At 42.7% G+C, this 56,001-nt stretch overlaps 1 protein-coding gene across 2 annotated transcripts; it reads left to right on the top strand.

Annotated features, from left to right (window-relative positions):
• Nucleotides 1–6,712: 6,712 nt before the first annotated feature.
• sar1b (secretion associated, Ras related GTPase 1B) lies at nucleotides 6,713–37,485 on the top strand. 2 transcript variants are annotated; one of them, XM_078230864.1, is made up of 7 exons: nucleotides 6,713–6,964; nucleotides 21,247–21,334; nucleotides 24,965–25,084; nucleotides 29,610–29,675; nucleotides 29,762–29,865; nucleotides 33,931–34,062; nucleotides 36,183–37,485. In XM_078230864.1, exons 2-7 carry the CDS (start codon nucleotides 21,265–21,267, stop codon nucleotides 36,297–36,299), a joined length of 609 nt encoding a protein of 202 aa, XP_078086990.1. In that variant the 5' UTR covers nucleotides 6,713–6,964; nucleotides 21,247–21,264; the 3' UTR covers nucleotides 36,300–37,485. The 2 variants fall into 2 exon arrangements, with proteins under 2 accessions (XP_078086990.1, XP_078086991.1); XM_078230865.1 differs by lacking the exon at nucleotides 6,713–6,964 and adding an exon at nucleotides 20,322–20,473.
• The last annotated feature ends 18,516 nt before the right edge of the window (nucleotides 37,486–56,001 follow it).

Genomic DNA, 56,001 nt, shown 5'->3' with positions numbered 1-56,001 from the left:
AAGCGGACTTGTGACACTAATAAATTTAAACTTAAAACATTGCTCACAAATAATTACCACGCTCCGGTGCCATCTTGAAACATGGATATCACTTAGGGTTCTTGCTCTCTGTCCCATGGTTCTTAACTGGAGAATATATAAATTGTTCTTGTTAATGTTATGATCAGATAGCCTTGATGGCTCCTGTTGTTAATGCCAGAGTTACACATTAGGATCACATATGAGAACTGCAGCTATCTGTCAGCCTATAACCCTACAAGTGAGCACATTCAAATCTATAGATTTGACAATTGGTGTTTTATATTTCAGTTATCTGCTTATCAGTTGATTTGATAAGGGTTGTTTAAAATGTTGAAGGGATGGGGCAAAGTATATGGAACTTGGCTGGTTCCTGTGATTGATAGGATGTCAGAGAGTAGGAGAAACATTTATCCCCAAGGATGTGTGGGATATGCACATTGGAGTAAATAATTGAAACATAGACCATGTCCACATGGAATAGGGCAGGTTTATGGATTTGGGACTCAGCCTGTTTGGAGAATGACTCATTAGACTCATTGGATTCAATAGACTATTTCCATTTTGTCAATTGTATGTAATTCCTTCCAAGCAGTATGGAGAAAATTGAATCTATTTTCATTTATTGCACTGAAAAATAAACAAGCACAATGATTTATATTTATATAGCACCTTTAATATAGTAAAACACCCAAAGCCACTCCAAAACAAAATATGACACTGAGCTATATAAGGAGATGTTCGGTCAGATAACCAAAAACTTGGTCAAAGAAACAGAATTACAGGAGGAAAGCAAGGTAGAGAGGGGTAAGGAAGGAATTCCAGAAGTGGGCCTAGGCAACTGAAGGCATGACCACAAATAGTGGAGCAATTAAAATCAGGGATGCACAAGAGACCTGAATTAGAAGAGTGCAGATATCTGGGAGGGTTGTGAGGGTTGGAGGATCTTGCAGAGATAGGGAGGAGTGAAGTCCTCTCCTCCTGAGGAGAGAGTTGAAAACAAGGGGAGAGTTACAGAACAAAGATCTAGGGGTACATGTTCATAGCTCCTTGAAAGTAGAGTCACAGGTGGACAGAGTGGTGAAGAAGGCATTTGGCATGCTTGGTTTCATCGGTCAGAACATTGAATACAGGAGTTGGAATGTCTTTTTGAAGTTGTACAAGACATTGGTAAGGCCACATTTGGAAGACTGTGTGCAATTCTGGTCACCCTATTATAGAAAGGATATTATTAAACTAGAAAGAGTGCAAAAAAGATTTACTAGGATGCTACCGGGTCTTGATGGATTGAGTTATAAGGAGAGGCTGGATAGACTGGGATTTTTTTCTCTGGAGCGTAGGAGGCTGAGGGGTGATCTTATAGAGGTCTATAAAATGAGTGGCACAGATCAGCTAGATAGTCAATATCTTTTCCGAAAGGTAGGGGAGTCTAAAACTAGAGGGCATATGTTTAAGGTGAGAGGGAAGAGATACAAAAGTGTCCAGAGGGGCAATTTTTTCACACAGATGGTGGTGAGTGTCGAAACAAGCTGCCAGAGGCAGTAGTAGAGGGGGGTACAATTTTGTATTTTAAAAAGCATCGAGATAGTTACATGGGTACGATGGGTGTAGAGGGATATGGGCCAAATGCGGGCAATTGGGATTAGTTTAGGGGTTTTTAAAAAAAGGGCGGCATGGAGAAGTTGGGCCAAAGGGCCTGTTTCCATGCTGTAAACCTCTGTGACTCTAAGGACAAGTGTTTTAAAATCAAGATGTTGCTTGGAGAGGAGTGAATGTAGTCAATGAGCACAGTGCTAAGAGGCGAATGGGACTTGGTACCAGTTAAGAAATGGGTTGCAGAACTTTGGAAGGTAGAATGTGGGAGCCTAGCCAGGAGTGCATTGTAATAGTTGCATCTAGAAGTAATAAAGGCGTGAATGAAAGTTTCAGCAATCAGTGAGCTGAGACCAGGCAGAGTTGGGAAATGTTATGGAGGTGAAAATAGAAGGTTTTAAGGATGAACAAATATATGGTCGGAAGCTCATCAGGAGGAATAGAGTCGGTAACTAGTGAATGGAGTTGGAGCAGGGATCAAAACCAATGGCTTCAGTCTTCCCAATATTTAAATGTGGGAACATTCTGCTCATCCACTACTGAATGTAGTTTGATAATTTAGCAACAATGGAGGAGTCAAGAGAGGTGATGAGGTAGAGCTGGGTGCCAACTTTGCATATGTAAATGTAAAAACGAACATTGTGCCTTCAAATGATATCACCAAGGGACAGCATGTAGTTGAGAAATGGGGCGCGGGGGGGCGGGAGGCAAAGATAGATCATTGGGGGACACCAGAGCAAATGGTGTGAGAACAGAAAAATAAACAATTGCAAGCGATTTTTTGGCCACAGTTAGATAGAAGACTGAACGGAACCAGGAGAGAACAGTCCCACCCTGCTGAATGACTGGAGATTTATGGAGGAGAATGGTGTGGTTAACTGTGTCAAAGGCTACCGACAGGTCAAGAAACAAAAGGAGGGAACCTTTACCTTTGCCACAATCACAAAGGATGTCATTTGTGAATTTGTTAGAGCCATTTCGGTACTGTGGAGGGCGGAAACGTAAAATCTTTTTAGGCGGGTTTGCAATCTGTCAGTTTTGCTAATGGTAAATCTCATTCTAATATCCTATAACTCCACGCTGTTCTTTCCTTTTTAGTGCTGTCAGAATTTTTGTTTTGGTTAGCCAAATGTCTGTTCGAGAAAACTACAAACATGAGTTTCTAATTCAAGATACCTGTTGAGCTTCTGTCTGATCAATATATAAATTTATCTAATTTTCAAGAGCTTAAGTATTGGCAGCGCACATTTTTGGGTCTCCCGAGCGTTGGCTTGGATACTATTTTGGCCAGCTAAACCATGTAGTTTACCAAAGCAGGCACGGCTATTGGATCACCAGAGAAGATTGACTTGTTCCTGTATTTCCACTATTAAACATGCCATCATGGAGCCCCCACAAAATTAAAAGTTCACATCTAGGATAGTCTTAAATTGTTCCTTAGACAACTGACCGTACAAGAATTTCAAAAGTGGCACAGGAGAAGTGAGGAGCATATTTCACAGAAAATCTCTTTGCAGGGGATATTCAGGGAAGGCAGGGGCAATTGGGAATTGAAAAATCATGTTAACAGCAAAAGTTCATTTTGAGATCTTGAAGTTTGTGTATCTAAAGTTAAAGTTTATTTATTAGTCACAAGTAAGGCTTACATTAACACTACAATGAAGTTACTGTGAAATTCCTCTAGTCACCACACTACAGCACCCTGTTTGGGTCAATGCACCTAACCAGCACATCTTTCAGACCGTGGGAGGAAACTGGAGCACCCGGAGGAAACCCACGCAGACACAGGGAGAATGTACAAACTCCGCACAGACAGTGACCCAAGCCAGGAACTGAACCCGGCTCCCTGGCGCTGTGAGGCAGCAGTGCTAACCACTATGCCGCCCCACATCTGAGTAGAGAGAGTCTTCACCGACTGAATCCATTGCTTGCTCCAAACTCTGATCCCGAGTTACCTTCCTCCATTGTGGCAGGCTCCAAAGCATTTTGAGGAGAGGTTTAGGGCAGAGTGCTACTTGTGTTCTCACTTACGCAAAGATTCTAAAATAAAAGGGAAAGATAGGAGACAACTAATCACATCACACCATTTAGGTACATGCCTAGGACTTTCCCATTATATTTTAAATTCCTTGACTCAGCACCATACATGTAACCCTCTCCTCCACGCTAACACAAGATTCTGTCTGTTTTTGAAAGTTCACCCACGACACATGGTGGCAAATAATAATTGATGCTATTCTTTTTAAATTTGTTCATTTGTTTTTGATGCTGTTGATCAAAGGATGAATGTTGACCAAGGGAACTCCTCTGTTCTTCAAATAGTGGGGCGGCACAGTGATTAGTACTGCTGCCTCAAAGCACCAGGGATCCGAGTTTGATTCCGGCCTTGGGTGACTGTGTGGAGTTTGCATGTTCTCCCCATGTCTGCATGGATTTCCTCCAGGTGTTCCGGTTTCCTCCCAGAGTCCAAAGATGTGCAGTTTAGGTGGATTGGCCATGCTAAATTGCCCATGTGTGTCCAAAAATGTGTAGATTGGGTGGATTACCCATGATAAATGCATGGGGTTACGGAGCTAGGGGAAGGGGAGGACCCAGGTGGAATACTCTTTCGGAGAGTCTGTACTGACTCGATGGGCTGGATGGCCTTTTTCAGTGCTATAGGGATTCTGTGGTTCTATGGATCTTATACATTCTTATATATTCACCTGTGATGATAAACAGCAGATGGTATGTCAGACTCCAGCAGCACTCCTGCAGCATTTAAGTACCAGCCTAGATTACATGCTCAAATCTCTGGAGGGGAGCTTGAACCTAAAACTGTGACTCAGAGGCAAGAGTTCTATCACTGCCAAGCTTGACAGCTTTTGATGACATTTTATGTGTCAGTCGAAACAAGTGACGTTAACATTCAGAATTCGAATATTATCCCCTTCAGGCACTTAAATTCAAAATAAAGTATTTCCACATCAACTACAGCACAACTTCCTTCAAAATAAAAATTCCCTTCATTTAGCCTGAACAATGTCTTTGTTCATAAGGTGGCACAGTGGTTAGCACTGCTGCTTCACAGCACCAGGGACCCGGGTTCAATTCCCGGCTTTGGGTCACTGTCTGTGCAGAGTCTGCACATTCCCCCTCTGTTTGCGTGGGTTTCCTCAGGGTGCTCCGGTTTCCTCCCACAGTCCAAAGATGTGCAAGTTAGGTGAATTGGCTATGCTAAATTGTCTCTCAGTGTACCCGAACAGGCGCCGGGGTTTGGCGACTAGGGGATTTTCATAGTAATTTCATTGCAGTGTTAATGTAAGCCTACTTGTGACTAATAAATAAACTTTACTTTAACTCCTGAACAGTGCCCTGTCATAGAATCCCTAGAGTGCATCGGGCCTGCACCGACTATCCAATCCCACCCAAGCCCTATCCCTGTAACACCATGTATTTACCTCACTAATTCTCCCTAACCTACACATCTAGGGACAATTTAGCATGGCCAATCAACCCAACCAGCACATATTTGGACTGTGGGAGGAAACCGTTTTATCTGAAAGAAACTCTCGGAGACATGGGGAGAACGTACAAACTCCACACAGTTACCCAAGGCAAGAGTTGAATCCAGGTCCCTGGTGCTGCAATGCAGCAGTGCTAACCACTGTGCCACCCCTACTGTAATGCACCAGTGTGGCAGTTTTGTTTCCCAATACAACTGTCCTTATAACATAAGAAAGGGGAGACCATATAACCCCTCGAGCCTACTCTGCCATTTAATTTAATTAAAGCTGACCTTCTGCCTCAACCGACCTATAAAAGCTGAACAATTCTGTGTTAAATTCAAGGGCTGTTTGTGCTGTGGGCTAATGACTACCAAGAGGAAGGTGAAAACGGTGTGTCTGTGCGTGTGTCAGCCATGGCTCACTTGGTAGCACATTCACATCTGAATCACAAATTTCTGGATTCAAGTCCCTCTCCAGGGCTTGAATAGTGAGAACAAAAATCAAGGCTGGCAGGACTGAGGGAGCATAGCATTGTCAAAGGTGCTGCCATTCAGATGATATATAACAGATCCCATTTATCAGGTGTATGTAAAAGATCCCAAGGCACTTTTTAAAAAAAGAGTAGGGGAGTTACCACATGCCCGTGCCAATAATAATCCCTCAATCAATGTGGTAAAACACAGACTATCTGGCCATTATCATACTGCTGTTTGTGGGAGTTTGCTGAGTGCTGTGCCTCTAACATTGCAACAGTGGCTACACTTCAAAAAGTGATTCCCTAGCTGTTACACGCTTTATGATCTCTGGTGGTCGTGAAAGGATCTATTTTGAATATAATTTTTTTAACTAAATGATGTCACCAAACAAGTAATTTCTGCAGCACATTATCACTTCATGCTTTTCAATCATTTTCAACCATGATTTCTACCATTAGATGCACAACTGGTGCAATAAAACATTAATGCCAGACAAACATTAATGCCAATAAAGCATTAATGCCAGAAACAGTGTAATTTTGCAAACTGCACTATATATCAAGGTCATGCTTCTGGCAACATTGTGAGACATTTTTATTGCAAAACGTCGGTGGAGGTTGAAAACACACTGAAACTTAACTGTCATTAAGAGAAATTTGCATTGTAATAAATCTTGAATTCCACTGCCGAGGGGAGAAGAAAATCACAGCATACTATCTACTCACAGAGAGTGGTGAATTTGTGGCACTCACTGCCTCATAGCTCGGTGGAGTCTGAACCGTTGAATGGTTTCAAGAAGGAGATAGATATATTTCTAATTAAAGAAAAGGGATGAGGGGATATGGGAACAGGTGGATTTGAGACCAGGGAGAGATCAGCCCTGATTTGATTGAATAGCAGAGCAGGCTCAAAGGGGCAGAATTTGCCTACTTCTGCTCCTAATTCCTATGTATCTAACTATCAATCATTGACAGGAGTGACAATCATCGACTCCCCGTTAATGTCTACTGGACGCTTTAAAACATATGGAAGTATGAAACGAATATTGATGTGGAAAGTGGGACTTTCCAATTATGAATCCCCCCCATCCCCATCCAGGGCTGAGTTGGCAATCCTTGCACTGCCCAAGCTCCCTGCCTCTTGCGGGGGAGGAAGGGTGGGGACTGGTTTCGTGGCATCCAGCGGCCGGGGGGGAAGGGTGAGCGGGTTGCACCGGGCGGAAGTGAAGCGGTCGCCATTGTTGTGTCGTGGCTCTGACGGTTCCCACAGCTGATTGTGAGCTCCCGGCAGAGAGGCGAGGAAAACAGCCCGACCCTCGGATCAAGTCCCCGGTGCCGAGCTTCTCTTTCCCCCCCCTCTCCCACGGCCTCCTCCCGCTGACATTTCCCGGTGAGTTTGATGCAGCAGTAGCCCGGGGGGGGGGGGGGGGTCGCTGTCTATCGGTCTGTCTGGGCTCTTGTGAACCCCGGTGACTCTTCTTCTCCCCCTCCCCCCCCCCCGGGGCCGGTCTCCCTGGCGACCCCGGGCCGCTGGCACTCGATCCCCCGGCGCCCAGAGTAGCAAAGATCAGTTGCAAGAAGCAAATCTTCCCCCACTCCCCGGCTTCTTCAGCCTGCGGCCCTCTCCCGCTGTCATTTTAATGCTGAATCTTAACCCCCACCCCCCCGACATTGCCTAATAATCGAGCCCCAGATTATCGCGGACACATCTTGCTGTCCCCCTTCCTTTTTGTTTTGACTTTTGGGCCCATCCTTTTTTTTTCTTTCCCTCCCCCATTTCAGATGTCAGAGGGATAGCGATTGTAAATACAAGCCACTTATGTGTGTGTGTTTTTTTTTTGTTGAGTCGGTCCCTGCACGGCTGCTGTGTCACAAAGCTGGTTCCATCGCTTTGTTGTTAATCTTTTGCTGTGCGTTTGCTTCTGTCTTTCCGACAAATTGTTTTGTGCGCATTATTGACAGAAATCCAAAATTGAGAACAGCTTTTTTTTTAAGGAGAAAATGTACTCCTTTAATCAAGCACTGTCAATCCTGAAGGTGATGGTGCTGATGCAGTAAAATCCACGCAAAAGTTGTATTTAAATTGTGAGCAGATATTTGGTTGCAGTGGGGCTTGACGACTTTGACTATTCAAACTGGCCTGGATGTTGGGGCTGATTTTTCAGCTCTTGGGCTTTGGTGGACTCTGGAATAGATTGCGACCAAGGCAGAGTAGTAGCCACAACAGTTTAGGGATGGCAGTGACAAAAGTGATGATGTGGAGATGCTGGCGTTGGACTGGGGTAAACACAGTAAGAGTTTTAACAAATTTTGTTAAAACGCTTAGTGACAAAAGTGACAGTGGTTTACTTGACTTCTGGTGATGCCAACCCTAGAACAGGGCATTGGCCACCTTGCTGGAAAGAAGAGAGAATTGTTCACTGGACTTCGTCTCAAACAGAAGGGAAGTTTACATCGTATGTTCATGACAAAAGTTGCCAGTGGTTGAATGAATAATATTTATGAATTAAGAGTTGGATAAAAATGAATCTGAGCAGAAATAGAAGCAAATTATTTTGTTTTGGCTTCATCATTCCAAAAATTACTTAACGGATGAACTGTACATTGTTTTCTCTTCTGATCTAGCAGGGAAAAGTACCACTTGACACAGCCCTGGGTCACAAGATAATGAAATTTCTATTTTAGTGTTTAAAAGAATGAACAATGTTTATATTTTTCCATAGTTAATAAACTACTAACGGAAGCCCACTTCATTTTGGTCATGGGAGTTAGTTACGAAGGAAAATGGGGATTATCCCTTTATTCATGAAAGGAGGAATTTTGCTCCCAAAGAGTCCCATGTTTGATTACCAGTCTGTATGGACTCAGCTTGTTTCAGGGAGGGTGCCATAATTCACCTCCATACTTTTGATTTAGGGAGGATTCCAGTGACGCCTGACAAAGTGTGAACAGGGTTGAAGTCCACTGTGATGCTCTCTGAGATTGAATAGCCTATCAGGACTCACTATTTGGACTTGCCTATAGAATGACCAAATAGACCATGTATCTGACAACTGCCAGGGCTCTGGAAATTTTTTTGGAACCTACCCACCCTGCTTTCTTTTTTGTAACTGCATTTAAATACTTGTGCAACTGGGGGAAGGTGGTACATGACCACTCACTATTTGTGACCAGTGTTTTGTTTCATGCATAGTGTCACTTAATAAGCAAGCATTGTTGAAGATGGCTATCACTGTACTTGGATTGTCAATATCTTGTTCTGTGCTTCATGGAAGCCTAATTGTCTTAACAATAGCGATACAAATGATTCCTGCCAGTGCATTGCTGTTTGTGCTTTCAACTTTGAATAAATTGCCGTTGGCAAACAGAGTTATCAATTCTAGGGAATTTGGGAGATTTGTAAGGATAGGCTAAATGGGCTAGTGATATTCAGCCCAAAGCTCATTCATATCAGCCAGAGGTAGCATTTATGTTTAACTCAAATTTTACTTTTAGAAATCCACTTTAAGTTTTTCTGTGCCATCTCATAACTGGACCCTGTATTCAAGATTAAAACAAATTACTGCGGATGCTGGAATCTAAAACAAATACAGAAAATGCTAGAAAACCTCAGCAGGTCTGACAGCATCTCAAGAGAGAGAATGTAGCTAACGTTTCGAGTCTGGATGACGCTTCGTCAGACCCAGTATTCTAGAGTTCCCAACTTAAACTGCTTCACTCTCCACCTCCCTGTCCTTTAACCCATCCAAGTAAACTCAAATTATCTCTGTTGTTTTGCAAGTTATGATTGCTGAAAGTTCCACTGGAGCAACTCACTAGTACCTACCCAAAGAGCCATTTGCTACACAGTGGTTATGAACAGGAAACCTGGGTGATTTCATGTCCTAGGTCTTCTCTTTTTCCTTATTAATCAAGAGTAAACTTGCAACTTTGCTTGTTAAAAGTACAAGATGGGGCAAGGTTAAATTTTAAACCATGCCTTGTGGCAGGTGATTGGTAGACAGATGAGCAGACACTTGTGATGCTAATCTGTACTGATCTGTGGCACCTTGTTTGATTACTCGCCCTGTGTTTATGCCAAGAACCAGTTCAAATGTCAGAGTTTGAAGCTCACTTTGGAATGTTTCGCAGGTCACTCAACACTTTCTCCTCTGAGGACTGGCTGTTCCTTCAAGAGGTATAAGACTGTAAACAGTGCACATCACAGTGGGGCAGTGATTTTGTTTTGGCTGTTGAAGGGTATCAGGTTAACTCAGATTGACGTAGACAGTCCAAAGATGTTTTCCAGTCTCAGTGGTGTCAGTAACCTACTTGGCATGTGGTATAATCTACCATGTGTGCATGTTGTTGACCTTTGGTGGCCCACATGCAATAGACAGCTGTTAGTCCTCTGTTGTGTAATAAAAAATGGTCCATTATCCACTCATTTCAGTTAACCCTTTCAGGGCTGACTATTTTTAAGGCCATTTCAGTACAGGTGGTAGACATGGATCTTCTGATTGATGACTTTTATTTACTCCTGAATTTGAGTCTAAAAAAACAGTTGCGAATATCAATGTATTTTTGGTGCAGTCAGAAATGAAACAAAGCATTCTTAATTAGAAAAACTGAGGTTTAATCGGCAAAAACAACTTTACACAAAAATGAAAGACGAGTGATTAACAACAGCTTGCAAATTAATAAGTGCTATTAACGTAGGAAAGCATCTCAAACTGCTTCGCAGAAGTATTATCAGTCAAAAGTGGACTTTAAATTAGAGGAGGAGATATTAGGAGGGCTGGTGAAAAGTAATTAACAGGTATATTAATAGGTGTATTTTAAGGAGAGGGAGTTACAGTGAAGTTGTTTAGGTTGCAAATTCTAGTATGCGGGGTTTAGATGCACAATAGTACGGAAATACTTGAAGCAGATTTCTAAGAGGAATTCATGCATGATTATTTGAACCTCAGCACCTTTTCCCTCCTCCCCCACTGCCCATAAAACTAGATTTATCTGCATGTAATATGTTATGTAGTAATGTTGCTTTTTCTCTGCAAGCAAGGAAAGGCGTGTGTATCCCAGCAAAACTGCGGTGTGATGCTGATGCCTGTAGTGAAAGTGGAGAGCTCGTTATCAGGCCTTACTTAACACTAAAGAATGCATGGGAGAAGCATTGAATTTTAACATTGCACCTGTCCCCAAAACACTGTTGACTGAGGAATCACAAGTTATATTTACACCAAAGTTCTAATCAGGATTACAGTTAGTATGGTTTGCTAACCCATCTTGAGCATGTAAATTATGTTTTATGTGTATGTCGGACTGAGCACTTATTTTTTATTTTTAAAATAAGTGGACTGTAGCTTGCTGTGTATGCATTTCTCCCACTTTAAATTGTGAGCACTTCTCTGTGTGGAAGTAGTGTCATACTTGGTCCAAAGCATCTGCATTACTTAATAATGGAAATGTGTATTGTGATGTGTTTTCACAGACTGAGAAACTTTGGACAAACAAATGAGGCATAATGCAATACAGACTTAGGTCGAGTTACCTCTTCCTGTGCTGTACTATTTATTGATTAGGCACATTGAGGGTGTAATTATCCGTCAGTAGTTGAGCCATTAAAGTCAAGATGGTCCCAGGTTCAATCTGTTGTCTGCGTTCAGTCACAGTCCATCTCAACAATTTTGGGGTGAAGAGGGGAATGGGTTCCCATTCCTGATTGCTAACCAGCAGCCCCGGCTAGAGGTGCAAATGTGTGGTCACAGGGCAAGAAATAAACTGGACTCGACTGTGATGCCCTTATAATGAATGCCAGCATTATAATGCCAGCACTCGAGTCAAGGCTCACCCAATGAATAATAGCAGCTTGGCCAGGTACCTATCCATACTCCAGCAAGGAGTCATTGTTTTCAACAAATGAGAAAATTGGTGAGAATGTTGCTCTGAATGATTCAGATCAAGCCTGCGTTGAGTTACCTGAACTCAATGTGGCATGGTGACCCAGTAGTTAGCACTGCTGCCTCACAGCGCCAGGAACCTGGGTTCAATTCTAGGCCTAGTGGCGCCACAACCCTTCACTGGATAGAGGATTGGCTGACTGGCAGAAGGCAGAAGAGTGTGGATAAAGGGGTCTTTTTCAGGATGGCAGCTGGTGACTAGTGGTGTGCCTCAGGGGTCAGTGCTGGGACCACAACTGTTCACAAAATACATTAACGATTTGGACAAAGGAACTGAAGGCACTGTTGCTAAGTTTGCAGATGATACAAAGTTATGTAGAGGGACAGGTAGTATTGAGGAAGCAGTGGGGCTGCAGAAGGACAGGTTAGGAGAGTGGGCAAAGAAGTGGCAGATGGAATACAATGTGGAAAAGTGTGAGGTTATGCACTTTGGAAGGAGGAATGGAGGCATAGACTATTTCCTAAATGGGACAATGCTTAGGAAATCAGAAACACAAAGGGATTTGGGAGTCCTTGTTCAAGATTCTCTTAAGGTTAACATTGCAGGTTCAGTCAATAGTTAGGAAGGCAAATGCAATGTTAGCATTCATGGCGAGAGGGCCAGAATACAAGAACAGGGATTTACTTCTGAGGCTGTATAAGGCTCTGGTCAGACTCCATTTGGAGTATTGTGAGCAGTATTGGCCCAATGTCTAAGGAAGGATGTGCTGGCCTTGGAAAGGGTCCAGAGGAGGTTCACAAGAATGATCCCTGGAATAAAGGGCTTGTTATATGAGGAACGGTTGAGGACTCTGGGTCTGGACTTGTTGGAGTTTAGAAGGATGAGGGGGATCTTATTGAAACTTACAGGATACTGCGAGGCCTGGATAGAGTGGACGTGGAGAGGATGTTTCCACTAGTAGGAAAACAAAAACCAGAGGGCACAAGCTCAGGCTAAAGGGATGATCCTTTAAAACAGAGATGAGGAATTTCTCCAGCCAGAGTGTGGTGAATCTGTGGAACTCTTTGCCAGAGAAGGCTATGGAGTCCAGGTCATTGAGTGTCTTTAAGACAGAGATAGATAAGTTCTTGATTAATAAGGGGGTCAGGGATTATGGGGAAAAGGCAGGAGAATGGTTATGAGAAAAATATCTGCCATGATTGAATGGTGGAGCAGATTCGATGGGCCCAGTGGCCTAATTCTGCTCCTATGCCTTATGGAGTTTGCACATTCTCCTTGTGTCTGCATGGGCTTCCTCAGGGTGCTCTGGTTTCCTTCCACAGTCCAAAGATGTGCAGGTTAGGTGAATTGGCCATGCTAAATTGGCCCTTTGTGTCCCAAGATGTTTAGGTTGGGGGGATTAGCAGGATAAATATGTGGGGCTACAGGTTTAAGGCCTGGGTGGAATGCTCTGTCGGAGAGCTGGTGCAGACTTGATGGGCCAAATGGCCTCCTTCTGCACTGTAGGGATTCTATAAATTTGGACAGTGGTATCATTGACCTGAACACTCGGGTTAAGGAAGTGAGAAAAATCAACCAATCTTTCGGCTGCTGATCATTCATGCTGAAAGTTCCTGCTGCGTTAGGATATCTGGTTAGGACAGGAAGGAGCTCTTTGTGCCAACCCAAAGTGGAATAGCCACTTCTGAATCCCCTGCTGACAGCTATGCAAGTGCAATATAATGTTTCCATTCTTGGCACATTCAAAAATGTAAATATTCTTAGGTCCAGTGTTCTCTGTAAAACTTTGTGGTGTATGGCCAGTTTTTCAATGCATGGTAGCTTTAAGCTGTTTTGCACACTCTGAACAGGGCCTCCACAGTACCTGCTGGGCTGCTGCACAGCTACATGCAGCTTAGCATGAATGTTGCCTAGATGTATAGAAAGCTCCTGCACTGTGAGCAGTTTCTCTTCCTTGAATTAATATCCAAACACTCTTCCATTGTGAAATTTTAATCTAATGCAAAGTCGTCTTTTTGAATGCAAATTCATGTATTTTTACTTTTCCTTCAATTTTCTTGTACCCTTTTGTGAGGCTATTGACCAATGCTAAGCTACATTTTCAAACTTACCATCAACCCTATAAAATGTAGCCCAAGCAGCTATTCACAAAAATGTGAATCGATGGCAGGCAATTTATCTATGAGAAGCACTGGCATTCCGACAATTGCTCAGTATCCACAGATGTACTCCTTTTATCAGGGATCATTTGAAACTATTAAGATTGTATACTTTGCTATTTAATTTTAAATAATCAGGGCATGATTGTACATATAAAATACTATCTACAGTGTGGAAAAAGTAGGAGGGTGTATTTTTGATTTGTGGTGTTGTCCTTCCTACCAAGCTCCCAGCCTTGGCTATGGTTATGTGGAGCCAAAGTAAGTGGAGCTTCCAGGCCCAAACAAGTCCTGTACTAGAAAATGGAGAGCGCTTGATGAAGGGAGCACCTTCACGGTTCAATGTATTGGAGCAAGACTGGAAGAAGCTTGCAATAGGTTTGTTGTTCTTGGTGAACTCAGTGGGGTGTAGATGTGGAAAACACATGGGGACTTCGGTGCAAAAAAGTGACAAATGAAAACGCCAGTCTTTGGGATGGAGTGACATAGTACTATAATTGAACATTAGTTAAATTAACAACAAAAACAGAAAATACTGGAAAATCTTAGCTGGTCTGACAGCATCTGTGGCGAGAGAATGGAGCCAAAGTTTCGAGCCAGGATGACCCTACTTCAGAGTTAAATTAGCATGCATGCATGCAGCAGGTATCGTACATGATGAATTTGACAAAGAAAACAATTATGGGTTGTGGCTTCTATCCTTAGAATCTGTCCTTCGAACAGTAAGATTTCAGCATAAGTAACAAAATGGGTGTGAATTCTTTTCTCTGCAAGACAGCGATGACATAACTAACAAAAAGGGGCCAGAGATTTACTGTCATTTCATTTTTGTGATCACCAATTCCTGTACACGGAGAGAGGCCAAGTTCAAAAATGATGCTCTTTTGTCTCACTACATAATTTGTCTGTTTGTTTCAGGTGAAACTGCCTTTTACCAGGACATCAGTTTGTAAACACAGTTCGACTGGGACATTTAATTTTGGGGTATGCAGAAGGAGTATAGAAAAAGTTGTATACTCCTTTGCTGAAGATCCCTATCAAAGTTCACTGAAATGTAAACTGTCAGTTGTAATCGTGCAGAGCTTGATTTCTGCTGAAGTAGCTTCCATATTTCAACAGCTTTTTAGCATCCTTTAACGGTTTGGAGTACTACAGCAGTAGAGGGTTGAGTATTTTAAGGCACTGATGGGTTTGATCCCTCTGGTTACACATAGATGTACACCTACAAGATGCACTGCAGGAACTCACCAAGGTTCCTTGGACAGCAACTTCCAAACCCATGACCACTACCGTCTAGAAGGACGAGAGCAGCAGATACCTGGGAACACCACCACCTGGAGGTTCCCTTCCATGTCACTCACCACCCTGGCTTGGAAATATATCGCCGTTCCTTCACTTGCTGGGTCAAAACCCTAGAATTCTCTCCCTAACAGCACTGTGGGTGTATCTACACCTCAGGGATTGCAGCAGATCAAGAAGGCAGCTCATCACCACCTACTCAAGGGCAACCAGGGGCGGGCAATAAACGCTGGCCTAGTCAGCAACACCCACATCCTGGAAATGAATTTAAAAGAAGCTGTGAACTGAAAATCAAACCAGATAATCCAGGCTCTCCATACCTGGAGAGTGAAAATTAACCTGTTATTCCAACTCCTAACTGGAATTGTAAAGCAGCGTCACTTGCAGAGCTGTTGTTTGACTTCCATCCTTCAATTCTTCTATTAATTATTTTTTAGCTTGCTTCTTTCTGTCTTCACAACAGTAACTTGTGCTGTGTTTTGGCTCCCCACGCATGGAAGATTTGTCATTTGTTTTCTCATTTAGCTAGACGGGGAGCATAAATGTTCTTTTAGAACAAGGTTGTTATAGTCAAACCAATCTTAACCTTGTGGCATCTGCAAACTACAGTTTCACAGTCGGAAAGGCTAGATAATAATCAGGAGCAGAAGCCTTAGCTGATATTCCCCACCAATCTGGCTGATATCATCACGTTCAGATCAGAGATTGAAATATTCCTTGTCTGTCTGACTCAGGATCGTGCCATGTGATGCATTTGCCACTGTGTGTAGGGGGTGGTGGGGGGAGGGGCTATTGGTAGCTGCCAATGTTCCAAAGCAGGTTTTGCTTTAGTTATTGTTCAGCTGTGAGGCTCCGCACGCAGCACTATTTTGTTAATTAAATTAAGCATACCAGATTTGAATACAAAACCAGTTGACCTCCTATAATGCATGGGAATTTAACTTCATGCGGGCGTAAAGAGTCCTTTGACTATTTTATCAGTGGAAACCACAGTCAGTGATGAGCCTGTCACCATCTGTCTTTCACACCATTATTTCCATCAGTGGACCCTGGAAAATAATAAATATCAATCGGACCAATAAATATTTTTCACTTTTTCTTCCATTGGCTTGAGGAAGCAGATGCAATTACAGACTGTCTCCACCCTGCCAACTTGGCTAAGGTCATTCTAACCATCTGAAATGAGCCCAGTCTTTTACTTGCCTAACACCTCCATACCTGAATTGTCCAGTAGGATGAAAGAATAGTGATCAATTTCACCCAACTGTAGAGGCACTTATTCTGAGACCAGTTGGCTCAACATTAGATCGACAATGGATGAAGTGGTCCAGAGAGACATCACTGTGACCAGCAAGAAACAACATACAACTTTGTATGTTCACATTGTGGGAGGCCATTAATTTTTCCATAGAGGTATTCAGCAAGCCTTCTTTCAAAGGCCAAAGCATTTCATTACTTTGATGCTGTTATCCCACATCTCTAGCTTGACTATCAGACAGGTAGTGTGTAAAGCCTCAGGAGGAGAGTGGCTGGATGGCACACCTGACATTCGCGCTTTAAACACACTTTTTAAGTGAAAATGGACACTGGTTTCTAGTGTCACTGTAGTAGCCTTGATCCACAATATTTATCTATTTTTGGACAAAAAATAGGCAACGCTGTACTTTAGGTTTGACTGTTGAGAATTGTTAAGTGAGTATTTAATTGTATTTAGATGGTTTACATTAACTGGGGCTTCACTTGTACTTTAATGTATAAGACTAGACTGAAACTGTGCTGGATAGGTTTGGAGGTGCATATTTGTAATGTATATCACTGTAAATAAAAGCTTCCAAACATTAGACTTCAGTTCTATCCTTCACTAGCTGGCTACCTTGAATAGCGAACAACAGCCTGTCACTGCTATGTTTGCTGCGCTCTGTAGAAAGGCAGTATAACATTGCCAACTTTACCCTGTCTCACCTCAGCTGCAGCTGAAACCCTCAGTCATGCCTTTGTAACCTCTAGTCTCAACTGTTCTAATGCGCTTCTGACTGGTCTCCCAAATTTAATCCTCTGTAAACTTGAGGTCATCCAGGACTCTGCCAATACTCTAACTTGCAGCAAGCCCCATTCAGTTATCACCCCAGTGCTCACTGGCTCCCAGTCAAGCAATATCCTGATTTTTTAAAAAAAATTCTCATCCTTGTTTTCAACTTTCCCCATGGGCTGGTCCCTCCCAATCTCCTATAGCACCACAACTCTCCAAAATATCTATGCTCATCTAATTCTGGCATCCTGATCAGATCAAGAGGAACTGTTTCATTCATGGAAGGATTGAGAACCAGAGGACACAGATCTAAGAAAATTTGCACAAGAAGCAATGGTGACATAAGGGAAAACCTTTTAGTGCAGAAAGTGATTACGATCCAGAATGCACTGCCTCAGGGTTGTTGGTGGCAAGGTCAGTTCAGGCTTTCAAAAGGGAATTGGTTCATTATCTGGGAAGGAATGAAATGTATGGCTATGAGGAAAAGGCAGCGAGTGGCACTAGGTGAATTGTTCCTTCAGGGAATATGAGAAATGACAAGCCAAATGACCACCTGTGCTGTAATCATTCTATGATTCTACCATTGGTGGCCATGCTTTCAGTTGCCCAGGCCCTAAGCTCTGGAATTTTCCCCTACTCTTCTCTCTTAAGACGCACCTTAAAAGCTTTTAGGTATTTGACCTAATATTTCATTGTGGTGTTCTGTGTTGCTCCTGTGAAGCACCCTGGCACATTTTATTACGTTACAATGTGCTATATAAATATGTGTTGGAGAAACACATGCTGTATCCTGAGGCTAAAAGGAGTAAGAAAAACACCCATGCTTCTTCTTCCTAACTTTTTGTAATTATCCTTGCTAACCATGCACAGGTGTAAAACTCGGTGCAGGACAGGATTGGTGACAATTGGCTGTTACTAATCTCTAGAAAAGCACAACAGTGGGGAGTGCAGTCCAGAGAGACATCGCCTATAGTGAGCAGCAAGGGAAGAAAATAGTCCATGCGTTGGGATGAATACTTTAACGACCTCTCTTTCTGCCAATGCACAAAGAACACAGTGTTGTACATCTGTGTTCTCACCCAACAAATAACATTGTAATGGATCCTTTCATTATGTGAAAGGAGAAAGAAACTTACATTGCTAAATCAGAATGGAGTATTGATAGCTCAGTATGTGCAACTATCATGTCTTGAGTCCACTGTCAGCCATCACAACCATGTAGCTTTCCCTGCAAACATAGTGAACAAGTTGTCCCTGATTATGATTGTGATGTCAAATTCTTTCCACCATCCCAACCTCTGCACCAACCATCTCTCCTTGAGTTGTACCTACAATTGTTCCTCCTTTCTGCCTCTGTCCTTTCTCTCTCTCTCTCTCTCTCCTCCCCGCCCCCCCCCCTTCTCACTTCTCCACTGCCATCTGCTTCAGAATATCTGTAAGTCTCCCTCACTCTCAATTGTGAGTTTTGTAGAATTGTCCTATTCTGGAAAAAGCAGGACCTATCCAGAAATAGACAGTTCAGTAACAGCAGACAATCGAATGAGGAGGAAGAAAACGGGTGCTGAGATTCTGATTAGAGAAAGGGGAAAGAGACTTTTGGACTGGGAACCAAGACAGACTCTAACAACATTACTGATAACTCATCAGGTGGATGGGCAATCGGGGGTGAACATCCAGTGCAATTGTGCATGTTGAAGGCATGCAAGATATCCATTGCAGTTTATTTGACAGCTTTTAAACAATCTGGGTTTCCCCACACACAAACATTTAAAGAGTGGGTATAATGGTAACTATTGCACTGGGTTGCATGTGCTCGGATGTTTCTGCTGCTACCCCATTTTCTCCCCCCTTTCTGACAAGCCAAACTTACTGCAATCTCACCACACCCTAGCACTGTATCTCCCACCTCTAGTTTCTGTCCCATCTCCTCCCCAGGCTCATCCACTCCCACTCACTTTATTCCATTCCCACCGAATTCTTGACCATACACCTTCCTTCCTGGTACTCATGCCAAGTGACATTGTAAATGGTTCTCTCTACATATATCTTTTCAAGATTTTTTAAAAAACCTCCCACTATTTTTTTCTTTTTAAAAAAAAACAACTATTCCATGTTCAATGCCTCTTTTCTGTCCAATTCTTGAACATGTTGTTACTTTCCAAATCTGTGCCCAATATTTCTGCATCTCCCCGTTGTTACTTTCCAAATCTGTGCCCAATATTTCTGCATCTCCCCGTTTGTGTCTCCAATCAAACTTTAGCTTTTCCCATTTCACCAAAATTGTCCTAACAAAATTTACGAATACCATTTGCTAACTGTGACTTTAATGCATTATCCTCCCTCTAACATATTCAATTGTATTATCCTCAATAATATATTTCCAGCATACAATCTGGCTACACTGAGGAGAAGGTATCTGATATCAGCTTTTCTTCCCAAATCTGTATCATTACCTAATGTTCTCCGAAGATGTGTTCTTAGCCTCGTGTCTTGTTTATCTACATGCTGTTTCTTGATGACACCTTCCACAAACATGAGATCAACTTCCATGTGTATGCTGATGACATCCAGCACTACCCCTCTTGACCTATCCAAAAATAAGAAGCAACTAAGCCATAGAAGGACATATGAGCATGTGACTAAAAGTTTGATTAGTCTGTCCCACAAAGTTTGTCTTAAGGAGGATCTTAACACAGGCAGAGGTGGAGAAATTAGGGATAGAATTGCAGAGCATGGGTTTGGGTAGCTTAAGGCACAGGGAACAGTGGTCGGGCATGATGCTGCAGAAGTGGAGGGGGTGGGGGGGGAGCTCTAGGGGCAAAGGCACCATAGGCCAGTGTTAAAAGAGCAGAGCATTGTTTTTTTGGGGGGAGAGAGGGAGGAGCTTGTGGGAAGAGTTTCAAGGCCAGAAGAGGTTTCAGCGGCAGAATAATTCAGATACTGCAACCAGAAAGTGTGATTCCTAGATCATCATTTTATAAAGGTGGGCAAGGTTGGGATTCTAACTTTTTTCTGGTTATGTTGAAAGCATAACCAAGATGGTGCTATATCAGAGTCAGAGCATTAGAACAATTACACAGAGAGCTTTTGATTCTTATCTTAATTTCTCAGATTTTTCATCATGTGACTCTCACCTCAAACACTTTTCGTGGTTCAGCCATATTGGAAGTTGAAGAAGTGGTCTTGTTTTTCTAAACATTAAAAGTAACTGAATCTATATTGCAAATTGTTGCCATTCATACCTCCGAATACATAATAGTTATGCCTCAAATTGGTGCAAGGGTTTTTTTCCCCGTACTTGCATTAATGTTGTGTTGTCTGTGTTTATTAACTTGTCAGATTAGGTGACTGTACAGAATTGTAATTTATTCATATCCCAGTATACTTTTTATGAGGTTCCACTTTATGGCAAAATCCTGACTCTCCCATTATCGAAACCTATTACTGAATCATGATTTGATGAAAAACTAAACTCCCGCATAGCTTTTTGGCTCACGTATCATCTGCCTGATTCCATGCGCTGACTTGTAAGGTGAGTAAAATGTGCATTTCTGAGGTGAAAAATTGAAGCCAGGTCAAAATGCAAGCACAGCACGCCTTAGTAGAAAAGGGAGGTGTGTGTTATTCTGGCGGTCAGAAACCAATGTCGGGATTTTACCAGCCCACTCACCACGGGAATTGGAGTAGGTGAGGGGCAGAGCATGGAAAGACCCGTTGACCTCAGGCAGAATTTTACGGTTTCGGGACGAGCAAGACCATAAAATCCCGTCCCTAATGTTTGCCTTAATGATGGCAAGCAAAAGTTGAAACACTGAGTGGGATTTTCCTCCCCTTTTGTGGTGTGTTTCACGGTGGCGGGAGGTGGTGCGCCAATCACTGTTGGTGGGATCTTATGGTCTCGCCCTTGTCAACTGTGTTTCCCATGGAACACACCCCATGCCATCAAAAAGCCTGTGGCGCAGGTGCGCTGTCGGCAGGACCATAAGATCCTGCCAGTGTAAACACTAGCAAGATTTTGGCAACTTCTTAAAAATAGGAAACTGCAAAGATGCAGTCAGGAGTTTGCCACAAAATGATTGAAAATGGAAACTTGCTTCTCAAAAAAACAATTTAGGAAAATTTAAAAATGTTTTTTTGTTTTTAACCAAGTTTCAGAACTCAAACATTTTAAATTCTTTCTTTTTCGAAGTGTTTCCTAGAATTTTGTCTTGTCCAGCTATCATCAGGCAGCTTGTTACTGAAACTCTAGTGTACTGTACATATTCTGCTGTGTAAAATGCATGTTCATTTCGTTTTGTTTTTCAGATTCCTTAAGACCCGGATATGACCTCCTTTTTTGAATGGATTTATAATGGTTTCACTAATAGCTTCTGTAGTGCACTTCAGTTTTTAGGTAAGAATTTCTGTTTATATAAATTCTAAACTTGAGGCAAGTTCACAGATTAAACAAAATGGGATTATTACATATGATTTATAGTTATAGATGTAATATTTGTAATATGCACTCTCTCTGGTTATTTATTTTCCTTCTTTCTCACCCCAAACCCGTTACAACATACCCTCTGGAAACATGGCATTTAGATAATTTGAGCATTCTGTTTGAATACTGAGGAAGCAATGAGCCATCCACATATTAATCTGGGTAACATTTGCACTGCTGACATTCCAGTTATATTTTCTCACCCTCTCTAATATTCTACACATGCTAGATATCTAGTCAAATGTCACTAAAAAGATTCCATTCTTGTCACAGATATAACTATAAATAATTCTCACTATTTTTGAAGAGATGATAATTGTTAACCTTAATAAGACCATTTCATTGGAATTAACAATCGCTGAAGGAAAAAAGCAAAAAATAAAGCATTTTGCATGACCACTAAATGTCCCAAATCTTCATAGCCAATGAATATTTTTGAAGTGATTTCACTTGTAATTTGGGAAATGTGGCAGCAAGCTCCAACAGACAGCCATGTGTTCATCTGTTTTGTGACGTTGATTGAGGGATAAGTGTCAGCTAGGTGACTTGGGGATGACTCCCCAACCCTTCAAAATAGTGCCATGGGATTTTTTACACCCACCTGAGAGAGCAGAAAGAGCCTCAATTTAATGTCTCATCCAAAAGACGGAATTTCCAATGCTTTCAGTATTCCACTGAACGTGAGATTCTTAGGGGCGATTCTCCCATCATGCAGCGTTGATTTTTTAGCACAGCGGGCCGGGTGATTCGAGCAGGGCTGGAGTAACGCGATCCGTGTTAGGCGTCGCCCCGAGCGTGATTTCCGGCGCTGTCAGCTCCACACTAGAAATAGGCGCAGAGCTGCATTACCTGTGCAGGGCTTCATTTAAAAGTATTTTAAATATAATTAGCGGGTCCAGGACTGAAGTCTCTGGGCCCACTAGCCTCCTCCACGCCATTCCCCAGTTCCCATCAATGGGGGCCTCCCAGAGGGTCAAGCAGCAGGTGGGTGCCCCCTGGGCATTGGCACCTTGGCAGTGCCAACCTTGGCCCCCTGACACTGGCCAAGGGGCACAGTGCTAATTCCCAGAGGGTACCTTCACAGTTCCCATCAGGCATGGGGCAGTGACAAGGGGGTGGGACCAGATGAGGTGGGGCGATCAATAGGGGTTGGGGGTCCCGCTGCCACTCTGCAGTCAGGCTCGCTGGGGAAGGGCAAGCCAATGGGATGGGGGCAGCCTGCTGGGCAGTGTTGGGGCTACAATGGGGTGGGGGGAATTGAGAGGGGTGGGAGATTTGGGGGGGGGGTCGAGGCTGGGCCCGGGCATGCTTAGGGGGCCAGCAATTGGGGGTGGGGGTGGGGGGGAGTTGGGAGGGTCGTCGTTGCGGGGACCGTGGGCTCGCCAGCAATCAGGAGGCCGGCAGATAGTATAAGCTTCTGAGGTCGAGTGTAGTTCCTACTTGGGTGCCAAATATTTGCATGTATTCTCAAATGCAGTAAGTGCTTATTAACACAGTGAATTGTTAATGAATATAATAATCTTGTAAAAATGGTTCATAAAGAGATGATGTTGGTTCAGTCTGTGGCAGCCATGGCTCGGTTGGTCACCCTCTTGCCTCGAAATCGTAAAGTTCCAGGTTCAAGTTCATTGCGCATGCGCCAATCTCAGCGCTGACAGCTCGGCGCATGTGCAATGGCTCGCTCAGTGCTGCCGGCCTCCTGGGCGGGAATAGGCCCCACCCCATGATTTTTTAAAATGTGATTTACACTGGTGCACTCAGCAATGCACGGAGTGTGGGAGATTCGTCTCTGAACTCCCACTGAAAAAAAACTGCGTGATTTACTCCAGTTTTCACACAAATTCGACACTTCGAATATTTTTGGGAGGGAAACCCCCCCCCCTTTAGAGTGGGGCTTGAACCTGGAACTTTGATTTAGAGGCAAGAGTGCGACCAACCGAGCCATGGCTGTCACAGACTGAACCAATATCATCTCTTCTTAAAACATTTTTACGAGATTATTATATTCATGAACAATTCACTGTGTTAATAAGCACTTGCTGCATTCAAGAATACATGCAAATGTTTGGCACCCAAGCAGAGCTACACTGAACCTCAGGAGCTTGTACTTTATCAGCAGAGAACTGGCTTTCCTTTTCCATGTCCATTTATTGTATTTATTCAACAAATCAAATAACTGTTCCCAGTATTTGACGTGGTTTTTTTTTCCGGGTGCTCTATTTAAATTTAATCCTCGGTTATTTCATTCACTGAAACCTGATCCGTTTTGTACGTCATTGGAGCTGTGAGGGCAAGTAGAGGGTTTGGATTTGTCACCTATGTTGTTCCCAAACTTGTTGAACAACCTAACATAACATGGATTGGGTGTGTCAGGTATTAAACCCAGAATGTAATGGTGATTACTGTCAACTACTAATAATCCTGGCAGCAACAAGCTCTAAAGAGAGTCATTTGCTGGCTTCCGCTTGGTGTATGTGGCTAATTTATGAGGATTATGTACATTATTGGTGTTTAATTATTTTCCCACTACATATGCACTGCCCTGGCTTTTTACCTGGGTTTATGTATTGTTGGCAGATTTCTCCACTCTATGGAAAACAATTATTTACGTCTATTGTTTGAAATGTACGACAGAGTATTTCAGAATTTTTTTTACCTCACCTTATTGCGAAAGTTGATCTGACCAAGGCATGTAGCTTGAGCTTTAATGCACACCCTGTCAAACCCTTTGAGCTGTGCTGTTTGTACAGTGGATGTGTGCAACACTAGTATGGGAAAAGCTTTTGGCCTCTGATATCTAACGTTCACATTATAAATGTAGTTGGAATGAGGGTGTGCCTGTTCAGGTTGAGGGACAAAGTCAACTTTATGTCACCGTGTACCTTGTACCACCGAATAAGAATTAACCAGCCTGGATGATGCTTGTGTCACTCAAGGGGTAACCATGTGTAAGTGAAAAATAAAGCAACCTGTGATGTCAGGGAAAATTTGCAACACTTAATGATATATATATTTTTTTAAAACTTGTAGTACCATGACACTGGTGAATCTGTTGATCTGATACTGATTTGGCTATCTAAAGTTCCAGTTTGAAATGCTGTGGCATCTCAACATGTAAGCATGCATCCGTGATATTTTCCAAACAAGAAACCCTGGTTTCAAAAAGAATTCACTTGTGCGAAGAACACAGTGGAAGGTCGGAATGTCTCTCACAAAAGAAGTCTTAGCAGACAAACTGTAAAGTGTCCTTCCAGTTGTACAGTTTATTGGGACCAGGGAGTTGGATGAAAAGTGCAAATACTTTTTTATGCAACATCCTATCTGAAAATAAAACATTGTATATGGCACAACAATCATGTTGCCTGTTTGTATACACCACATGTCGTCTTGGACCTTTCCATTTTGGTAAATATTCAGCTAAATATCTGCTTTTGACTTATTTTTATGATCTGTGAGAAGAGACACACGTTGCTACAGAGCTTTTAATTAATTGCAGCATGTGATATTTTTGTTAAAGTCAGATTACTTGTTTGTTTGTTCTAGGACTGTACAAGAAATCGGGAAAATTAGTATTTCTAGGACTGGACAATGCTGGAAAGACTACTCTGTTGCACATGCTCAAAGATGATAGACTGGCACAGCATGTGCCAACGCTACATCCAAGTAAGTTGTGTAGTCATCAATGATTCATTCTTCTTAGAATTACGATTTCAAGAAACCATCAGTTTATAAATTTGTTTCTTTAATTTTTTTAAGCTCTTCCAGTTGTGTGGCTTCCATATAGGGAATGGAATGGTGATCAGTGTCCATATGGAACACTTCTAAGTAATGTATTATTGTCAGATGCAGATTAAAGTTCTTGTTGCATTGCTCCAGCAATGTGCTTTCGTCCTACCCTCAGATTATCTCAATGAGAGTTTTTTTCATTCCCCTTGCAACCAACTGTAAAAATGTGAATGAAATTTCTACTTATTATATTTTCGGTAATTTTCAGCTGTAGTTTCCTGCCTATTAGTCTACCTAGTTTTGTTTCTCTTTGGATTCCTACAGACTCGTGAAGCTAGGAAGGTTTCCGTCCATCAGTCTGGGCTAGCACATATCCAATTTGTGGAGTGAAAGGATACTTTGATAACCCATCACACCTTATGATATATAGAATATTAAATGCTGATTATAATATACTTTCATGAAAATTATATGGGATAGGATAATGTGAAGGAAAGTTCAAAAGTAATGGTAAAGTAAAAATTACGTCCGTAGTTTCCAAGGACGTCATTACTCACACCAGCATAATAATTCATGATTCATTAAACTTCCTCTACACCAACTTTTGTTTCTATATGAAATAAAGATCTTACATTTATATCGTACTTCATTACATCACCGAGAAAAACCTGAAGCACTTCCAATGTACTTGAAAGGGCAGTCACTTTTGTGTCGACAAACATGGTAGGCAATGTACTCACATCAGTGAGCTGAAAGACCATTTTATTTGGGTGATGTTGGGGCCAGGATAGGAGACAAACTCCTTTCTCTTCTTTCAGTCATGTCATGGATCCCACATTTCCCATGAACAATGTCACCTTGTAACACTTCATCCCAGTGACGGTACATCCAGTAATGCGCCATTAGTGTTAACTAAGGACTCCCACCCTGGAAGGACATGAATCAAAACCCTTTTGACTCAGAGCTAAGAATGATTCTAAGTGAGCCAAGCTTAGTTTTGTTGCTTGACTGAAATTGCAAAATCAAACCTGATACGCCCAGCAGTAAAGGAAATGGATTGTGCCTGTGGCATTCTAAACACTCAAGATCCTGGTCTTAGTTTTGCCACCTGGGGCAAGGAAGGTGGTGGTTTTGCTCTTCAAAGCAGAAAAAGGCAAGTTCGACAAGTGAGCTGTCTTGGGTGGCTCTTGTTCTAACCCAGCTCCTATTTCTTATGTTCTCATATTATTACTTATTTAGAGATATGAGGGTAGTGTGGGAAGATGGAGGTAGAAGATCAGCTATAATCTTGTTGCATGGCAGAACGGGCTTTAAGGACCATATGATGGTCTTAGCTCCTATTTCTTGTGCTGTTTGTATTTGTTTGAAAAGAAGCTCAAGCCTGGGAATGGACCTTTTTTGAAATTGGAGATTGCTGAATTGCCCAGGCAATATTAACCGTGGACGTAATTTGTTCGCAAAGGAAAATTGTGTTCTACTGATTGCTCCTTTAATTCTGTATGTTATTTTGAGAGTATTTATACTGTTACTGGTAGCACTCGGCAATCTCTTGATACCGTGTGGTTCTACTTTACAAGTGCTGGCTGGTATTTTATAGTCCATTATTTACCACCCCATCCTCATGTCACTTTAGAACTATTCAACGCTTCCAATATAAGAAGTTTCTGAATTTTCTAGGTTTCCTTCCTTGAGGAAGTATTTGTGAGCATTAATCTGTCCTAAGTCTCAGTCTTCTATTGTGCCTGTATTTTTACTGCCTGCCTTTCCTATTGCTAGTGAGACACCATTTTCTGCATCATTACTCAGAGGTGGAAATCTCTGACTGTACCAACTAGTGACACTTATTCAGTACCTCAGTGAAGAAGTAGTGTTTGATGTATATGCAGAATGAATTTTACATAAATGGCAAACTGAACTATTTCCTTGTCTATTTCCTTGGGTATTAACACAATGAACCCTTCAGTGCCTCAATGTGCTAATTTTGTGAATTCTGGTTAGAGCTTCATTCTGTTAAATAAATATTAAAAATAATACCTCTGGAAAATGCATCAACATTTCTTGAGTGTTTTGCTCTTCTCCAACACCAATGCAAGATCATATTTTTTCAGAAGCAGCTTACATTTTTGATGCCTTGATACATCCATGTGCCAGGTATTTTAATTTTTGTTTAGTTTTTCTACCCAATCATTTCCTGAAGTCTGCTATTGAGATGGTGTCCTCCAGCACCTTGTTTGACATTGAGACTGAAATAATTCCAGTTCTTGCCCAAATTCCATATGCATTTCCACCAGATGCCACTGGATAGTAATATGAATTGGAGACATAAGTTTTTATTTTCCCCTCTCTTTCAGTGCCTGTGCTGTATGTCTTAACTGGCATTGCCACAGATAATCCAGGATCTGAATTTCAGCCTGAATAGCAGTCTTATCTCTCTATATACTGGTTGTTACATATACTACCAAAACTTTATCATCAGCATAATACATTGTCTTCTGTGTGGTATATGTTGCAGTTCCATTCAAATAGAGTATCTTGTACCCTAACCTGAGCAGCATCACAGGGGATTTTGTTGTATGTAAAAGTTTTGAGAATGTTGTCACACTTCAGTAGGTCACAAATATATGTTGAAAAGACAGTTATTTACTGTAGAGAACAATTTGTTGTGAAAGAAATATGTGGCCTGACCTGAAACCAGATATTTACAGATACTCCCAATCTGCAAATTTCCATTCTCTGCTCTGATTGATTAACCACTAAACCACACTCATCTTGTGCTTATTTACACAAGTTAAAGATAAAAGATTTGCATTTATAAAGCAGTGTTCATAACCTGGGGGCGTGCCAAAGTACTTTACAATCAATGAAGTAGTTTTGAAATGTAGGCACTTTTGTAATGTATTCTTGGGCTCAGTGTCAAGTTACTCCTCTTAGCGGACCTTTCATGCCAGTACTTTTGGGCTTATCGAGTTAAATAACAGCACGCCCCAAGTATAATAAGAGAGCCCTTATTATTAAAATATACCTTGCGACCAGCTGTCATTATGGATGGCATGCTAAGAACTACTGTTATCATCAGCTGCTTTATTTTCAAAAAAATACTTGAGCTGTGCGCTGTTTTCAAAGTCAGTAGTCAATTTCACTGCACTCCATGGCTTAGAAACAAAGGGATAACTTACTAAGTCTTTAAAATATTAGTTCACCTCTAACCAAACTGGTCCAAATCTTAAAACACAGCACCTTGATACAGCACACAGCATTCTCTCTCTTTAAGAGTTCGAAAATTCTCTGGCGACTTCCAATGACATGGCAACCACTACCCTGAGGCAGATTCCTATCCTTTGATGTGTAAGTGAGGTCCCCGGTATCTCCACGTTAATTAAGCTGCCCCTCCCTAGCTACTGCAACACCCAAGAACCTCAGGTTTAGTAATGAATGATCTTCTCATAGACATTGTGCGTAACAGCCCTTCTGTATTGCTAAATATAAATTCAAATCAACATAAGTAAACAGTCTTCTCTCAAACTACAAGCTTATTGTTGAAAGCAAGTGCTAAATATACCATCATAAGAAGAAGACATTCTAACCACCCAGGAAAAATCCAATTTGCCACAGTGGCGTAAGTGGAAGGTATGCTAATTTAAAAAAAATAATTTATGGGATGTGAGTGTCCCAAGCAAGACCAGCATTTATTGCTCATCCCTAATTGCCCTTGAACTGACTAGCTTGCTAGGCCATTTCAGAGGGCTTTTAAGAGTCAACCACAGTGCTGTGGATCTTGAATAACATGTCGTTAAAATCTGATAATGTCCCTAAAGGACATTCGTGAACCAGGTGAGTTTTTACAACAATCAACAATGGTTTCAGGGTCATCATTAGACCTTTAATTCCATATTTTTAAAAAATTCAAATCTCACTGTCTGCCGTGGTGCAGTTAGAGCCTGGGTCTCCAGGTTACTAGTCCAGTGACAGTAAAAATACACAACCATCTCCCCATTAAACATGGATCTACTGTAGCAACATAACAAAAACATTGTGTGGTACACGTACAACATTGGTGGGGAAGTGGACTTGAGACCAGGGAGAGATCAGCCAGTATCTGATTGAATGGCTCTGAAGCAGGCTCGGAGGGTTGAATTTGCCTAGTTCTGTTCCTAATTTCTATGTTCCTATACCTGTTCTTATTAACCGCCTAATGTTTGACTCACTAGGAGCAACACCACTGGAGATCTGCTAGTGTACTTTATTAAAGCATCCCTGCATGCAATAATATAGGAGATGAAATTCTCAAAACATTACTATTGGCCACTTCAAATTCTAATTCATATCTTTTCTTCAAATGTACAGTAGTTACCGAAGTTTTAAATGTATGTTACAATGATTGCTAAAAGTAATTAAATATCCCTGTGTTAATGACTACTGGAATATTTCCACATAAATAATCAACTATTTGTTTTTCCCAAAGCTTCAGAAGAGCTGACGATTGCTGGGATGACTTTCACTACTTTTGATTTGGGTGGCCATGCACAAGGTACATATCAGTTCTTAATGGCATCTCAAAAGAGATTTTAAAAACATGCCAACTGTAATGTTGTCTTCAACTTTTTTCTTTAAAAGCACGCAGAGTCTGGAAAAACTACCTCCCTGCTATCAACGCTATTGTCTTCCTGGTTGACTGTGCAGACTGTGAGCGTCTGGCAGAATCTAAAGCAGAGCTTGATGTAAGTAAATCTTTAGTGAGAATACCTCCATGTCACCTAGAGCGCAAGTTATTCAAATAATTAGAATACGATAAATGGATTTACACCTTTCAGTTCCAGGTATATTTGACAACTATACACCGTGTAATCTAACTTCTATCACATAATTACATCAGTACCTTTTTACTTTCACCTCTCCTGTCCTGAAGGCTGAAATTGAATCTGGGTTATTTTTTCATTGGCAGTAACAACTCTCACTCAAGTAACCTTTGTTTCTCAGTAATACAGAGCAGTGAGTTTGGATGGGGAATTTGACTTTTGAGGTATAACCCAGGCCTTGTATGTGACAAGGAATGGGAAACCTGGGATGAATTTCACTCAGGCTGGGAACATTGAAACCAGACTTGGCTCTCCTGCCGGAATTAACTCAATCCAAAACAGGGATCATTCAGAGAGCACACCGCTAAGTGAACTGGCTACAGCCTAAGGGCAATACATCAGAAATGGAAATTTGGCCAGAGTGAGAATATGGAGTAGGATGGGCAGGAGGAACAGAGTAGTTCAAATATAAGAAGGTAAAGAATTTAAACTTAAAGAATAAGTAAAAACAATGTGGTTAAATGTAAGTGATGATCTTCGGAGCAATGACTACAATAAGTTCCAAACGGAAGAAATTAGAGAGAAAGATTAGTGAACTGGCTGAGATGAAATTGAAAGATAATAATTGATCCAGAACTATGGACCAACAAGGAGTTATTTTTAAAGAATAAAATTGCTGTAGTGTAGAATGGCATTTGTTGTATTCCATTTAAAAATGGGGTGGTACATGTTCCTGAATGTCATAGGTAAATAATGATAAAACAAAATTAAAATCAAAGAGGGATATTCAATCTGTGTGGAATGATGAAAATGACTCCCAAAAATAATGGCAGGTTTAGAGAAGTGAAGAAAGTAGATGAAAATTTCAATGTTTTTCTTCCAAAAGAACAGAAAAATAATCTATAAATTTATTAGTAAAAGAGAATTATTAAAAGTGAAATGGGACAGGAGGGTATTGATGAGACAAATCCTGAATTGGTTGAAAACAAGTAAGGAAAGAAATAAAAGAAAAGCATTAGATCAACTTGTTAAGCTAAAGGAAGACAAAATACCAGGATCGAACTGGTACATCCAAAGGTTTTGAGGGAAAAAGAGGAAATAAAGAAGAAATTGAAGTTGCTTTCAGGGTTCTGTCGAGTGTGATCCCAAGTGAGAAACTTGATGATAGCTGTTTACAAAGAACAGTACAGCACAGAAAACAGGCCCTTCGGCCCTCCAAGCCTGTGCCGCTCCTTGGTCCAACCAGACCAATCGTTTGTATCCCTCCATTCCCAGGCTGCTCATGTGACTATCCAGGTAAGTCTTAAACGATGTCAGCGTGCCTGCCTCCACCACCCTACTTGGCAGCGCATTCCAGGCCCCCACCACCCTCTGTGTAAAAAACATTCCTCTAATATCTGAGTTATACTTCGCCCCTCTCACCTTGAGCCCGTGATCCCTCGTGAACGTCACTTCTGATCTGAGAAAAAGCTTCCCACCGTTCACCCTATCTATCCCCTTCATAATCTTGTACACCTCTATTAGATCTCCCCTCATTCTCCGTCTTTCCAGGGAGAACAACCCCAGTTTACCCAATCTCTCCTCATAGATAAGACCCTCCATACCTGGCAACATCCTGGTAAACCTTCTCTGCACTCTCTCTAACGCCTCCACGTCCTTCTGGTAGTGCGGCGACCAGAACGGGACGCAGTACTCCAAATGTGGCCTAACCAGCGTTCTATACAGCTGCATCATCAGACTCCAGCTTTTATACTCTATATCCCGTCCTATAAAGGCAAGCAGACCATATGCCTTCTTCACCACCTTCTCCACCTGTGTTGCCACCTTCAAGGATTTGTGGACTTGCACACCTAGGTCCCTCTGTGTTTCTATACTCCTGATGACTCTGCCATTTATTGTATAACTCCTCCCTACATTATTTCTTCCAATATGCATCACTTCGCATTTATCCGGATTAAACTCCATCTGCCACCTCTCCGTCCAATTTTCCAGCCTATCTATATCCTGCTGTATTGCCCGACAACGTTCTTCGCTATCCGCAAGTCTATATGCAAGTATATATGCACAAAGACAGTTTCTCTATTCAGTACTGGTATAGAAACAATAACAAACACTTATATTGATATAGCCCCCAAAATAATCCACAGGAACAGTCTAAAACAAAGTATGACAGTGTGCCCCAAAGAAGATATGAGATAAATGACCAAGATGGTCAGAGGTATATTTTAAGAAGTGAAAAATGAAGTAAGCAAGTTAGAGAGGTGGAGAGATGCAGGGAGTGAATTCCAGAGCTTAAGGTCGAGGCAACTGAAAACACGATCACTAATGGTACAAGAGCCCAGAATTAGAATAATCCAAGGGTTGGCAGAGATAGAGAGGGGCAAGACCATGGAGGAATTTGAAAACAAGGATGAGAATTTTAAAATCAAGACATTAAAATGATTCTTAAACTGTGACAATAGGAACTGTTTGCATACTCAAGATATTTGAGGCATAGATTTTAACCCCTTTACGGATCCTTAAATGTCTTTAGATTCAGGAAATGAGAATATTCAGGAGTAAACTGGAATCAGTCCCGTATTTGACAAAAAAGTGGCTGTAAAACCTTTCTTCTCCTGTAATACTGTAAACACCGATGTATAACATACTATGGATGATGTTGGATGGAATCTTACCAAGCCATGGTAAAGTGTCAGGATCTGACTCAAAACTGGTGTGTTCCTCTCCAGAGGAGCAGGCAGGTTTTCTTTCTAGATCTTATGACAGTTTGTCCAAAAAAGAAAGCAAAAGGGGATATGTTAAACACCATTACTTTGATGGGGCGGGGCCTAAAGACACCTGCAAAGCCCGGCTCCACTGAAATCAGGGCGCTGTATGCCCCCTCTCACCATGCTGATATCCCCGTACGTGAGGCTCCCCATAGAGCTGTGCCCTGGCACAGGGTGACTACCAGGTTGGCAGTGCAGGGGGCAGTGCGAAGGCCATATCCCCCTCCCCAGGGGTTTTACTCACCTTTGCGTCCTGGAGGAATCTTCAATACAGGTTCACATCTGGGTGAACCTGTTGTAATCCTTGGCAATGTGACGTCATCTTGGCGAGGTATGAAAATGTAATGGTGGAGGAGGTGGGGCGAGATCTGTTGATTGCGGCCGGGGGGGGAGGGGAAGAAATAATTATGTTTAAATTTATTAAAATTGGATTCTTGCCCATTATGGGTGTGAACCTGATTACGTCGTTGGCGAGGGGTGGCGAAAATCGGAAATGGCAATCTTGCCAGCGAGATTCACCAGGTTTCGCAGGATCTTGAGCCCCTGACACCGATCCTGTGGATGGAGAGTGCGGGCTTAAGGTCCCATCCAATGTATGTGTAACGGAATCTGCACACCATCCAAACCAAATAGTAGATTTTAACTTGAAGATGTAGGATGAAATTCCAGCTGCGGCCTGAAGCTAGAACTTAGAACCCCCACGGTACAGAAGGAGGCCATTCGGCCCATCGAGCCGGCACCGACCACAATCCCACCCAGCCCCAATCCCAGTAACTCCAGGTATTTACCCTCTCAGTCCCCCTGACACTAAAGGGCAATTTAGCATGACCAATCATCCTAACCCGCACATCTTTGGACTGTGGGAGGAAACCGGAGCACCCGGAGGAAACCCACGCAGACACAGGGAGAACGTGCAGACTCCACACAGACAGTCACCCTAAGCCGGAATTGAACCCGGCTCCCTGGAGCTGTGAAGCAGCAGTGCTAACCACTGTGCCACCGTGTGGTCCCTGCTTCCTAGATATGTGTACTTTAATGAGCTTGATGAATGGCATGCATTTGCATGTCTTAAAGAAAAGTACTTCCTAACTGGAGCAGTTGAAAAGGGTGAAGTAAACTTCAAGAAAAAAAATATGGGGAAGCAATGGTCAAGAGAAGTGTGTATATACGCAGCACATGGATGGATCTAATTATTAACTTGACATTCTTCTTCCTGCAGGCACTAATGACAGATGAAACCGTTGGAAATGTGCCTATTCTTATCCTTGGTAACAAAATTGACCGACCTGAGGCAATCAGTGAAGAGAAATTCCGAGAACTGTTTGGACTGTATGGACAAACAACAGGAAAGGTAAGATTCAATCTTGCAACTGGTTAACCTGCTCCAATTTTCTCAACAAAATTCACTCCCAGCAGTGATGACCCATTAAGATTATAGAAGCATTTCCCCACCAGTTTTTGCTGCAGGGCAGATTAAGTAACAGTGATACTGGGGGGGGGCACAGTGGTTAGCATTGCTGCCTCTCAGTGCCAGAGACCCGGGTTCAATTCCGGCCTCTGGTCACTGTCTGAGTGGACTTTGCACGTTCTCCCCGTGTCTGCGTGGGTTTCCTCCGGGTGCTCCGGTTTCTTCCCACAGACCAAAGATGTGCAGGTTAGGTTGATTGGCCATGCTAAATTGCCCCTTAATGTCTCAAAATGTGTAGGTCAGGGGGATTAGCAGGGTAAATACGTGGGGTTACGGGGATAGGGGCTGGATGGGATTGTTGTGGTGCAGGCTCGAGGGGCTGCATGGTCTCCTTCTGCACTGTAGGGATTCTATGATACAAAAGCAAAAATGCTCTGGAAATCTGAATTAAAAACAGAAAATGCTGGAAACATTCAGCTAGTCAAATAGCATTTGCGAAGAGAGAGAAGCAGAGTCTGTGACCTTTCATTAAAACTGTGAAAGCTTGTTCAAACGTGCTTCAGAAGCAAATAAAATGCAAGTGGAGGGAATCCTGAGCCAGCAACTCATCCAAAACCCAGTTGTCCGCAGTATCCTGTCCTATTTGCAGCATAACCTTCTGGGTGCAGATCAGCCATAGTCACCAATGCACCCATAAGAACCCTACAAAACACTGCAGCTGATGAACCTGTTTGTCCTTGAGTCAAAGATGACCAAGATGCTCGCCTGTACCTAGGCCTGAAATGACAGAACTGGCAGAAATGCTGGAAGCAATACACATTTAATTGTGTCACTGGGACTCGAGCAACTGAGAGGTCACAAAAACTCCTGAAAGGGTATTTGTACCTCTCACACATGGTACTTGTGCCACATTGTATATAAATGTTCTCTAGATCTCTTGCCATTAGAGTAAAACCTGGAAAGCAAATAGGATAGACGAAATGTTTGCGTTTTATTTCGAAGGTTTACCCTTACTAATTAATCTTTCTGACTTGCATGGCATGACCTCTGAGGATTCTGCCAGTGCCACAACAGGTTAGCATCACCACCACTGCTCTGTTAGTACAGGTTCCCTGCCAAATGGTTCCCTGTTGCAACTCGGGAACAGGGCAAATCGGACAAGAGCAGAAACTTCTACCGCACTACACCTTGGTGATCTATATGTTATAGGGAAACATCTCTCTCTCCTGTTTGGCTGTTTAATTAGATCTCCACAAAGAGTATTTTTTCTGCACAGTTAATGTCAACTATCTTAGCTCTTATTGTACTGCCTTTAATTAAAGTAATTCTTTTATATTCCATTTTATTTTATTAATTTTAGCAAACCATCTCAATGGTGTTTTTTGCTAAGTATTCTTTTCAGCTTTAGCATCAGCAACCATTTCCATAAAGCTGTGCTGGTTGGGTCCCAGTGCAACAATACCATAAACTTTAAAGTTCTCGTCTTTGTGTTCAAATCCATCCATTTCTTTGCCCCTCCCCCTCTCTCTGCAACTGCTTTCAGACCAACAACCCTTTGAGAACATTGTATTCATTGAATTCTGGCCTCTTGTGCATCTCTGATATTGATCACCCCACTATTGAGTACCATGTCTTAAGCTGTCTTGACCCGAAGTGCTGGAATTCCATCCAAAAAACAGCTTTATCTCCTGTCAGATACTAACAACTTAAATCTGCGGCTATGCTTTTGGTCACTTGTCCCAGAATCTCCAAATGTGGCTCAGTGTCAAGTCTTATCTCATCGCAATCCTATGAAGTGCATTGGGACATTTTTACTATGATAAACGGAGCACTATGAATGCAAGTTGTTGGTCAAGATGCTTGGGTAGGTATGTTTTGGGGTGGGTGGAAGCAAAGTAACTTTATTTTGGGATCAATCTGTATACAGATGTATTTGTATTGCAACTTTCATGATGTATGCTTGCTGCATTTAGATCTGCAATAATGGGAGTCTGTGGGATGATATCAGAATCAATTAAGCTAACTCTTTTCTTTCTCTTTCACTACCTACTGGTCAAAAACAGGGAAATATTTCCATGAAGGAGCTTAATGCACGACCACTAGAAGTCTTCATGTGCAGTGTCCTAAAGCGACAAGGTTATGGAGAAGGTTTCCGCTGGCTAGCTCAGTACATAGACTGAAGATGACTTTGGGAAAGTTATCTGTCATAGGCTGAGGATCAGCTACCAACATACAACAACTTGAACCTAATAGACATTTTCTGGGTATATGTTTGGTTATAAAAGTTTGATGTTTTTCTAGAAGAATAACAATAGCATTGGCTGCGCTAAAAGAAAAAAAAATCATCTGTATGAATGAGGCCTCAAAAAAGTTCTTAAACAATTTGTATGTTTGAAGTTACAATATGGTAACACTCTAATTTCAGTGGATAAGATACCTGTTTCTTTGCTTTGATTTATTACATTAACCAAACCATCAAACTGTACAGTTTTGGACAGAGAGTGTACTTGGACAAACATAGCATCTGAATGCACTTTTTAACAGGAAAGCAACATACATGTGAGCGGTATTTAATGATCATGTAAAAATTTTTATGTACTATTTTTAAATTGTTCGGTTCAATAAATTTAGAACATGTAACCACCAATCCTTTTAGTATCTGAAGAATACAAATATTTTTAGAAAAATCTCAGTTTGTTGATACTTACTGCATGATGCCTTAACATTTTCAGGAGTATCTCTGAGCACCCTGTATTAAATTAGACTGTAACCAATTTGTTCCTTGCTTGACAAATAGAAGAAACAAATACTCATTCCTTATCAATTTCTGTGTTATTCTTCTAATGAGTACTGTGCAAAATGTAAGCACGTCTAGTTTTTATTTGAAGCTTTAAATTATACCCTCTTCACAGAATATGGAACACACCAATAAATTATACATGCATGAAATAATCCCATTAGCATTTTCCTTAAGCTCATGAGGATTTGTTCAAATAAGGAGTCGATTTCTAAGTCTTGGTTATTTCCTATCTTTTGTATTTTTTCTGTGGTGTCGAGTATCACTTTTTTAAAAATCGAGTTTTGGAAGAATTGTTTTGAAGTCTACTGCTGTTCTTGAATTCATTTTTTTCCCTCTGTTTGCCGAGACAGACCGTATCAGAAATGCACAACTCCCTTTGCCTAATTAGCAGCTTGGAGATTAATTTATAAAGGCGATATTGTTTGTTTACAGTAAAAGTTATTCAATATGACAGCACGAAATAGCCCTCAGCCAGCTAATACAAAACAGTGCTTGATGGTGACATGAACAAAAAAATAAGTAATACTTGTCTCTGCCTCATGTAATTAAACCTTGTCTAAAATGCACTTTCTAATGCCTCCTTGTGGTTAAATAGCCTGTCAATACTGACCAAAGTATACTTGAAGAATGGTCAGTAGGCATGATTTGTTGAGTCATCACTTGGAGATGAGGAATGAGAGGGCTCGAGAACCAGCGGAAGGAAAATGCATTCTAGAATGGCACAGTATGCAAGTGGATTCATATGCTTCAATCCCAGATGTTATATTGCAATTTCTCTATAAGGAGGTTCCAACTGGAAGGTGGCAAGCAGAGAAAAAAAACAGAGTTCAATGAGGAAATATTCCAAGCAACATTCATGGCAACCTCACAAACAATATTGAAGAAATTGCATGGTTTTGCATCACTGCATTCTACATAAAAGCATGGTATCAGTGGATGTGACCTACCGACAATCTAATACTGGGAGCATTCATAACTCGCACAAGTGCTCATTTATAACATGTGAGCTTAGACGGTAACTATTACAAATCTATTACGTTGTGGAAGCCATCACAGCCAAACTTGATTCTATTGTTGCCTGGTATCCACAGGCATGTACTTTCCACCAGTGGTCGCTGGATAACAACCAGGAATGGGGAAGTTTTTATTCACCTCTTTAACTCGGGGGAACTGAGGGCATTTACAGATCCCCTATTTCCTCTCCAGCTGCGGTCAGCGTGATGTAGTTAGCGAACCTGCAATCTTCTTGGTCTTTATAACTTGTGCGTAATCATGCAATCTCTGATAGGACTTTTCAGTTACAAATAGGTTAATGGGGACAAAGTAGAAAGGGTCGAGAGCTTCAAGTGTCCTTCCGACACTATTGTTGAGAAAGTCCACTTTCTCAGAAGACTAAGAAAATTTGGCATGTCCTCTACGACCCTCACCAACTTTTACAGATCCACCATAGAAAGTATTCTTTCTGGCCGTATCACAGCTTGGTATGGCTCCTACTCTGCCCAAGACCGCAAGGAACTACAAAAGGTCGTGAATGTAGCCCAAGCCATCACCCAAACCAGCCTCCCATCCATTGACTCTGTCTACACTTCTCACTGCTTTGGCAAAGCAGCCAGCATAATTAAGAACCCCATGCATCCCAGACATTCTCTCTTCCACCTTCTTCCGTCAGGAAAAAGATACAAAAGTCCCTGCTGCCATCAGACTTTAGAATGGACTTACCTTGCATTAAGTTGATCTTTCTCTACACCCGAGCTATGACTGTAACACTCTCTCGTTTCCTTCTCTATGGACAGTATGCTTTGCCTGTATATCATGCAAGAAACAATACTTTTCACTGTATATTGATACATGTGACAATAATAAATCAAATCAAAAACTAATCGCCGTTTCAAGCGGGGGGAGTTTTACCTGGCAATCTCTCCGAACTGCAGGAATAACCTGCCACCAGAAAATCTTTTAGTTTGCTGTGAATTTATTAAGCAATTTATTACAACCAAATAATCCTATAACATAGACCAGGGTGAGCAGATGAAGAGAAAACTAAATTCAATGTAGCCAAGAGTGAGATTGTTCCCAGGTGGGAGAAATAAGGAAGCCAATCATTTGAAAGAATTTTTTTTCTTCATTCTTTCCTGGCATATAGATGTCACTGGCAAGGACAGCATTTGTTGTTCATCCCTAATAGCTCAATAACTGAGTGACTTGTTAGGCTGTTATAGGGAACGGTAACGTTACTGTGAGTCCAAAGTCACACATAGGCCAGATTGGATATGGATGACAGATACCCTTCCCCAAAGAGGCATTGGTGAACCAGATGGCCTTATCATCGTCACCATTACTGAGACTAGCCTTATAATTCCATACTTAATGAATTCAAATTCTACCAGCTGCTGTGGTGGGATTTGAACCCACATTCCCAGAGCATTTGCCTGGGCTTCTGGATTACGCATTTGGTGACATTGCCAGTACACCACCATCCTCCTAAAACACCTAATCGGAGCCAAGAAGAAAGTAGACCTGGGAATACAGGTTCATAAGTTCAGAAGAAATAGGAGCAGAATTAGGCCATTCGGCCCATCGAGTCTGCTCTGTCATTCGATCATGGCTGATATGCTCCTCATCCCCATTTTCCAGCCTTCCCCTCCATAACCTTTCAACACATTACCAATTAAAAATCCATCTAACTCCTCCTTAAATTTACTCAAGGTGCATGAATCAATAAAGGCAGAGCAAGTTGACAAGGCCATAAATTGCAAGAAAGTAATGAGGTTCTTTTCCAGAGAAACCTGCAGTAGGCGGGGAATGTTAAATTTTGGTAGAATCGTAGTGAGACTATACTTTGCGTACTGTGTGCAGTGCTGGTCTCCAGATGACAAAGGATGTTGAAGCACGGGAGAAAATGCAGAAAGGATTTACAAGTACGCTAACAGAATTGAATGGAGGCAGTTAACCAAGAAAGGTTGAGCAAGTTAAAGCTCTTTTCTGTGGAATAAAGAAGAATAACTGGGAAACCGAATAGAAAACTGTGAAGGGATTTAATAGAGTGGACATGAGAAACTTAGCATTTTGGTTAAGTCTGGAACAAATGGCATAAATATAAGTCATTAACAAATCAATGAAACAATTTAGAAAAATACTTTTAATTCTCTGATATAAATGCAATATTGCTGCATAAATCGGCTGAATCGTATTTATGAAGTTTGAGTCATGACGTTGGTACATTTCCACTCACTAAATGCTTTACAGAATCCTTATAGTACAGAAAGGAGCTGTTCAGCACATCGAGTCCGCATCGACTCTCCAACAGAGCATTCCTCCAGGCCCTATCCCTGCCCTATCCCCGCCCTATCCCCGTAACCCCATCTATTTACCCTGCTAATCCCCCTGACACGAAGGGGCAATTTAGCATAGCCAATCCACATCTTTGGCAGAACGCCAAACAGGCATGTGGAGAACATGCAGACTCCACACAGACAGCCCCGGAATCGGACCCAGGCCCCTGGTGCTGTGAGGCAGCAATGCTAGCCACTGTGCCACCATGCCACCTGTAAATATACTGCTCATTTGCAAAGCAGTGTCAAACTGCACTACCCCAGGATCTGTAGTTACTCTTCCCAAAGCACAACCGGATATGGAGTCTTTTCAGCTGCAAGGCAATTGAGCAGCTTGCTTCAATGCTGTAATAAATATATGACATTGCAGCCAAAATCTGTCTAGCTTCTACAGAGTGTGGGTAAAGAGCTTTTTACAAAGTATCTGATCTCATTGGAGCTGGATCAATATGGTGCTGGCAGTTGGGGGTGTGAGAGGGGTGGGGATGGGGGCTGTGTGCTTGGGAAATTCACCTGCCTTCTGTACTTGTTTAACTCCCAAGCTGCCTCTTCATACTTTGTCAATCTTCTGCCTAAGCCTGGCAGGAATCACTGGGCTCACAGCAACCAGAATAAATGGCCAGAGTGTGAACAAGAGAGACACGAGGTTTTATCGTGGGGATTTCTGATCCATAAGGAACAGAAAAGAAAGGAAACTTGCCCTCTGGCTCAATGTCCCTTGCCTGACTGATGTGGCCAGGCTAGAAAACCATGAGGTCTTGGTTAACCAATTGCACCCCAATTATATAATCAGACCTTGAAATGCATATTTAATCAGGCCCACTGTCTCTGGCAGGTGTTCAGTTCACAATATTTTTGGGGGTCTTTAGAAAGGCAGAATTCCTGCCTGACAAACTAGGATTAAAATTGTCCACTAAATGTTAGCAACACTAAGGAATTATACTGAAATTGACATTAATTTTGTGCAAACTGTGATATTACCTTGGTATCATAATGAACAATATTGGCTGGGATTCTCCGAAAAAATTTCTAAGTGTCGAATTCGAGTGAAAACTGGAGTAAATTGCACTGGTTTTCTAAGTGGAAGTTTGAAAATGCATCTCCCACTCTGAGCACTGCAGAATGCCCAAGCGAGGAAAATCAGCGGGCGGGGCCTATCCACGCTGAAGAGACTGGCAGCATAGTGCGTGCGCCGATCTGTTGGCGCCGAGATTGGCGCATGTGTAATGGCCCCGCACTGCCAGCCTCCCAATCGGTGGCCAGCCCCGCGGTCCCTGCAATGCCGGCCCTCTCACCCTACACAGCCTGATTGCTGGCCACCCCGAACATTCCTGGGCCAGCCTCAATCCCCACCCCACCCTCCCTCCCCCCGTTCCAGCCTGGCCTGATCTCCTCTGCTGACATTTACAGCCCCACTACAGTGCTAACCGCCCCCCCCCCGCAAACCCCACAGCCCCAAACCCCCAGCAGGCTGACTCCCCCACCCCGATGGCCAGCCTCAATCGCTGCCCTCCCTCCCTCCCCCAACGATCCTGACTGCAGAGTGGCAGCAGGACCCACCACCCATACCGATCACCTCATAAGGCTCCGCCCCCAGAGCCCCACCCCCCTTGGCACTGCCCCATGCCTGATGGGCAGTGCTGTGTGCCCACTGGGCATTGGCACTTTGCCCCTTGGGCAGTGCCAGGGTGCCAAGGTGACGATGCCAAGGGGGCACGCCCCCGACACCCGACCCTCTGTAGGGCTCCGATTGCCACCAGCTCCCCGAAAGTGGGGAGCTATTGCAAGCCTCGCTGGAGTGAACCACTCCTGGTGGGGGTGGAGAGGCGAGTGGCCAGAGATTTCAGTCCCGGGCCCAATAATTGTATTTAAATTATATTAAAATTCTTATATAAATAATTCATGAAGCTCTGCACCTATCTCCGGCGTGGAGCTGATAGCATTGGAAATCCGGCAGTGGGTGATGTGCTCAGGACCAGATGCCCAGTGCAGATCGCGCTAATCTGGCTCACTGAAATCTCCCATCCTGCTGTGCTAAAAAATTAGTGCAGCGGAATGGGAGAATCACCCCCATTGTGTGTAGTAACATAATGTGTATACTACAAAATAATATTCACTGCACTGTTATATAACTATATACATTTATAATAAATATGCTATTATGAATCCACTACATACCTACTACCTCCTGCTGTGTTGCACAGAAGTGATTCTGAGAATGTACCATTTATATCAAAAGGTGTATTAGGTCTTGTGATTCTGAATATTTATCTGTGGGGATTAATCATCAACTTGTTTATTTATTGATTAGTGTCACAAGTAGGCTTGCATTAACACCGCAATGAAGTTACTGTGAAAATCCCCTAGTTGCCGCACTCCGGCGCCTGTTCGGAGACACTGAGGGAGAATTTAGCATGGCCAATGCACCCTAACCAGCACGTCTTTCAGACTGCGGGAGGAAACCGGAGCATCCGGAGGAAGCCCACGCAGACACGGGGAGAACATGCCGACTCCACACAGCCAGTGACCCAAGCCAGGAATTGAACACTGTCCCTCATGCTGTGAGGCAGCAGTGCTAACCACTGTGCCACCTTGCTGCCCTTCTGGAGGTTCCTGGACTTCAGTAATGGAATAAATGGACAGAAATCTATTTTTGGTGGTTTTGATTGTGGGATACCTGTTGGTCAAGACAGCAGAAGAATTTATTTCCTATTCTTTGAAATGTGCAATGTGATCTGTGGCACTCCATCAGTAGGACACTGAAGTCCCAGCCTTGTATATTTAAACCTCTGGGGTGGGGTTTGAACCCATTGCCTTTTGATCAGGTGACAGTATTCCCTCTGATCCAGAAGAGGCAAAAACATAAGAGAGGGCAGAAATATGGGTTGTCCGATCAGCCAAGAATACACTCAGGTCTGTGCACACCTGAACTAACCTGAGCTGTTGGGCTCCAAAAGAGGTTAGTCCTGACGGGAGAAAAATCTATTAGTTAGTTTATGGCAGAGTTGATCATCTTGGCAGAAAGCTCTGATTTGTGTGTTGAACTGCCCACGTATGGAGCCCAGAAGTTGCTGTCAGGTTTCAGAGGGGGAATGATGGCAAATACTGAAAGTTTCCTCATCCTTAATACTGCAAAATATGGGCCTTTACATGCAAGATATATTTTTTAAGTTTTTGCACTTTAATGAATTATATTTTTACTTGGGTGTAGTTGGCAGGCTGAGGGGAAATAGTATAACAAATTTAAAGAGCACTTTGAGTGATTTTACCGACCCAGTTTCTGATTTTTGTTAGTTGATTTTGACGAGCTCTGTAATTGTAGAATTATGATTGGAAGTAGACACAGCAACATTTAAAAGAAAAACAAAGGATGCTGGAGATGTTCAGCGGGTCTACCAACATCTAAGGTTTATTTATTAGTCACAAGTAAGGCTTACATTACACTGCACTGAAATTACTGCGCAATTCCCCTAGTCGCCACCTGTTCGGGTAAATGCACCTAACCAGCACGTCTTTCAGACTGTGGGAGGAAACCGGAGTGCCTGGAGGAAACCCATGCAGACACGAGGAGAACATGCAGACTTCACACAGATAATGACCCAAGCCGGGAATCGAACCCAGGTCACTGGCACTGTGAGGCAGCAGTGCTAACCACTGTGCCACCATGCTGCCTCATTGGGTTCAACGAGTTTTAGGTTTTGACCTTCCTCCTCTATCTTACCCACCCACTCCCCTCCACATTTTTGAATGTCCCATACATGTGTTGACTCAGTACAACCCCCACTGCCACCCCACCACCCCCATCCCAGGCCCACAATGGTCTTTCATTCTTGAGGTTGTTACTTTTTGTCGCAGTTTCTAACATTCTCCCCACTTCAGTTCTGAAGAAGAGTCTAAGGACTCGAAACATTAACTCTGTTTCTCTCTTAATAGATCCTGGCAGGCTTGCTGAGTTTTTCCAGCATCCTCTCCTTGTTTCAGATTCCAGCATCCTCAGTATTTTACTGGATTTTACATTTAAAACAAGTGTGATTGGTACTGTGCTATTAATATGTTTTATGTTTAGGAGACTGTTTTAAGAATCAGTGTTTTTCTGCAAGGGTTTGTCTGGAGAGAATGCAGCAGATGCTGAGAAAACAAGGTAATGATTTATCTTAGCTAAGAATGTGTTACTTTGTAGAGTTAGTGCACCTTTGTTTGCTTAAGTTCTCCTGGTGTTTCAGGCTAGGTTGACTGCATCATGTGATATTAGATTAATAGGAGGAGCTAGACTTGGAGCAGAAAAAACAGTTCCATTTTCATTTTAAAAAGAATGCAGTTGCTGAAGAGGGCTGTTTGAAGATAGCAGCCTGCAAGCAGTTCTCTCTCTCTGTCTATACAAAATCTCTCTGGAAGCTCCAAAGTTGTTAACCCAAGTCAGAGCAAGTATTTTTAGATTTGCTAACTATATTTTAAAGTGAGGTTTAATACTATAAGAGAAACATTGCTTAATTGTTAAGTTAGCAGTTAAGAGTTGTCTCTTTTCATGTTTAAAGATTATTCAACAGTTAAGGGTCAAACTGATTTTTTTAGAGTTACAATTTGAAGTGTGATGAATAAAACTTGTTTTGATTTTAAAAATCCCTAATTTGTCAGTGGTATCACTTCTGCGGCAAAGCAACCTTTCCTCTCACATTTATGCCAAATAGAAAAATTGTTGGAATCTTGTCTGGCTTCATAATATACCTCGGGGTTCCTGATCTGGCACCCTAAAACAAGTTTGAGTGATTTAATTAGTTTTGGTGCTGGTTTGCTTCATTGATTTTTGTCACATCTTTTCATCACTGAGTTATGATTTGTTGCAGATAAAAATTGAATCAATCTAAAAGTGTGTTACCAAAATGGAAATGAGTCGAAAAATCAAGTGTGACTGAATGTAATGTCAATGTCTTGATATAGGGAGGGTGACGTTACAAGCAACTAGAGTCATTGGCGTTTACAACATGGAAACAGGCCCTTCAGCTCAACTTGTCCATGCTGCCCAGTTTTTACCATTAAGCTAGCCCCAATTGCCCGCATTTGGCCCATATCCCTCTATACCCATCTTACTCATGTAGCTGTCTAAATGTTTTTCATTTTTTATATACCAGTATACAAATATACATTACCATCCCATTTTTATATTATAGATGCTGGACAATAGGGATAAACGTCCAATTACATGTGTCTGGTACAGAGATCACTTATGAGGAGCAGATAACAGTGCCTAAAATTTTTCATCCAAGTGGTCATGTCAGGCTTTGTGCCAAGAGTACATGTTCATAACATAGGGCCTAACAGAAACTAACATACCTTATGTCTTATTTTCTTAACCTCTGCAGAGTTTCACTTTGTTTATACATTATATTAGAATTAGAGAGGATGGAATGGCTGACTACCTTGTGTTGCCGTTTGCAGAATTATGCTAATGGGTATCGCTGCAAATAGGGACATGTGTCAAAGCTTTTTGCACTCATCGGGACAGATGCAAGAATACCAAATTTGCAAGGCAAAAAACTTCATCAGCATATCTCATTTTTCAGCAATGCTGAAGTTCTGTACTACCAGGTGACTAATTAGGCTATTTTACTATAAGTGCCAAGCTGATGAAGTATTTGCAAGCCTCACATTAATACTTCCTGATTGTTTTTATATTCATTTATGGGATATGGGCGTGGTTAGCTCAGTTCAGCATTTATTGCCCACCCCTACTTGCCCTTGAGAAAGTGGTGATGTGCTGCCGTCTCAAACTGCAGCAGTTGGCGTGTTGCGGGCATACACAATGCTCTCTTTGGCTGCTTTGAACTTTGGCAGCGTACCATAGACTTAGCATCTTCCTTGAGGTTTCTCCATTCCTGAGAAGCAAGAGCCTTACACACAGTTGGCTTCTACTATCGGGCAGGTTAATCGAGGCTTTTAAGAAACCTGAGTCATTGCAGAGAATGTAAGATGCACTAGATGGCGCTCTCCCTCCTTCAGAGTGGCTGCCAACACAGAGACGGGACAAGGGTTGACTGTACCTGTCGGTGGATTGTAATCAGCCATGTCAATCATGATATCCTGAATCAGTCTCAGCTAAATCCACTAGTAATATGACTGAGAAAGCAAATACCATGAGGGATGATAATCAATTAACATCACACTCGATGTTTTCTTCGACTTATCAAAGGCGCATAAACCAAGAAAAGCACATAAAACGACAACCACAAAATATAGATGCTTTAAATTCAGCCGAGGGCTTTAAAGGAGCAAGCAGTAATTTGAAGTGCACTTTAACTATCGATTTCAGACTGAATTAAACCTTTTTGTATCCATGCTGACAACAAGCATCTGAATTTTCTTAAACAGTAAAACCCTCACTGCACATTGAAATTTCAATTTCCTTATTAATGGGAATTATATTCATTTTTTAAAAAGTTTTTTTTGAGGGCGGCACGGTAGCACAGTGGTTAGCACTGCTGCTTCACAGCTCCAGGGACCCGGGTTCGATTCCCGGCTTGGGTCACTGTCTGTGTGGAGTTTGCACATTCTCCTCGTGTCTGCGTGGGTTTCCTCCGGGTGCTCTGGTTTCCTCCCACTGTCCAAAGATGTGTGGGTTAGGTTGATTGGCCATGCTAAAATTGCCCCTTAGTGTCCTGGGATGTGTAGATTAGAGGGATTAGTGGGTAAAATATGTAGGGATATGGGGGTAGGGCCTGGGTGGGATTGTGGTCGGTGCAGACTCGATGGGCCGAATGGCCTCTTTCTGTACTGTAGGGTTTCTATGATTTAGTCTCACAAGTAGGCTTACATTAACACTGCAATGAAGTTACTGTGAAAATCCCGTAGTTGGCACACTCCAGCACCTGTTTGGGTACACTGAGGGAGAATTCAGCATGGCCAATGCACCCTAACCATCACGTCTTTCGTATTGTGGGAGGAAACCGGAGCACCCAGAGGAAACCCACATGGGCACGGGAGAATGTGTAGACTCTGGACAGACAGTGACCCAAGCCAGGACTCGAACCCGGGTCCCTGGCGTTGTGAGGCAGCAGTGCTAACCAAAATAATATGGGTTTTGGAAGGGGAATGTGAAGGCATAATAATGGTGCAAATATTGCTGCATTTGAGTTGCTAATGGAGCCAGGGGTCACAGTTTAAAATAAAGGGTCACCCATTTTAAGACAGAGATGAGGAGAATCTTTTTCTCTCAGAGGGTCGTGTGCCTTTGGAACTCTCTTCCTCAAAAGGTGTTGGGAGCAGTCTTTTTCTAAGGCAGAGGTAGATAGTTCTTGATTAACAAGAGTTTGAAAGGTGATTGGGGTTGGGCGGGAATGAGGAACTGAGGTTATAATCAGATCAGCCACGGAGTAATTGAATAGCGGAACAGGTTCGAGGGGCTGAGTGGCCTACTCCTGCTCCTAATTCATATGCTTGAATGGAACCCCACTGATTCTGCCCAATAATTTGACACAGCTGACAATGTGCATTTAAAGGGACAATGTCCATCTTAAAATGCACTTTTTTTCCTTAAACTTCTTTTTCTTTACCCTCATTGTTCTTAGAACTCTCTCTTTTAACATTGTTTTCTCAGTCTCACCTTTAAGTCAGAAGGATGTGGGTTCAAGTTCTATTCCGGAGACTTGAGCACATAATCTAGACTGACACACCTGTGCAATGCTGCAGAGGTGTTGCATTGTCTTTTGAGTGAGATAATAAATGTTAGTGCAGTAGTGATGTATTGTTGTATCCGAGTTCTCCCTATGTCCTGGATCAACATCACTAAAATAGGCCATTATTTGTTTGTGGGACTTTGCTGTGAGCCAATTTTCCTACACTACAACAGTGAACCACACTTCAAAAGTAGCCGATTGTCTGTGAAATGCAATGGGGTGGGGGGTGGTGGGGTGGGGAGGAGGGGGGGGGTGGAGGTGGAGGATCCTGTGGTCATGAAAAGTGCTATATAGATGGGAGTTCCTTATTTGTTTTTAAACTGAGTCCCTGACTGCTAGCACAGATGGATGCAAAAGATCTGATGGCAACATTTCAAGGAAGAACGGCAGATTCCTCTCAAGTAATCTGGCCAACATTTATCCCTAGGGAATATCAGTAAAACAGATTATTTGTTTAATATCTCATTGTTGCTTGTGGGACTTGGTGTACACAAATTGGTTGCCACGTTTCCGAACATTAGAAAAGTGAATGCATTTCAAAAGTGCTTAACTGGCTATAAAGTGCTTTGAGACACCCCGAGGTCATGAAAGACAGTATATAAATGTCAGTTCAATCTTTTTCTTTCCATGAACGGCTTTCTGAGCAACTGGGTATTAAACGTAACATTTTTCTGATATTGTCCAATGAAAATCAGCTTGACCTAAACTGAGGGCAGTTTTAAAATGTGCGCTCATGCTGCTAACAACTGGATTGAGATTGTCCAAACTCATTTCACGCAGAAGCCTTGTACAGTTAGCTGAGGAGGATTTTAACACTCTGGGTGAGATTCAAAGTACTTTTAAGCTTGGGCACCGAGACTAAGCAACACACAATCCCAGATTAAGGGAGCATAGGTTAGATCTAGAGCAATATTGGGTGGCACGGTGACACAGTGGTTAGCACTGCTGCTTCACAGCACCGGGGACCTGAATTCGATTCTCAGCTTGGGCCACTGTCCATGTGGAGTTTGCACCCTCCCCCACCGTATCTGCATGAGTTTCCTCCGGGTACTCTGGTTTCCTCCCACAGTCCAAAGGATGTGCTGGTTAGGTGGATTGGCCGTGCTAAATTCTCCGTCAGTGTACCTGAACAGGCGCCGGAGTGTGACGACTAGAGGATTTTCACAGTAACTTCATTGCAACGTTAATGTAAGCCTACTTGTGACTAAGTAAGTAAGTTTTATTTTTTACAGCCTTGTGGCCAGCGCATGACCACAAAGTGCAACAAGCTATTCAAAACTCCATTGACACTAACAGGAATGGAAAATCCCATTGGTGGGAGGGGCCATTAAATTTCACCCATTGTCTCTGTGCTAGCTAACCCTTGGACAAAGATGGCATGGTGGCACAGCGGTTAGCACTGCTGCCTCACAGTTCCAGGGACCTGGGTTCAATTCCGGCCTTGGGTGACTGTGTGGTGTTTGCGTATTCTCCCTGCGTCTGCGTGGGTTTCCTCCCACAGTCCAAAGATGTGCTAATTAGGCAGATTGGCCACGCTAAATTGTCCCTTAGTGTCCGTGTAAATATGTGGGATTACGGGGATAGGGCCTGGGTGGGATTGTTGTCGGTGCAGGCTCGATGGGCCAAATGGCCTCCCTCTGCTGTGTAGGAATTCATAATTTTATGAAGATAGCTACAAGGTAAAGGTAAACACACATAATTACTTAGAATTTGCTACTAGATTTTCTCCTTGCCGCTCAGTGTGAAATGTTTTTGCACATTAAGGAAATATGAGCTGAAACTGAAGTGTGAGCATGATAACCATAGAAACCCTACAGTACAGAAGGAGGCCATTTGGCCCATCAAGTCTGCAACGACAACAATCCCACCCAGGCCCTATCTCCACTTAGTTACCCTGCTAATCCCTCTAACCTATCACATCCAGGGACAGGAATTTAGGGAGCTGGGCTGGAAGCTGAGAGCCAAGACAAAACATGCGGTCATCTCTGGTACGTTGCCGGTGTCACGTGATAGTGAGTTGAGGAACAGGGAGAGAATGCAGTTGAGCATGTGGTTGCAGGGATGGTGTAGGAGGGAGGGTTTCAGCTACGTGGATAATTGGAACACATTCTGGGGAAGGTTGGACCTGTACAAACAGGACGGGGTGCACCTGAACCAGAGGGGCACCAATATCCTGGGAGGGAAATTTGCTACGGCTCTTCAGGGGGGTTTAAACTAATTTGTCAGGGGGATGGGAAAAGGAGTTGTAGTCCAGAAGTCAGTGTTGAGGGTAGTGAGGTATTGGGGAAGGTATCAAGGTACCAGTCGACAGGAAGGTGGGTTGAAGTGTGTCTACTTCAATGCAAGGAGCATCCGAAACAAGGTAGATGAACTTGGGGCATGGATTGGTACTTGGGACTACGATGTTGTGGCCATTACGGAGACATGGGTAGAACAAGGACAGGAATGGTTGTTGAACGTTCCAGGGTATAGATGTTTCAGTAAGTGTAGGGAAGCTGGTAAAAGAGGTGGAGGAGTAGCATTGTTAATCAAGGATAGTTTAACAGCTGTGGAAAGGCACTTCGAGGGGGATCTGCATACTGAGGTAAAATGGGCTGAAGTTAGAAATAGGAAAGGAGCAGTCACGTTGTTAGGAGTTTACTATAGGCCCCCAAATAGTAATAGAGATGTGGAGGAAGAAATTGCTAAGCAGATTATGGATAGGTGTGGGGGTCACAGGGTAGTTGTCATGGGGGACTTTAACTTTCCAAATATTGATTGGAACCTTTGTAGGTCGAATAGTTCGTATGGGGCAGTTTTTGTGCAGTGTGTGCAGGAAGGTTTCCTGACACAACATGTGGATAGGCCGACAAGAGGTGGGGCCACATTGGATTTGGTACTGGGAAATGAACCGGGCCAAGTGTTAGATTTGGTTGTGGGAGAGCACTTTGGAGATAGTGACCACAATTCGGTGTCTTTTGTTATTGCAATGGAGAGGGATAGGGCCGTACAGCAGGGCAAGGTTTATAATTGGGGGAGAGGTAATTATGATGCGATTAGGCAAGAATTAGGGGGCATAAGATGGGAACAGAAACTGTCAGGGAAAGGCACGAATGAAAAGTGGAACTTTTTCAAGGAACAAATACTGTGTGTCCTTGATAGGTACGTCCCTGTCAGGCAGGGAGGAAATGGCCGAGTGAGGGAACCATGGTTCACAAAAGAGGTGGAATGTCTTGCAAAAAGGAAGAGGGAAGCTTATGTAGGGATGAGGAAACAAGGTTCAGATGGCTCGATTGAGGGTTACAAGTTAGCAAGGAATGAGCTGAAAAAGGGGCTTAGGAGAGCTAGGAGGGGGCATGAGAAGTCCTTGGTGGGTCGGATCAAGGAAAACCCCAAGGCTTTTTACTCTTATGTGAGGAATAAAAGAATGACCAGGGGGAGGTTAGGGCCGATCAAGGACAGTAGTGGGAACTTGTGTATGGAGTCAGTAGAGATAGGAGAGGTGATGAATGAATACTTTTCTTCAGTGTTCAAGGAGAGGGGCCATGTTTTTGAGGAAGAGAAGGTGTTACAGGCTAATAGGCTGGAGGAAGTAGATGTTCGGAGGGAGGATGTACTAGCAGTTTTGAATAAACTGAAGGTCGATCAGTCCCCTGGGCCTGATGAAATATATCCTAGGATACTTTGGGAGGCAAGGGATGAGATTGCAGAGCCTTTGGCTTTGATCTTTGGGTCCTCACTGTCCACGGGGATGGTGCCAGAGGACTGGAGAGTGGCGAATGTTGTTCCTCTGTTTAAGAAAAGGTATCGAAATGACCCTGGTAATTATAGGCCAGTTAGTCTTACTTCGGTGGTTGGTAAGTTGATGGAAAAGGTCCTTAGGGATGGGGTTTACGACCATTTAGAAAGATGCGGATTAATCCGGGATAGTCAGCACGGATTCGTGAAGGGCAAGTCGTGCCTCACAAATTTGATTGAATTTTTTGAGGAGGTAACTAAGTGTGTTGATGAAGGTAGGGCAGTTGATGTCATATACATGGATTTTAGTAAGGCGTTTGATAAGGTCCCCCATGGTCAGCTTATGATGAAAGTAAGGAGGTGTGGGACAGAGGGAAATTTGGCCAATTGGATAGGTAACTGGCTATCTGATCGAAGACAGGGGGTGGTGGTGGATGGAAAATTTTCGGACTGGAGGCAGGTTGCTAGCGGAGTGCCACAAGGATCAGTGCTTGGTCCTCTGCTATTTGTGATTTTTATTAATGACCGAGAGGATGGGGCTGAAGGGTGGATCAGTAAATTTGCTGATGACACCAAGATTGGTGGAGTAGTGGATGAGGTGGAGGGCTGTTGTAGGCTGCAAAGAGACATAGATAGGATGCAAAGTTGGGCTGAAAAATGGCAGATGGCGTTTAACCCTGATAAATGTGAGGTGATTCATTTTGGTAGGACAAATTTAAATGTGGATTACAGGGTCAAAGGTAGGGTTCTGAAGACTGTGGAGGAACAGAGAGATCTTGGGGTCCATATCCACAGATCTCTGAAGGTTGTCACTCAAGTGGATATAGCTGTGAAGAAGGCCTATAGTGTGTTAGCTTTTATTAACAGTGGGTTGGAGTTTAAGAGCCATGGGGTTATGCTGCAACTGTACAGGACCTTGGTGAAACCACATTTGGAATATTGTGTGCAGTTCTGGTCACCTCACTATAAGAAGGATGTGGAAGCGCTGGAAAGAGTGCAAAGGAGATTTACCAGGATGCTGCCTAGTTTGGAGGGTAGGTCTTATGAAGAAAGGTTGAGGGAGCTAGGACTGTTCTCTCTGGAGCGGAGGAGGTTGAGGGGAGACTTAATAGAGGTGTATAAAATGATGAAGGGGATAGATAGAGTGAACGTTCAAAGACTATTTCCTCGGGTGAATGGAGCTATTACAAGGGAGCATAACTATAGGGTTCATGGTGGGAGATATAGGAAGGATGTCCGAGGTAGGTTCTTTACTCAGAGAGTGGTTGGGGTGTGGAATGGACTACCTGCAGTGATAGTGGAGTCAGACACTTTAGGAACATTTAAGCAGTTATTGGATAGGCACATGGAGCACACCAGGATGGTAGGGAGTGGGATAGCTTGATCTAGGTTTCAGATAAAGCTCGGCACAACATCGTGGGCCGAAGGGCCTGTTCTGTGCTGTACTGTTCTATGTTCTATGTTCTATAACACTATAGCTGACCAGGGACAGAAAGGTCAGAGTGGGAGCAAAGCGACAAATTGAAATGACAGACAGCTGGAAGTTCAGGGTTTAATTATGAATTAAATTGTGAGACTTCTTAAGTTGCCCCTTATGGCCCAAGATGGTAGGTTAGGGGGGATTAGCGAGGTAAAATATGTGAGGTTACGGGCATGGGGTCTGAGTGAGATGCTCCATTGGAGACTCGAAGGGCTGAATGACCTGCTTCTGTGCTGTAGGGATTCTATGATTCAGAATAATTCAGAACAATGATTCAGAACAATGTTCATATCTTTAATTGAAAGCACACTGTAAATACACATAATTGCTCTGGAGAGAATGCAGAGAAGGTTTACTAGAATGTTGCCAGGCTTGGTGAATTGTAGCTACGAGGAGAGATTCAAAAGGTTGGGGTTGTTTTCCTTGGAACAGAGAAGGCTGAGGGCTGACGTGATTGAGGTATACAAAAATTGTGAGGGGCAGGGAGAGAGTGGACAGGAGAAACCTGTTTCCCTTGGCAGAGAGTTGAAAAAGCCAGGGGTCATAGATTCAAGCTCAGTGGCAGAAGGATTAGAGGGGACATTAGAGGAAAAACATTTTTACACAGAGGGTGGAATTTGCTGTCTGAGTGGAGGCAGAGACCCTAAACTTCTTTAAAAAGTAGCTGGATCTGCACCTTAAGTGCTGTAAATTGCAGGGCACTGGGCCATATGCAGGAAAGTGGGATTAGAGAGGGCACTTCGGTGTCTTTGGAAAGGATGGGCTGAATGACCCCCTTCTGTGCTGTACCATTTCCATGGTTTCTATGGTAAGTGATAGAAATAGATTGTGCCATGATTAGTAGTGAGATAAAAAGGATATTTTTCATTGCAAAGTGATTTGTCATCCACTCGTCATTGCATTCCATCAGTTTCCATTGGAGGCTAACTGTTAATAATCAGATTACAGCAATCAATTTAAAAGCAAATGAAAACTTTAATGTAATATTTATCTAATTATACACCATCATTTGGAAAATTTCAAATCCATCAGTTACTTCTTGACTTAGTTGCAAATGTCAATAGCTATCATTGATGCAAAGACATGAAGAGGATAAATTAAATATTTTCCGTCAAACCTGTTAAATTGAGAAACTAGTTCTTGAGTAGGTGTGAGAAAGAGCAGTGTGTTAAGCAGGAGTGGGATCCTTACATTTGTGTATACAACTGAAAATCTCATACAACAGAACCCCAGCGACTATTAATGGTGAGAAGATTACCAAGCCCACAGAGAGAAGGCCACAGGCGAATGTTGTGCAGCAACTTCTACAGTTACTGGAGCATTGAGACTCCTCAGTGTCTGCCAGTTCTTGTGTCAACTCTTGGTTCTGCCCTGACATCTTGCACTGGCTGCCGTTTCTATCATCCGTTGCTTTTCCTGCAGCTGGTTCAATGCCGTTACCGTCTGGCGAGGAAGCCCAGGAGGCATTCTCAGTTGCACCACTTTTTCTGCTGCAGTTTGTTGGACAGTCACTGTTCTGATAATTGAAAAAGAAATTATCGCCACGGTTCAAGGAGGAGGGAATTTGGACCTTTTCAGCAACATCTACTTTCATCTCCGACACAGTGCCCGAAGAAGCATTCTTCTGATCTGTTGCACTGCCAATAGGAACTGAAGCAATAGGTATGCGTCCAGCTGCTGTGCCAGGCAGCTCTGTTGATCTGAATTCAGCCTGTTGGTTGTCGGATGGTATTTCACTCTCAACGGGTAAACTCATTCCATTTATTGAAGAAACTTCAATGTAGAAAGGTTTCTCATTCCCTGTTTTCAGGTTTATTTCCGATACCATTTTTTCAGGATTAACATCTCTTACAAAACTGCAAGGAGAAATGTTGTTATATTCATCATTTTTCAGACATTTTCTGCAAGCAGTTTCTATTGGACTAAGAATAACTCTGCCAAAATATATCTGAACGTACAGATGTGGTTTTGAATCTACATTCAATTGCAAACTCTGCAATGAACTAAAGCTTGCTTGGGCGTCTCAGTGGCACAGTGGTTAGCACTGCTGCCTCACAGCGCCAGAGACCCAGGGTCGATTCTGGCTTTGAGTCACTGTCTTTGTGGAGTTTGGACATTCTGCCCGTGTCTGTGTGGGTTTCCTCCGGGTGCTCCGGTTTCCTCCCACAGTCCAAAGGTTAGGTTGATTGGCCATGCTAAATCACCCCTCAGTGTCAGGGGGTTAGCAGGGTAAATACATGGGATTACGGGAATAGGGCCTGGGTGGGATTGTTGTCGGTACAGGCTTGATGGGTCAAATGGCCTTCTTCTGCACTGTAGGGATTCTATGATCTTAAAATATATTTGAGTGAACTGTGCAATAAGATGAATATTTGAGGAACCATCTTTCACATAATATCCAGACTTGTCGCTTTGGGAGAGCAGAACCATATGTGGACTGCATGCGTATGATAACAGTTCAAGGAAAACTGCTGCAGCAAGATGAACTAGTTGGGTTAGATGGCTTTCAATAATTCCTACCCTGACATTCTTACGTCATTCTCACGGTTGGAACTAGATGGTTCAATTCAAATTTTATTAGAATCAATGGCAAAGCCTGCAGGATTTTGATGTTCTACAATGAAAGGCTAGTGGACACTGTTGGCTTGTACAGAACTGTAACTTTGGGTGACTTTGCATTAGTTTGGGCAATGCTACATTGATGTGGGGAAGATCAGGAGGGCAGATTGAATCTAAGAGTGAAGGTACTGGTTGAGGTTTACGGCAGTATAGTTCAAGGGAGCCAATGTTCCAGACACTATACACTGTAGCAGTAAAATCAGGAAACCCTTTTGTCACACAGTGGGGGAAATTTGGAACTCTTGCCCCAAAAATCCCAGTCTT

The sequence above is a fragment of the Mustelus asterias genome, chromosome 16, assembly GCF_964213995.1.
Source record: "Mustelus asterias chromosome 16, sMusAst1.hap1.1, whole genome shotgun sequence".
Lineage (NCBI taxonomy): Eukaryota > Metazoa > Chordata > Chondrichthyes > Carcharhiniformes > Triakidae > Mustelus > Mustelus asterias.
The sequence above is the reverse complement of the archived record's forward strand: the minus strand, read 5'-3'. Positions and strand labels throughout refer to the sequence as shown.

Bases quoted from the DNA above. Each gene is read 5' to 3' on its own strand.
- sar1b (XM_078230864.1), top strand. From the start codon at position 21,265: ATGACCTCCTTTTTTGAATGGATTTATAATGGTTTCACTAATAGCTTC. The intron at 25,085-29,609 runs GTAAGTTGTGTA...TTTTTCCCAAAG, and splicing joins TGTGCCAACGCTACATCCAA to CTTCAGAAGAGCTGACGATT. The intron at 29,676-29,761 runs GTACATATCAGT...TTTCTTTAAAAG, and splicing joins TTTGGGTGGCCATGCACAAG to CACGCAGAGTCTGGAAAAAC.